Source organism: Lissotriton helveticus, chromosome 2_1 (genome assembly GCF_964261635.1).
Source record: "Lissotriton helveticus chromosome 2_1, aLisHel1.1, whole genome shotgun sequence".
NCBI lineage: Eukaryota > Metazoa > Chordata > Amphibia > Caudata > Salamandridae > Lissotriton > Lissotriton helveticus.
In genome coordinates this window covers 2,095,767,427-2,095,839,515 of record NC_136059.1, presented here as the reverse complement: position 1 = coordinate 2,095,839,515, position 72,089 = coordinate 2,095,767,427, and the positions used below count along the sequence as shown (strand labels likewise).

The 72,089-nt window shown below is 42.1% G+C and overlaps 1 long non-coding RNA gene across 1 annotated transcript; it reads right to left on the bottom strand.

Annotated features, from left to right (window-relative positions):
* Positions 1-27,132: 27,132 nt before the first annotated feature.
* Positions 27,133-29,628, bottom strand: LOC144820017 (uncharacterized). The gene is made up of 3 exons (XR_013607672.1): positions 29,534-29,628; positions 28,172-28,302; positions 27,133-27,445 (listed from the first exon to the last, which is right to left on the bottom strand). It is a non-coding gene; the product is annotated as an uncharacterized LOC144820017 (long non-coding RNA).
* Positions 29,629-72,089: the final 42,461 nt, after the last annotated feature.

Genomic DNA, 72,089 nt, shown 5'->3' with positions numbered 1-72,089 from the left:
GCGTGTTGGACCTGCTGCCCAGCGGATCTTTGGACCCTGTCATCAAACCCACGACTCGCCGGACCCGCTTCGCGTCGCCCGCCTGAAGGACTGAACTGAGGAGCTAAGGAGGAGCGCGGGGTAGGCAAGAGAACCAGCGGGGCTGCGAGCAAGGCAGGGGACTCCAACGACCAGGAGCCCCTGCGCGCCCAACCAGCAACACCTGGGCTGCTCTCCCCGCTGGCCACGCCCCCCCGCCAACGGAGTCAAAAGCTGCTTGTACCCCAGCGTTCGTGGGACACCCTTTTACAGAACTTGCAGCCTGTAGGTGGAGCGTGTTGGACCTGCTGCCCAGCGGATCTTTGGACCCTGTCATCAAACCCACGACTCGCCGGACCCACTTCGCGGGTCCCGCAGCGCGTCGCCCGCCTGAAGGACTGAACTGAGGAGCTAAGGAGGAGCGCGGGGTAGGCAAGAGAACCAGCGGGGCTGCGAGCAAGGCAGGGGACTCCAACGACCAGGAGCCCCTGCGCGCCCAACCAGCAACACCTGGGCTGCTCTCCCCGCTGGCCACGCCCCCCGCCTATCGCATAGCTGTAGTATCTAAAGGAGTGCAGGTCCCCGCCTCGCGGGAGCGACCGGGAGAAGCCCGGGACAAGGGCGGGACCGTCTGTGGCCGTCAGGGGCCGAAGGAGGTCGGGCCGGGCCCCCTCTCTTGATCCCCTTTAGCGTCATAACCAAGGCTATGCCTTCGCCCCCACCACGGGAAACCCCCTCAAGGGATGGTGCCTCCAGCTCCGGGACTTTGGACAATTATTTTAAACCCAATAAAGGTGAGGCGGACTTGGAAGGTTCACTCGAGAAACGTAGGGCGGAGCGTAGGCGCTCCATTGAATCCATGAAAACTAGGTCTTTGCTAGATATTATTCCCTACCCCACCACTCAAGAGGTAGGCGCGCTACCCTGTAGTCTAGATAATTCAACATTAGAGGATTTCCCTGCTCTATTAAGGGAAGTTCCCTCTACCCCAGGGATAGCACTTGGAAAAAACACAGAGCCAGCCCCTTTAGAGATTTCCCATACCCCTGTTAACCTGGTAACCCAAACCCAGCCTACACAATTGCCTAATAAGAACAAGCCTAAATTAAATGTCATGGCGGAGATACACAGGCCCCCACCTAGTAAACGGGCTCGGAAAACAGCGGGGGGGTGGGGGAAATCCAAAATATCACATTTGGACTTTGGCAAGAAAAGTACTAACACCACTGTACCGGGGAAGACTACGGAGATAGTGCCACCACCTAAGCTCTCAAACTCCAGCATAATTGCTATCTCCAAAGAGCCAGAGGCTATTACGCTGAATCCAAACAACCCACTCTCTGCTAAGGGGAGCATAGAATTTCTACTCCGCTCCCTTTTGCAGCCCATCACCGACAGTTTAAAAAAAGTCGAGATTAGGCTCACCTTACTAGAAACTTCTCTTACCACTCTGAATACTCTAGTAAGCAAACAGACTAAGATAGTGGAAATCCATTCCTCGGGTGGGGAATCTTCTAAAGTAACCAATGTCAACAAAGCTCCCCCCAGAAGCATGCCATCTGCCACCCCTCTGCAACCCCTTATGGCTGTCCAGTTCCAAGCACGGCACAATAACCCAAGTAACAGACCCATTGACCCGGTGGTTCTAGTCCCACACAGTCCACAAATAGAGCCCACTGGAACCCACCAAGATCAGGTTAATACCCCCCCACCCATGCCCACTTGCCCAAATCCCAGACCACGGAGGCCAGATCTCCCACCTGAGGCTAACAGACTTATGGTGGTCCTAGCTGGTGCCCCCCATCTAAGATCAGGAGAAAACGAGGATTATCAATCCCTTAAGAAAAAGGTAATCAAATGGCTTAACTGGAACCGTCCCCTGCCACCCCACTTTAATAACGAGATCATCATGGTGAGAAGGGTTCCATGGCTAGGGAAGACCAGGAAAACCATAGTGGGGGACTGTATTATGGTAACCTTTAAAGACCCGGGCACGGTTCGACACATCTGTGAAGGAATGAACCGATCCCTTGACTCCACCATACAGACCCTCCCAGTATCCTTTTTCTTTCCCCCAATTCCCAGGCACCAGGCCCCAACAAACGATGGTTGGACAAGGGTGGACTACAGACGAAATCACAAAGGCTTTGTCCAACGTCCGTACTCCCAACCGCCGGACACACCCCTTTGCGATTTTAATCGCTTTAACTGTTTGAACGGGCTGGACGGGGTCGACTGACTCACTGTCAGTAAGTATGCGCCAGGGGTATCGGGCTTCTGTGGCCCCCTGGATCCTCCCACTGTGTCCCCCGGTGCAATTTTTGGTCCATTGAATGACTCATTTGCCCCAGAACACGGTCTAATTGAATCCTCCTACCTAGCCATTGATGGAGTAGTTGCTGCTGAGCGGATAACTATGGCTCCCTCCCCTGAGGGCGAGGGGGAGCTGGGATCCATGGAGTCATATGCACCTTCTGCTGCCCCAGCCCCAGGCCCTGCAACACAAGTGGACTATGGACTTACCTCCCCCATGCCTCACGCTATGACATCTTCCACCTCCGAACATTTGAGGATAATCTCCTGGAACATCGCGGGATTGGCAAATAAATTGGAAGAGCCGGCCTGGGGAAAGTACATAGAAACTGGTGACATATGCATGTTTCAGGAAACCTGGGCCAGAGAGGACTATGAGCATCAAGGCTACGCATCCTTTTTTATCCCAGCTAGGTGGGAAGGCAAAGGCCGACCATCAGGGGGCCTTGCGACATGGATTGCTGTTCACCTGGGCTGTGTGGCAACACGGCTCCCATGCAGCTCCGATGACATCCTCGCGGTCTCACTAACATGGCCAAACAAAGTTAACCTCCTGCTGGTCAATATCTACTCCAGGCCAATGGGAAAGGCAAAAGAATCACCGACTTTTAATGAACTCTCGAACTTTTTATCTGAACTGTCGACTGATTCATACTATGTGGTGGGTGGAGACTTTAACTCTCACTTTGAGCCACTCCCCGGCCTCCAGGAAGGGTTCCTATCAGTAGAAGAAGATAGGTGGGCAGTACCAGGGGTTGATGTGCCATCTCCGAAAGCTTGGACCCCGCTAGCGCTGCAAATTACTGCCCTCACGTTAAGGTACGGGCTCAGAGCGTGCAATGGGCGCACCAACTCCGACACTCCAGGCAAAATTACTTATAATCGCCAGGGAAGGGAGTCACACTTGGACTACATTTTGGTTCAACTAGCAAGGTGGTCAACAATACAGGATTTTAGGGTAATTGATAGGATGGACAGTGACCACAATGCTCTCGAGCTAGACCTCGTCCACCCAGCACCCCAGGGCCTAGCGATCCATGAGGAAGGGAACCATCCCACACTCCTTATGGATAACAACAGGAGAAGAATTAGGTGGGAGCATATGGTCACAAACAAGGATAAACTCCCACTGCTTTATGCAGAGATTACCCCCATCCTGGAAACTGTTGGGGACCTTGATAGTGTGGCAAACAAAATAGATATTAGGAGTAAATTGTTTGATGCCCATAAAGATCTCATAAAAGTGGCGGCACCCCACTTTTCATGCAAAGTGCAAAAGCTAAAAGAGAGGCCCCAAGGCAAAACACAATGGTACAACATAGCCTGTAGAAGGGCCAAAACAAAACTCCTTGGAGTAATTAAGGAGGGCAAAGGAGGGGAACGTCTCAAGCAATGTAGACAAGCCTATAAGAAACTCCTTGCACAGGCCAAAATAGAATGGGAGGAAAATCAGTGGGAAGAGCTCACAAAGGCCCTAGCAGTACAAGATCAACGCCTGTTCTGGAGAATGGTGAATGGGGGATCAGGGAGTCTACATTCGGCAGTGGTGCCTAATATAGCTCCTGGAGTATGACAGGCCCACTTCCATTCGCTATATAGCGCTGAGTACGGAGAACTTCCTGTATCAATTGAACCAGTGAGACAGGGCTTGCAGGTGGATCAAATAACATTGAGCGAGGTTAAGGCTGCTATTTCAGGCCTGGCTTCAGGGAAGGCGCCTGGACTCGACGGGCTACCGGGAGACCTGTATAAGCAGGAGACCACCGTCTGGGCGCCCTACCTCGCAGCTCTTTTTAACGGTGTCCTCGGTGGGATGGAAATCCCCAGTACTTGGCTGGGGGCCGAGGTGGTCCCGATTTTCAAAAAAGGATCCCCCCTGCTCCCAGCCAACTACAGACCGATTAGCCTGATAGATGTAGCACAGAAGCTGTTCGGCAGGGTTCTCCTGAACAGACTTCAGGAATGGATTGAGGAGGTGGGCGCCCTCAGTCCATATCAGGCAGGCTTTAGGAAAGGGGTATCGACTGTGGACCAGGTTTTTAGACTGAATTTGATCTACTGGAGGACAGTGAGGTTCGAGGGCGGTAGTCTGTACACGATTTTCGTGGACCTAAGAGCCGCCTTCGACCTCGTGCCCAGGGGAAAACTCTGGGTCATCTTAGCAGGGATGGGCGTTCCACCAGATATTTTATTGACCCTGCAGAGGCTGCATCATAATAATTATGCCCAGGTGAGGTGTGGGAGGTCGGGGGAGCTGACTGATAGATTTCCCGTGGGCAGAGGGGTAAGACAGGGTTGTGTGCTGGCGCCGACCCTGTTTTGCCTCTTCGTCAACGGGATAATCGCTCATCTAAACGCCACCGACTATACAGACGCCCCTAAACTGAATGGCAACAGTGTGCCCGCAATAATGTTTGCGGACGACACACTGTTGATATCCAAAACGCCCATGGGCATTCAAAAGATACTTGATGCCTTTGTGGCCTTCTGTCAGGATAGAGGGCTGGAAATCAATGCCACAAAAACCAAATATATGGTATTGAACCCAAGCCCCAAACAGCGCCCGAATCCCCTACTGGGAGCAGCGAGACTGGAAAGAGTTGCCACGTTCGAATACCTCGGCGTGACGCTCAACGAAAACATGACCTGGGAGAGCCATCAAACTAGGGCTAACCTTAAATTAGTACAAATTACCGGGGGTATTTCCCGGATGATGACCGGTTCGACCTATCGCCCATTGGGGGCCCTGATTCAAATATATAAGGCACAGGCAAGGGGGGCGATCTTGTACGGGGCTGAACTGTGGGGCCACATTCCATGTCGGAACTTGTCTTGCACAGAAAATAAGTTTTTAAGACAAATTACCGCACTGCCCCTTAGCACCCCGCTTCTCCCTTTGAGGCTTGATTTAGGGCTACGGCCACTCGCCGACGAGATAAGTCTAAGACCCATTGCCTTCTGGCGCAGGCTATGGAGCAGTGACGATCTCGCCGATTACAGGGCGGAACTGGTCGAACTACTAAAACACCCTAAGGCGCTCAGTATTCCCTGGGTCCAAAATATCCAGTCAGTTTGCACAGATGTGGGGCTCCCTGAATTGTGGACCGAACCAGCAAATACAGCACCAGGAATCTCTAAGAGAGCACTGGCGAATCTGTTCCACGAACACAAAAGGGTAAGGGCTATAGCTACCCAGACAGAGGGGTCCCTTTCCTCCACATTCCTGCAAATCAAGGATCTTTATATATTTGAGAAAGCCCTTGATCCCGTTTATCCCATATTCACCAGAAAGTTATTTCTCCAGTGGAGGTACGGCACATTGCCTTTACGGTCCTTTACTAGCACCTGGTCACAAGTCCCTTCTGCCAAGTTCTGTCCTCTTTGCGTTGACAAAGAGGAAAATGATTTGCATGTGATTTTTTTCTGCCCAGCATACAAGGCAGCCAGAAAGTACTGGCTGCTGCCCTTGATTAAGAATTTGGGTGGCAGGGAATATGCACCGATGTACAGAATTTTAAAATGCGATATTTCCGGCCCAATTGTTTTTGCACTTTCCAAATTCTTTACGAATGTTTGGCATACGCGTAGTCGTCTTTTAAAAAATGCTGGGTAGACTGTAGAATCGCTCACTTTTAACAATTATTGTACTTTCTGGTTTTGATTTTAATATGATGTATTGATGTTTTAATGACTGTGACAGAATTTAAGTGATTTTATTGTATGTGTATCTTTTATGACCATATGGTCGAAATAAAGATTGGAAAGAATTTAAATTACAGAATACAAACTATAGATTAACTTGTACAACATGTTACATAGTTTATTTTTGCTGTTCTCAGAATATATTGAATTTCACTTAAAAAAGTGAGTTCAAACTACTCATCATATGACAGCGGGGAAAAAAATACAATCAAAAAGATTGTGTTTTAAAAAAAAACATCTAAACTTAAAAATAGCAAATGTACACTAATCTTTGATTCACTTACTTTTCCTTTAGGCCAAATAGTATATCATGAAGGTCCTTTTCGATGGAAAGTACTCTGCTGTTCTCTAAAAATTCCATTTCATCGACTTTCTAGAAGAAAACCTCCAAGAACATCTGAAATATTTTCATTATTTTCATATACTCCTTCTGTTCAGTCATAACTCTTTGCTCATTCCTTCACCATTCCTTAAGGTCAAATAGTGTCAGATGTATCAGTATATTTTCAAATTAATTAAAACAAACTCTAAAATTACCGTTTTTCCGACGTTCTGAAAGAAAGGCTCAAACAACATTTTCACAATATTTAAATTTTCGTAATTCCATCTCTGACTCTCTCATGTTCATCATTTCCTTTAATACTGATATCACTTACTATGAGATCCACTTACAGTACCTATATGACAACTCAATTTTTTATATATATTATCTTGATCACTTTTACTCAGAATATAATTTTAAACAGCAAACTAACCTTTATTAACTGCTCCCGTCTTCATAGGCCAATTACCTTTACTTACATTTTGGTTCTAAAAACACTAGATATGAATTTTTTAAGTCAAAAGGCAAACGTTGTTTGAAAGTCAAATGAGTGTCATTACAAAGGGTCCAACCTTTACAACTTTTTAAACAGCATGTGTAATGCCCTGATGTTGTTGAAGGACCGTCATGATAAATAATAGCTACAGTTGCAAAGGTTCTTCCTGAAATTGATAACTGAGAAGCCACAACATTTTTAATAGAAGTTGACAATTTACTTCCATCAGGTCTACATCGTTGGAACATTAAAATCACATATTTACCATAAGTTTGTAAAAATAATGTGGACAGCATTGCAGACTTACATTGGGTACACACCATATTGTGATCAGCTGCTTTAACTAGATTATTAAAAGGCACTGATTTGCAGTCTGGTAAACTCAAATATATAAATCTTTCAGTGTCTATTCTAGTACTACTTGATAAACTACAGTTGTCGCAGTCATGCTGCCATTGATAAGAAAGGCTAAAAAGATTTTTTATATCTACTCCTTCATCTTCCAATACATCAAACATATATTTTATTTATATTTATTTATTTATTCACTTGTTAAGCGCGGCTGCCACCCCAAGGGTATCCTGGCGCTGAGACTGCATCTATCCTGCAGGCATACTATCACTACATTGGTTTTGGGAACAGAAAGGTTTTAAGATCCTTTTTAAAAGTGAGCGAACTCTTGTCTACACCTCAACGCCAGCGGAAGGGTGTTCCAAAGAGTGGCAGCCGTAAAGCTAAAAGCACGGCCACCCATCCTCACTCTATTGACCCTAGGAACCGTCACTAGGAACGCAGAGGAGGATCTTAAGGGTCTGGCAGCGCGGTACCAGGAGAAGAGATGTTGAAGCGGAATCGGCCCCTGTCCGTGCAAAGCCTTAAAGACGAGACAGAGAGCCTTAAAGCAGATTCTCTCTTGGATGGGTAGCCAGTAAAGATCAGCTAATGCGCCCGAGGAAGAAGCAGATCGGGGGCGGGAAAGAGCCAATTTAGCCGCCATATTTTGGATCATTAAAAACATTAAAAATTCCTGACAATCCTGCTGAATAATCTGTGAAAATTGATTTTGACCAGAACATATGTCTAGAAGATTTCTAATTTCTGAAACACTTTCTATTTTTGCTCTATCACTGCTACATTTCTCAAACACAGAATTCAATAAACAGCAGAATGTTTGATCCCGATTTTCAACAATCTGTTCTTGTACATTTTGAAGAAAAAAAACAACATTAACCACTACATTAGCATAGCAGTTGACACCAGAACTGTTTTCAAACTGAAATCCAACAACATCTTCAACAGAATCCTTTTTCTTTCTGCTTACAATTACAGTTTCATCTATTTTTTGTCTTTTTGCTAGTACCTCACTGCAATTATTCTCATTTCTTCTTTTTCGGCCTACTACACGTTTTTCAAACAGAGGATATTGAGGCAAATGTGGAGCATACTCTCTTTTTAACCTATTGTATTCTTTAACACAATCTAGATCAGCACAAATCTTTGTGTCATCACACTCAATCAAGTACAATCCTGATAAAGTTCTGACTCGTGATAATGCCACATATGCCATACCCTCTTTAAACACAGAACTTCCAATGTTCACCAAAGCACTATCTACACTTAAACCTTGAGATTTATGAATTGTCACTGCATATGCCAAACAAACAGGAAACTGTTTTCGGCGAACATATAAGTCTTTCACAAGCAAAAATCTAGCTGAACAACGACAAATTTGTTCTATTTCGTCAATGCCATCAAATTTAATTTTTAAAATTTCAATTCCATCTCTATTTTTGTAATTCAGAAAAACAACAACATGACCCATTGCTCCATTTACTAGACGTCTTTCAACATTTACATTCCTTCTCAAAATGATACGACAATTTAAACACACATTCAGAGTCTTTTCAAAACCAGCAGTTTTAGATATAGTCTTCTCTAATGAATCCAATTTTGATTTCAAATTTTCTGACAAAATAATTGTTGCTCCCATATGCTCTATTTTATCTATAGCTTTCAGTTTCACTATCTCTTCATTTTCTAACTTTAACATTTTGTTGTTGAACATGGAACATTGTTTCAGAGTAGGCATCAAACATATGCCGGATTTCTTCTCGTTAATTTTCTTAAAAATATTCTCTGAAAGAATGTTTTCATTTGGGTACAAATTTGAAATTAATCGTCCATGTAAAGCTTCTTTCCCATGCTGACTTACTTTTCCGATTCTTACATCTTGTATAATATTTTTATAATCTTCATCCTTTGCCTGCCGCATATTTTGGAGTAGTTCTGCATATTTGAAATTTAACCATATATTAACGTTTCCAATGCTTCCTAGGCACTTCCTGGTATCTTCATGCGTGACCATTTTAAACACTGGTTGTACTTTCACTGGAGTCAACTGCAATAGATCTACAAAAACAATGTGTTTTCCTCCGAATAACACATCATACTCTGTTCTAAGAATTTATTGCATTCTCAAATGCACAAAAGCAAGCATTAGATTTGAGACCATGCTTACTTCATCAATGATAAGAAGTTTCATTTTCTTCAGGACTCTGGAAACTTCGGAACACGCATCTCCAGATGGCTTGTGGTATTGCAATTTGTTATCATGCTCCACTGGCAGCATCAGTAAATGATGTAAAGTAATCCCTTTAATATTATGTGCTGCCAGCCCAGTTGAAGCGGTAACAACACAAGATAGCGGTGATTCAGTGCTTTTCTGCAGATAAGTTGCAATTGTTTTAATCAGAAAACTTTTTCCAGTTCCCGCTTCTCCACTCACGTACAGTTGGACAGGCTTAAATGATGTACATGAGCACTCTTTCTTCTCATGACTGAATCCATGTTCAACCTGTTCTGTGACTTCGTCATATATCTGTTTCTGCTCAAGGTTTAATTGTTTCACCAAATCTTCTAAATTAATTACATCCTCTTGAGCTTGCTCCATAGCTCTTTCCACCTCATCCATGGCAGTGGCAGCTTCATTTTGGATAATTGGTCCTCCTAGTGGATTCTGACTCAATGAAGCAGAACTCTGACTGTCTTGAGAACTGTCTCTCGCAATCTCTGCAGCAATTGTTGCTTCTTGCTCTATTTCTTCATTCAACATTTGAAGATAATTTGGAAAAACAGGACATTCTATGGTATCCTTCGTTGCATTAAAAGAGTCTTCGTAAAAGAGAAAATCTCCAAGTAGTTCCTCTTCTGTACGCCATGGTTTAAAGAGTTGCAAAAGAGCCAAATAGTAAAATTCTCTTTTGTCTGGATTTTCACAACTCAATTTTCGATGATTAATCAAATGACCTTTTCTCTGTTTCATTAGACATCCTTCACATCCAATGACAGCATATATTCCATTATTGATATCTTCTCTGATGTTCCTCTTATAAATATATCTTTGCAGAACTTCATAGAGACAAGCGTTCTCAAGGTAAGGACTTCTATTTGGATAGTATGTATCCAACATGTTTGTCTTCAAAATATCTGTACTTTCTGGTTCTTTCTCCGCCAAATACTCTATTTCTTGTACAGATTTCAAAACTCGGTTTCGTGTTGCAGCAAGACCTAGACTCACCCAAATGATGGTTCTAGATTTGGCATATAGACTTGCTGATGACAATCGATCAGAACATTCATATGCTCCAATTTCTCGATGTGACAACATCTTTAGACTGTAACTGTATAATTTCTTGCTTATACTCTTTTCATGTGAAATGTCCTCCCACATTTCCTTCAGTTCTGTCTTTTCTTTTTTTGTGATGAAAGACGTCACATATCGAGCCACAGCAATAGAGTTGTCTGCAACGAATTGAATATCCATGTTAGCATTCCACATGGACAAAATCACTGGGTTGTAGTCGTTGATGTACTTGGACTCTTCGTTTCTTTTTAAATTGTATATATTTTTGGGTGATTTCCTCGTCACAGTATGTCGCAGAGAAGACATCAAATTATTTACTCTTCCTTTAGAAATCACTGCTCGTGGAAAACCAAAACGACATTTTGTGTAGAACTTGTCCTTGTTTCTGAATTTTCGACGACAGTACTTTCCACAACGATGGGATTGAAAGCGTAAAACTTGTTGCCTTAAACTGTTTTCTTCAGTAGTTTTCGGAACAGCACATGTTGAATACTCTTCAATAAAGCTCATCACTGTCTCATCCGAATCTGTTCCAAATTTGGGTGCATCTTTAATCCACAACAACATATGTATGTGAGGAGCACCTCTCGCTTGGTACTCCTTTCTCCAAAAGAAATCCAAAACCTCTCCAAGGGGAGGATTTTTTTTATTGGTAATGAAAGACATCATAGCTTCAAATCTATGATTAAAATATCTGCATACATTCACTGGATCCAAAGAACACAGTCCTCCAGGTGTTTTGAATTCTATATTATGTATATTTGCATTTGCCTCGCGTATAAATTGAAGTAAGTCGTCCCATGCATACTCGGCACAGCTAAGAGTGAGGAACCATGTAGGAGTTCCTAAGTTTCTTAGCATACATTTCAATTCCCCATGATGACGGTACCAATACATGTTTGTACCATGCTGACATGCCATGAGATTGATTAGATGAGATTCCAAAATATTATCTTGCAGATTAACTTTCTCCATGAAGTCCCTCGCCGAAACATTTTGGAGATGTGCTCCACTTTTCAGTACATGGTTTACTGCATAAGAAAGCCCAGACAAGTCACTTTCATACAGTAGATGAAACAAATATGGGATGCATTGACGAAACCTTGGATCTTCAGCATATAATCTTAAAGTCCGGTATTCAGATGCTGGAATTTGAAGTGGTCGATCGTCATATCGTCCACCTCGACCTGTTGGAAATAGCTGTGAAAAACAACGAGCTTCCAAACTTTCTTCCCATACACTAATGGGACTTCCTTTTGCTGATTTCATTTGAAACAAGTCAATTGCATTCCCCATTACTTCTTTGGAATGCAAAGGATGAACAGTATAATGTTCATATATTTCTTCACTTCTAGACACATCAACTTTTTCAATTTGGCCAGCTGAACAATCACTGTCTTCATCTGCAGCTGTTTCCTCTGCTCCAACACATACATGTTTGTAGTACTCATTGTTTTTGACCAAATACAACATTGCCTTTTTGACTTTCCTAACATCCACTAAATCTTGCCAGATTTTCTTACTCTCTGTCGGAACCCCATTAACTAGGTTCCTCTTCCACTTTCTCTACACCAATTGTATCAATATTTTTCTTGAAATCTAGAGGCAAATAAACAACTCTTCCCTTTAATCCTCTCTGTAAATCTGAAGGAGGCAATTTCCCTATCTTAGGCTCCATGCGAACAATTGCCTGAAAAGGATGGACACATTGAATCAAAATACACTCATATGTATTTAAATCCATCAATTCAGGAGGAATGTCTACCAACTCAAGATTATTATGAACAGCTCTAGCAGGCATTCTGTTTTGATTTAATTTATCATAACAATATTTACAAATACGCTGATCAGAATTCAAATCAAAAGAATTCTCCACCCACAAATAAGTTGCAAAATCCTTCCACTCATAATTATTTATCTTTTCACTTTTTACGTATAAATCAACTAATCTAGTTTGATGCTTATAATGAGTTTGTCGACAACACACACAAATAAAATTCGGCCTTTCACTTGATTTCACCTTAAACCTGATAATTTCCTGGTCAAACTTTTCTGTAGTTGAAATCTGTACATTGTCTTCCACATTACCTTGAATTTCTGTGTCAATTTCTATACTGTCCTCTTTTTCCCTAAAATAACAAATCTCAATTTCTTCACAAATCTTCTTCACATCTAATGCACTTCCATGCAAAAGAGCACTGTTTAATTGTTTAAGCTTAAGTGCTGGACTTTTTGCATAATACAACCGTCTCACTAATTTCCTCATTTTGTTATGATGCACTGCTAACATCCTAAAATGATGAAAAACACTCTGACAGACTTTTCTAGAAAGACAAGCCAGTAAATGCCCTTGCAAACCTGTGTTTTCTCTCAGTCTGCAAGGATCTAAGTCTTGCAACATCTTCATTTTCTGTTTTAGAGTTTTCTTACTATATGTACGTAAGAAATTACAAAACAAATCGATTGATTCCTGTCGCACACTACAAATACTACCACACTTCCAAGTGTACACTGGACCCTTAGTACATCTCCCTAAAACTTCATCAGTAAACACCTCTTCTGGTTCTCTAGTCACAAGTTTCTCTTTTTCAATCGGACAACCGTCTTTCACATCATATGCTCGACCACTGGTGTCAACTGCATGCACTAAATCATTCTCCTGAAAGTAACTCTCCTCATTAAAAAATGGCTCACAACTTGAACTGTGCATCCATTCTCCAGAAAAAACTTTACAAAAATTAGTCCGATTAATTACTATTTTCCATTTACTGTTTGATTTGAAAACATCAATTGTCTTGTTAAGTGTCCTAATTCTATTGAATATTAAAATAAATAATTTTTTCTTAACTTCAAAAGCATGATCAACAATCTTCTCTACACTTTTCTTTTTCTTATAAAAAGCAGATCTCTGTTTACCTTTTTAATATTTTGTAACAAATTTAAAACCACCCTTTTGCGAAACATTCGTTTAGGAATGTCCCTAAATTGATTTTGCTTTCTGTTCCTATACATATTATTGTTTTTTCGGAATCTCTCCTTCCTCTTCAAATTTGCTCTCTCCTTCTCTTTTTCTACATTCTGTGCAACATTTTTTTTTTTATCTACATATGTTCCGTAAGAAAGACTTAGTTGTCTTACCAGGAGCTTTTTTCCTGTTTTTTGAAGTATTTGTTGTAGGGGACTGCTTTAATTCCGTTGCTGTTTTTGATTTTTTCCACTTAGAATCTTTTCGTCTCCTTTCCCTTGAAGGGCATATTTCCTTACTATCGAAATCTTGATTTAAATCTGTGGAAAACAAAAATAAAAATAAAAAAATCATTATAGACCACTATTACCAAACAACAAAACAATGACAATAAGCAAACAATATAAACACTATAATACTTCTACATATAACCTTATCTCTGTTTTTTAAATATAATTCTAAAAAAATATTTCGGGCACATGAATTACTTTTACATTATTGACAAGGATTAGATAGTATCTGCATGTTTAAAAAAATATATTTGCACATTTCACAATCATATCACCTGTGTTTCCTCAGATTAGTAAGCAGATTGTACACATGAGGTAAGGACTGTCCTGGGGAGCATAGGTGGTGAGGCCGGTGTCTAAGAGTGCACTGGACTGCACTTCATGAAGCCTATCCCCCACTGCACTCTTAGACACAGCCCTCACCTCCTTTCCACCCCTGGACAGACCTCTCTTCCACTACGCTCCTCAACACAGGCATCAACTCCTATGCACCCCTGGACAATCCTCACCTTATCTGCAACCCAGAATAGACCTCAGCTCATCTGCACCATTAGACAGGCCTCAGTTCATTTACACGCCTGAACACGCCTCATCTCATCTGCACCCTGTTACCATCAATTATACTCCATGTATTGAGGCCTGTCGAAGGGCCACAGATTAGATAATGTTTGTCTAAGGGTCAGAGGAGGTAAGTCCTCTCAATTGCACTCATGGACACAGGCCTCAACTCCTTTGCGCCCCTGGACATGCCTCACCTCATCTGCACAATCCACTTCCTAATTTGGGGAAACACAGGTAACATACATTTCCTCTCTCTTGCAAACATTCCTACCAAGCATTACCATAAAAATGACACAAACCAACAGCAAACAAGCTCAGTCTGCTTCCTAATCTGAGGTAACACAGGTGACATGATTGTGAAAGGTTCAAATATTTTTATGTAATCATGCACACACTATTTATTCCGTCTCAAAAATGTAAAAGCCATTCATTTGCCCCCAAATCGTTTTTTGAATAACATTTTAGAAACAGAGCCCAGGTCCTATGTACAAGCATTCAACTTCACTACTGAAACCTCACTATTTCACAAAATAAAAATCCTCTATCTTGCAAATGTAGATACCAAGCATTATCAAAAAGCATGACACAAACCAACAGCAAAGAAGCTCAGAGCCTCATTTATGAGGCCCTGTGTCAGTTTTGCGCTGGTGATGCGTCACTTTTTGTGACGCATCGGCAGCATAAAACATGTGCCTTGTTGCACCATATTTAAAAAATGACACATCTAGGTAGATGCGTCACTTTTTAAACCCCTGCGCCACATTATACTTGCGTCAGGTATAATGTATGCCGAGGGGGGGTTCCCCTGTAAAAAACCTTGTAATAGTGACGCAGTGAAATCTATGAGATTTCACTGCGTCACTTTTAGGACGCTGTTATGTCGAAATCTTGTACCTGCCTCACAGCAGGCGTAAGACTGACGCAAACCCTTTCACATGGGGCTTTCCCCATTTGAAAAGACGCATTGCTGGAGTTGCGTCACTTTTGTGACATACTCCAGCAATGCGTCACTTTTGCGCTTACAGATACGTCAGAAATACTGACTTATCTGTAACTCCTTGCGACATGATGCGTCATACATTACATGTGACGCATCATAGGTGTCGCAATGAGTGCGCAGTGAAAACTGACGCATCGCTGTTTTCATAAATAAGGCACTTACAGCCTGATTCATGTACATGCCGTTTTGCGTGGCCCTAATAGCGAATCATAGCGACTCGCTATTGAGGACACGCAAAACGGCATTCATGTAGGAATTGCTAATAAAATAGCGATTCCTACATGTTCTTTATTTGCGAGTAGCAAATTGCTACTCGCAAAAACTCCCCATTCATTCCTATGGGCCAAGAGGCCCATAGGAATGAATGGGGAGTATCCCTTATTTGCGAGTAGCAATTTGCTACTCGCAAATGAGATAGCGATTTTAAGGGTGCCAGGGGTGTCCAAAGGACGCCCTGTAGCACCCCTAAAATGCACATTTGAACAGGTGTTGCGCACACACATGTCCAAAGGACATGTGTGTGTGCAACATGCAACTTAGAAAAATGCTTTTAAAAGCATTTTTCTGAGTTTTTGCTATTTACCGACAGGTCTGACATCTCGGTAAATAGCGGCCCCAAAAGTGCAAAATCGCTATTTCTTGATGTGTCATGAATAGCATTTGAGGAATCTCTATTAGAGATTCCTTAAATGCCATTCCTCGCAAATATGCGAATTCTTAAATAGCGATTTTTGCATTTGGGATTGTGAATACCAAATGCAAAAATCGCACTCGCAAAGGGCCAGATTCTCAGAATCTGGCCCTTTTGCGAGCGCTATTGCCTACATGAATCAGGCTGTTAGTGTGCTTCCTAATATGAGGTAACACAGGTGACATGATTGTGAAAGGTTCAAATATTTTTATGTAATCATGCACACACTATTTATTCCTTCTCAAAAATGTAAAACCATTGATTTGCCCCAAAATCGTTTTTTGAATAACATTTTAGAAACACAGCGCAGGTCCTATGTACAAGCATTCCATTTCAGTTCTGAAAACTCACTATTTTACAAAATACATTTCCACTCTATTGCAAACATTCCTACCAAGCATTACCCAAAAAATGACACAACCCAACAGCAAAGAAGCTCAGTCTACTTCCTAATCGGAGGTAACACATGTGACATGATTGTGAAAGGTTCAAATATTTTTATGTAATCATGCTGTGACATGATTGTGAAAGGTTCAAATATTTTTATGTAATCATGCACACACTATTTATTCCTTCTCAAAAATGTAAAAGCCATTGATTTGCCCCAAAATCGTTTTTTGAATAACATTTTAGAAACACAGCGCAGGTCCAATGTACAAGCATTCCATTTCAGTTCTGAAAACTCACTATTTTACAAAATACATTTCCTCTCTATTGCAAACATTCCTACCAAGCATTACCCAACAAATGACACAACCCAACAGCAAAGAAGCTCATTCTGCTTCCTAATCTGAGGTAACACAGGTGATATGATTGTGAAAGGTTCAAATATGTTTATGTAATCATGCACACACTATTTATTCCTTCTCAAAAATGTAAAACCATTGATTTGCCCCTAAATCGTTTTTTGAATAACATTTTAGAAACACAGCGCAGGTCCTATGTACAAGAATTCCATTTCAGTTCTGAAAACTCACTATTTTACAAAATATATTTCCTCTATCTTGCAAATATTGATACCATGCATCTTCAAAAAACATCACACAAACCAACAGCAAAGAAACTCAATGTGCTTCCTAATCTGAACTCTCTATCTATTTTGAATGAATCATAACTCACCTTTACAAATGCTTTGGGAGATTTAGAACAGTGTCAGATACACACACCAATATTTCTTTAGCAGAGCAAAAGGTATGTACTCCAGGCACTGCAATCATGAATGGCACAGAAAACCTTTAATTCTACACACATATCCCTCATGTTAACCAATTAAAACTCTTCCCTCTCCATTTTCAAACCAACACCCTTCCCCCCCTCAGCCCTTTCTGCCTGTTACCATAGCAACTCCCTCCTCACTCACCTCTCAAGGTTAAAAGTTTATTCTACAATGTTGCAATTGAACTTAGCAAGGATGTTTGACCTCTCAATACACCAGCTTATGAGGTGCAATTTTTCTTTTAATGACTTTTTCTTAACCATTCAAATTACTTCTTTCACAGAACAGAACCATGCACCCTAACTTTCAGTTTTCAACTATCTGAATCCACAAAGCACTGAAACTCCACATTTTTTTTAAAACTCCTACTGTTCCAACTGCCATTTCATTCCCACACTTCATCTGACTGCACCAGAACCTCCTCTCACCATGTACACTGTATGGATTATTGGACATAGCTACATTCACTGGGTTCAAAGGTATGCAGCTATCAGAAATTTTCACAACCTTGATTTACCAAATGTGCACATAAAATGGATTGGCCAAAGAGGATTGAGATGTCATCAATTGATTCCATTGGTGAAAACTTTTTACCATCTGCCACACCCTGACCTTATAATTTTGCACTGTGGTGGAAATGACCTAGGCACTTTGACTGGGGTAGGTCTGGAGATGGTTTTAAAGGACACCTTTGGGCAATTGATGACACTTTTTCCACAAACTGCCTTGGTATATTCCAATATATGCCAAAGACAGAAATGGAAGTGGTCCAACCAACTTTGTCCACAATTTGAGAAAGCACGGAAACATGTGAATACATCTGTTTCTGCTTACATGAGAGACTATGGAATGGGTTCAATATACAACAATAACTTGCGTAACAACATGCAAGATATCTACAGAGAAGATGGTGTGCACTTCTCAGATGAGGGGAATAGAATATTCCTCCTGAATATAAGACTGTGCATTGGAACCTACCTGTAGGTACCTAAATCAGCCACAGAACCCAAAAGCTCTTTTCAGAGCTACCCTACCTCTGATCACTCAAAATGATTACTTTACTCTAACTTTTTTCACTGTTTTTCACCAAAGTACGCTCCCCGGTACGCTTTCCGGTGCGCTCCCCGGTACGCTCCCCGGTACGCTTCCCGGTGCGCGTACCGGGCGCTCACCCCGCGAAAATGTTAAAAAAAATAATTATTTTTGGGCCTATATGGGCCTCCTAAGCCCCGCTCAGAAAACCTAGGGGGTCAGGGAGTGTCTACCGTGCCCCCTTTCACCCATTCCAAACGTTGTTTGTCCTCCATCTTGTGTCTCAAATCTACCGAAACACAAGATGGAGGACTCCCGTAGCGCTGCCGGTACGGGTACCGGGGCCCGCACCGGTAAGCGCTCCCCAAAAATTTTTAAAGGTATTTTACATAAAAACCTCTGTAGAGATGTTCACCAAATATAGAATAGGCCATACTACATACCAGTCCCTACCATTTTCCCAAATTTGATGGAATTCCATTGAGCCATTTGGCCTGTAGCCCTCTCTAAATATCCTGAGGTAAATTACATGACAAAACCACATCTGAAGTGTTAGAATTTACAACCAATTAAAATGTTACTTTCAATTTCTAGTATTATTGCCTGACATTTGATTGGTTATGTACATGAATATAAATGAAAAAAGAGGGAAACACAGCCATTTTGACTACAACTACCTGAGGTACATCTTGAAAGGATTTTCACATTTTTTCTTCTTCACCTCTCTCAAAAGTAAGTTGTTAATTTGTAAGGAGCACTTTAAAATAATTAGTAAAAACGTTTTCTGATAGTTATTTATTGTCCCTCTGTTATAGTTATAGCTTGAGATACGCTTCTCTATTATATTTATGGATTAAGTTAGGCTTCTCTAGTATAATTATGTTTTTAGATAGTCTTCATCACATGCACTTTTTAATAGTTCTACTTCCTGCCTGATACCATACACTGCCCAAAGATAACTTCACTGTTAAAAACTCAGAAGTACCTGTCTGAACTTAAACCTAACAGTGCCCTATCTCTACTGATATATTTATTTTTTATGCAATTTACAGCAACAAAATGGAAGGAGAACAAAAGAAATTTAATATTTCATTCGAAATTGATCTCGAGAACAACCCAGAGGAAGAGATTAATGATTTAGACTTTTTGGATCAGTCTCATGATGAAGAGTTTCTTAAATATGTGGAAGAAATGGAATCATGTAATCCAAATGAGGACATTCCTGACGAAATAATGTTGGAAGTGTTATTAAATTTTGAAAAATCAGAGCAATACATTTTTATTTAATAATTTTAAAAAAATCCAGACATTATTCTTTTTTATATGTAATTCATGAAATAGTACCAAAATGAATATAATATAATGTGAGACTTATAGTATACTGTGCAACTTTTTTATGTTACATTGTAATTTTCCTCATAGTTAACCCTGGGCGAAGAACTACGCTCCGTTCGCGGAGCTTGCGGAGTTTCGGCAGCTCCGCGTTCCGCGGAGAACGCGTAGCTGTCGATTACTCCGCGATCCGGTGCGTAGCGTAGTTCTCGCGCGCTGAATAACATTATCGCGTGCGCGGCAATGGCTTACCTTCGTTCTGCGTTCGTTTTTTCCTGGTCGCTTGTGCCACCATGTTTGGAAACACTCTCGCACAGTCCCGTGCGACTGTGCGAACGCGATAACGTCATTTGGATGCGCGATAGCGTCATAAGGATGCGCGAGGATGCTTTTTGGTAAGATCGAGTTGCCGAACACGCAGAAACTGCATTCTTGCACAGAATAACTCGCGAGCATGTTAAAACCATAATAAATTACCATTTTGGTTAGGAAAAAAAAGCAAAAAACCTTAAAGTTGTACCTTTGGGGTTTATTTTTAGGGGGGAAGGACCCCTCTTTTTGTTTCTACTCTTGTTTTGAAGAGTAAGGAGGAAGGGCTCTTGAGTTTACAACTTCCTGTTCCTGTCCACCAGGCTCCTCCCAGTGCTTTGTCCATGTGGTGCTCACTTTCCTTTGGATTTTGAGCTGAAAGGATCACTTTCTGTCTGTGTTGGCTGCATTACTGATTTACCTTGGATTTAATGAGGACTTTTTGATTTGGAATTCTCTTTTTCAAGTAAGTTTGTGTAATGTATGAGTGATGTAGACTTGTGCTTGTTTGATTTGATTTTTTTTTTAACTACAGTATTCAATCCTGGAATTAAATTATTGATGGAGGCCTGTACTTTCATGAGGTCCCAAATTGTATTTTTTTTAACTTGCATCCAGGCTTCATATAGAGGTACCCATGGGTCCAATCATGTTTCTGTAGTCTGTGTTTAAATGTTTATTCCAGTTTGTAAACAAACATCATGGATGGCATTGGATTATGTTCATTATGCACTAGCAATGTCTGTTGTGGAATTTCTGTTTGTGGAATTTAAAATGTTTCTAAATTTTAAGGCAATATCTGACCCTAGTACCCCATGTAGTTAGTGTGTAGGCATGCTTGAGTTCATTGTATTAACTTTCTGTGGTTGGCCTGGCCATGTGTTGGCGGCCATTTTATGTTTCCAGCCACTTTGCTCTTGCCATAGGCCTCCAACCTTGTGGCCTACTCTGGCAGTAGGCCATAGGTACTACTCATAGGGTCATGAAAGTTAATCAACTGTTTTTGTGGTGTACCCTTAATGTGAAAATCATGGATGGCTTGGATTGATATAGAAAATCTTATTTTTATGTGTGGGGTATTTCTGGTTTTGGGTGTGTTTTTTAAACTTTAAATACTCTGTCAATTTCTGCCATTAGGTAACCCTAGGAATACAGCTTGGGTAGTTTTGGTAACTTCGCACAGTGTGAGAACGTGAACTTACATTTTTTGTCTTGTTCGCGCACTCAATGTACTTGCTCGGGAACGCGAACACGACTTTTTATTCCATTCGCGCTGCCGAACATGCCGATTTAGCATTCTCGCGGACAATATGTCCCGAGTTGCATAAAAGTTTCTCGAAAATGTTGCAGGTGTTTCTTGTGCACCCAAAAAGTCCTCATTTATGTTATGTTGTCATTTGGTTGTAGTTTTCTCTTTTTGGAGCATGGACCACTTCCATTTTCTGTCCTCTATGTAATTTTTTTTTTTTTTTGGGTGGGGTGACCAATTTGGGCAGTGGTGTGGTGTGTCCATTTTGTGAAGCAAAGCATTGTCCCTTTGCCATAGGCATTCTTGTCTGTCTTCTCTTTCTTGTCATGTTGTTGTTGGTGGCCAGGCCATGTGGTGGCGGCCATTTTGTGTATGCTTCCTTTGTGATTCATTTTGCCATGTTGTTGTTGGTGGCCAGGCCATGTGGTGGAGGCCATTTTGTAAAGTTGTCCATGTTGTTGTTGGTGGCCAGGCCCTATGGTGGTGGTCATTTTGTGTATGCTTCCTTTGTGATTTATTTTGCCATGTTGTTGTTGGTGGCCAGGCCATGTGGTGGAGGCCATTTTGTGTATACATCCTTTGTGATTTTGCCATGTTGTTGTTGGTGGCCAGGCCCTATGTTGGCGGCCATTTTGTGTGTCCTTCCTTTGTGCTTTTGCCATAGGCATCCAAGGTTTTTGACTATTGTATTGTGGCAGTAGGGCAGAGTTACTACTACTCATAGCCATAGGTGCATTAAAGTTAATCAACTCTTGACGCGACATTACATTTTTTGTCTTGTTCGCGTGCTCAATGTACTTGCTCGGGAACGCGAAAACGACGTTTTCTTCTTTTCGCGCTGCCGAACCCGCCGATTTTGCATTCTCGCGGACAATATGTCCCGAGTTGCATAAAAGTTTCTCGAAAATGTTGCAGGTCTTTCTTGTGCACCCAAAAAAACAGATTTTGTCATTTGGTTGTAGTTTTTGGAGCCTGGAACAATTACTGTGTCTGTCTTCTTGTTTGTGGGTGGGCTGACCACGTGGGCAGCGTTGCGGCTACTTTGTGAAACCAAACAAAGCATTGTCCCTTTCCCAGAGGCATTTATTGTCTGTCTTCTTTTTTCTTTTACTTTTCATGTTGCTGGTGGTGGCTAGGCCATGTGGTGGCGGCCATTTTGAAGGTACTTCCTTTGTGCATTTATCATTGGACTCCCAGCTTTCTGTCTGATCTCACAGTAGGCCAGAGTCCCAGAGGTAGTAGTTAGCGGGGGTGCTGCCTTTATGTAGCTGTTTCAGTTCGGTGTATGCAATTAACATCATTAGGGCATGTGTGTGTATGGCATTGCATTCAACAATGTGTTGTCTGGGCAGGGGTTTGTTTGTATGTGTTTTTGCGGTGTTAGGTTTACAACCTCTGTCTTAGCCATGGGCTACTTATTCCTTGCACATTAACCTGTCATGTGCAGCAGGCATCCTCCTTTTTCTGTCCATATTGGTATCTATAGGCCTGCTTGACTTTATTGGTTCTTTCTGGACTTCATGTGGCCTTTGAGCTGTGGTGCTGCTGGACTGGTATTATTAGTCTTCTGTTTTGTCTTTTATACATTGGCCTGTGTGTCTTTCAATTGTTCATGTTGCCTTACTGCTTGTTTGACTGATGTTGTTCTGCCTTCTTTACTTGTAGGTGCACAAAAAAGACTGAGGAGGTGCTGGTTGTTTTTTCATCCATCGCTCGTTCTACTGCCAGACGGACGTCCTTCAGTTGTACGCCACGTGTGGTGTGTGACTCATCTGACCAGACATCTCTGCAATTTGTGCTGCTGTGAGCTGACTGACATCAGAAGAAGATGGGCCCTAAGAAAGCTACCAGGTTCTCCACCACAAAGAAAGTTGCTGCGAAGAAGGAACAGCAGAAGGAAGTGTCACTTAAGTCTGGTATGGACCCCAAAACCTTTTTTGGCACCCCAAAAGGTACGCCTGCAGCAGCTGGGTCTGGGGTGCAAGCTGGGACCAGCACATCTGCATTAGTGGGGGCAAGCCAGCATCCCAGGGCCAAGCACATGATGAGGGTCGAAGAGGTAGCCAGCCTTCTGCTTGCGAGCAGTGATACTGAGCCAGAACTAAACTTATCGCTGTCTCAAAGTAGTACACAATCCACGCAAGATGGAAGTGCTCAACAACCACCGCCAGCAGTAGATGTTCAACAACCACAACCACCGCCCGCAATAGGAGTTGTTCACCCACAACCACTTCCCGCAACAGTTGTTGAACAACCACAACCACCGCCCGCAACAGTTGTTGTTGAAAAACCCCAGCCCGCAATAGTACTTCCTCAAGAACAACAACCACCATCTCCGCACCAAATAGTAGTAGTTGTTCCTCCCGAAGTCGGGGCAGTTCAGGAAGTAGAGCCTCCTTCCGAGCAAGAAGAAGAGGAAGCCACTTCTGTAGGTGATCTATTTCCTTTGAATTCACCAAGGGAAAGGAGGGTTAGTGCATCGAGTTCTTCGCAAAGCATCCCTTCCGATGACCTTGATACGGATTGGCAGCCACAACTATCTGCGCATTCAAAGGAGAGACATCCCAAGAAGACCATGCTAGGAAAAAGGAAGTTTCCAGGCAGGCTTGAACTTATGGAGGTCGATGTAGGTGAGCAGGATACTGCTGGTGATAAAGACGGGTCTGACACTGTCATCATCACAAGCGTTATTCCTGGTGCAGAGGATGTAGAGACCAACATTTTCACCCTATCCAGAAATGCTGCAATGACTGATGAGCAGGTACCACGCATAACTCCTACACACTCAACACCCAAAGTAACACCAGCTCCAATTTTTTCATCAGCGAAGGCCCGGCAGCATCCGACATCCAGCAGAAGCGCCACTTCAACAGAAGGAGGTAGTGGCAGTACTAGGACTGAGCTGTCCCATAGTGAAATTCCACAATCCTCCAGTCCATCCGGCATTGGCAGTGGGTCCTCCTCTTCCTATGGCAGGAGACAAAAGTTTACCTCCCCAGTGTGGGACTTCTTTACGGTTCACCCAGTTCAGGAGAACATTGCTGTATGCACCATTTGTCATGTCAATGTTAGTCGTGGTAAGCTTGGTACAAACTATGGGACTGGAGGCCAAACGACCCATTTGAAAAAAACACACTTGATCAGGTGGGAGAACCACCTTGCAAGCTTAAAAAATGTTAGCACTCGTGTTGGTGGGGATACAGTGGTACAAGGTCCACTCATGGTTGACCAGGAGGTAGAAGAAGAGGAAGACGATGACCTTCTATCTAGGAGTGGTACACAATGGACCCCTGTCGCCAGCACTGGCGTGGTAAAGTCCACATCCGCCGCATCAGCAACTTCTCAGTGGCACCAGAGTCAGCTGGAGACACCAAGGAGTGAAAAGTCTGCGATGCAAGGTGGTCCGTCTAGCATAACTCAAAGACATGCAAAGCAGCTTACCATTCCTAGCATGTTAAGGCAGGAGGGAAAGTACGAGCGGAACCACCCAGTAGCACGTTTGTACAATGCCAAACTTGCGAAAAATGTTAGCACTGGACCTTCTCCCATTTTCATTTGTTGAGGCTGTTGGATTTCTGGAATTAGTGGCAACCCTCTGCCCAAAATGGAACGTTCCCAGTCGCTACTATTTTGCCCGAGTGGCTGTTCCAGCACTACACCACGACGTGCTGGAATTGATTGGGAAAGCCTTACAACAGAGTGTTGTCCATTGTATCCACCTGACAACAGACATGTGGAGCAGTTGCGATGCTACAGATTTCATGTGCATCACCGCACACTGGATCTCTTTTGCAGGTGTTAAAGACAAGTTAACTTCAGGCCTCCGTGACGTTGCTGGAATTTTCAATGATACGCGCAGACATGCAACTATAGCCATGTTTGGTATGGACAAAAGTCATACTGCTGAAAACATTTTGTCTGACTTTAACGACAAGGTCTTTGAATGGCTGAAACCAAGAGGCCTTAAGATTGGTTTTGTTTCCACCGACAATGGCAGTAATGTAGTGAAGGCAATGAGAGAAGGACATTATTTCAGGGTACCCTGTTTGGCACACTGCATAAACTTAGTCGTGCAAGACTTTCTGAAAAATGAAGCCAAAGTCAGCAACATAATGGCCATCTGCAGAAGAATATGCACGCACTTTAACCATTCTTTCAAAGGACGGAAGCTGCTACGGGTCATTCAGCATGAGCATAAGTTGCCAGTCAAAGCACTCATCCAGGAGGTCCCAACATGTTGGAACTCAACTTATTTCATGCTTGAGCGTCTCTTTGAGCAGTACATCCCACTGAATGCTTATGTCATGTCAAGAAGATTAGGGGATCCTACTGTTAATCTTAAAGCCCTGACCATTGAGATGTGGCAGTGGGACCTCATTAAATGCATCACAGAGATGCTACAACCCTTTGAGGTCTTCACACGTGCAGTTAGCAGGGAGGACTGTACTATGGGCCAAGCCATCCCATTGTTGTACATGCTTCAGCAACAGGTGAAGGAGGTCTGTCAAACATACGAAGGTGACGAACAAAAAGTTGATGCATATACCTTAGCCAAGGGCTTAGGCAACCGCTTGTGTGCAAATGTAAGGCTCAACAATATTGTGTCAGGTGAACATTACATAACTGCAACAATCTTGGATCCACGGTACAAATTATTTGTCAGCAGTAACGCAGTAATTCCATTTTCAGATGAGGATGTTGACAAGTACAAAACTTCCATAGCTGCGGAAGCTAATGAGTTAGAAACTGAACGGCTGTTACTTAAAGGCCTGCCACTGCCAGCCCAGGCCAGTCCAAGTACTCCTGACGCAAGTTCTTCACAGCATGAGAGCAGTGCGTCTGCTTTCCAGCAGGCACCAACAGTACCAAAAGCAGCACCTACACGATCTGATTCAGCAGACCCAACCAAAAGCATAACTGCTTTTTTTCTACAGAAAGGGATGGGTAAGTCCGTTGCTGTTGCAAAGGGAAAAGAGGACCAGCAAAGCCGAGCACCAATGAACATTGAGCGGATGGTTCAGGCCTATCTGGATGACACAACAGAGGTGTTCATGGAGCAAAGCCCATTGGTCTATTGGTATGAAAGAAGGAGACAGTGGCCAGTGCTGAGCAGGCTGGCGATAAAGTATCTGGCTTGTCCTGTAGCCAGTGTCTCTTCTGAGCGGGTTTTCAGTGCTGCTGGTGCCATTGTCACATCGAAAAGGACTAGTCTCTCCCCCAAAAGCGTGGAGCGGCTGACAATGATAAAAATGAATCAACGCTTCATACCACCAGACTATCAAGTACGTGAATCACCGCCGGATGAAGAAAGCGAGTGCGAAGACGTCCTCACTACTGGGTTACATGACCTACTTCTGTCTGAACGCACAGAGTTTGAGGACGAGCTCCTCTTCCCTGACAACTAGGACAGGTATGTTAAAGGAATGATGCAATGCATTGCATAGGATTGTTTAGCGGACTCTGAGCAAATGTGCATGGAATTAAAGTATACTAGTAACTTCAGACTCACGTGATGGGCAATTTTCCCATGTTATTTAATAATATAAATTATTTATGCACTTGTGACCCTACTACTACAGGTGCAGTCAGTACTTAATTTATCGTTCGTAGTTCATGTTCATGTTGCACAACGTACATTATTTGGTGAAACAGTCCCCCCTCCACCCCCCAACAAACACAAATGAACTTCAAATGTTTTCTTGTGAAAATATCTTTGTTTTATTTTTATATTTTCATAATGATAATAGAAAAATAAAATATATAACAAATGTAACCCCCTGACCCAGAGCTGTCCCTACCCTCCCCTAACCCCAACCAAATTTCAACCCAAATGTACACCCCAACTCCCACATCCCACCCACCAACAAAAGGATTAAAAAAGGGGCAAAAAACAGGGTCCATTTCAAAGCCGGCGGGCTTTCAGGTGTTTGTCCACCATTATCTTCACACGCTCCTCTAGACAGTCCTCCAGCTTCTTCCGCTCCTCCTCCAACTTACTCGCTACCCGGCGGAGAATCTTCGCTTGGAAATCACGGCACCTACACTTGCATGCATGTTGTTGTTGTTGTGGGGGGGCCGCCGAAGATGTAACAACGCGGCGGCGGGCGGCTGCCTGACCACGGCGACGTAGTCCTGCAGGCTTGGGGCCCGGGGCATTGGAAGAGGCAGCAGCTGCTGCCGCCGCCTCCTCCTCCTCCTCCTCGGCCTGATCCACCAGCCGGCGGTAGGCCTCTACAATTGCCTGCAGTTTCCGCTGCCGGGCCCGGACTGCCAACTCCTTCCTTGTTGGTTTTTGGGAAGGAGTAACTATAAAGAAAGAAACAGAATTGTTGTAATCCAAACTCCCCGCAAATCAAGAACACAACATTGATTCAACACATAGTGGGCGGCACAGTAGCACTAGCAAGCAAGCTGAGTACCAAAAATTGTGTTGCGTCTATCTTGAACATTCTACAGCCTCTATTAATTTTTTGGACTTTTTGTCACGGCATTATGCCTGCCCTATTAGCATGGGTGTACTTCAACGGTCACACACATTAGAACGAACACCTGTCTTTTTCATATCTCCTTTTGTATTATATACTCTGATTCCGGGAAGGCGGGAACACTCTCAAAGTAACATTAATTAACAGGGGGCAGCTAGTAGTACATGTCTAGTAAAGACTATAATACTTTGTACCGCGCAACAAACCTTATTTGGTTTGTGTTTCACCAGCAACGACCCATGCACCCAGTCGTCCCCTCCTTCCCTTGCCTTTGGGTTTGCCCAAAACACCGCTGCTGCTGAGACTATCCACTAACCACCGGTATTGGGTGTGTCTCCCAACCACGCTGGCAGCTGTGTTTTCCCCTTTACATGCTTTAACAACAACCCATGCATCCGACTGCTATCAGCCACTTGCATTACTGTAGTGGTAATGCTTAGCATGCTAATGACAAGTAAAGGTAACATCATATATTTTCCAGTAGAGTACAGTGAGAAAGTTTTCCCCTCCCACCAAGTAATGCAGATCACTATTGAATGTAACTTACCATCGCCCGCCGCTGTTGGCTCCCCCCCACTGCTGCTGGTGTAGGTGCCTCTGTTCCTCCTGTCCCCGCCGGGATCGCTGAAGCTGCGCCGCTGTCCCCGTCGGCACTGGTCGATGGTAAGGGTTCTGCACCTATAAAAATAAGTACACCTTTTTAGATGGATGCACAGGCCCCTTTGTACTTGTTCACCAAGAATGGAGTTCTTCAAAACAGTTAAGTACAACGTACGTAATCAGTATGAGTCCACATTGCATAGTACAGCAGAGTCACTACACATATTACTAGCATTCATTGTTATGGTATGGTACCCAAGCTCATCTCATCTGTCCTGCTACTCTAGTCCTTGGGAATTGGAAGTGAACTATGTAACCTTTGTACATCAATGTATCCAGTTTTGCGCATGTTAACTCGCAGCTTGTTGCGCAGTACGAGAAGACGCTCTGAGGCAACACATCATTGTTCAATGCATACACCTGAAGAGGTGGGAAAGTAAAAGGGCCCGTATTTAAGTTTTCTATGTGGATTGTGGAATAGAGTTTGCTTACAGGTTACAACTTCTTTTTAGCATGGCTGCATAAAACTGGCATAAATGTATTTCATACTGTCTAACGTGCACCACTTTTGTCATTATTTTTCGGCAGATGAGAAGATTGCCTTCTACGAAGCGGACATTTCCATAGCTTACAAAAAAAGAGGAATATCTGACCAGTATACGTTGGTGAGAGGTCTCCGATAGTTGCCACATTTCCCTATTGTGCACTAATAGCTGTAAAAATGTTGATTACTTTATTATGCCTTTTTTAACTCTGGATTTTTTCTGGTGGGCCCTTCAACGTATTTGACGGAACAACTTAAAAACATTGATGTTACTTACTTACTTCTAACAAAATAAAGCTTTTGAATGACCACTTTGACTCTGAATTTTATTTTCAGTGTCTGTTGTCTTGGAGACTCACACGAGTGAGTGAGCAAAAGGGGGTTTCTTAGGTAACGGTTTGTGTACTAAAAGCATTCGGCATCTTGGTATTGGGGTTCAGGAGTGTGAATTGAATAATTGACCAATGACTCAGGCCATATAGGCTGTCGTTCAGTGAATTGTGCGTTCCTCAGAGTTCTGTGACTGAGGTGTAAGTAAGGTCCAACCTGCCTATCAGTACCAACATCCAATTTTCGTGTGCATAGTTACATAGTTGTGTAATATGTATATAACTCCATAGGAGATAGAATACCCACAAGACTAGTAGTGGTATACTAACGTTTACAAAAATACTAGACAAACATCATTCTGGATGCATACTTGGTTGCTGTCAATTGGCAAAGCAGACACATTACAGAGGAAAAAACAAGCACTGTTGGACTTACTGGGGACAGCAGCAGGATCCTCAGTAGAGGAGCTCTGTGTAAGTGGTGGTTCACCCGCCGACTCGGTCCCTGTATTCTGCTTGCCCCTGGGTTCTGTGGTTCATGTAAAAAATAATAAACAAAGAGAAAAACATTGAGTGCTGTGAAACATAGACATCATTGCAAAAAACACTGCTACAGTGGAACAGAGCCGGAGGCAACAAATCCATGCCAGGGGCCGCAACGCAAATATGTATCCATCCTTAGAGTATTATTAAATTAAGGATATCTATTGGTGCGGTGGCCCCTGAAGTTTGGTGCCCCTGTGCAGTTGCACAGCTTGCACATGCCCCCTAGAGCCGGCCCTGGCTGAGGTAAGAAGAACAAAGTAACGTTAGCATTCTTTGCAAGAAAAGGATTCGATTCATGCAGAAGAGAAGGCCGTGAAAAAAATGCTACAATATGCAAACTACGTAGAATTATCCATCCACCGCTATTTCACTGACGGACAAAGGAAGGACAAGACTCTATTAATAGCATTAACTAACTTCAGTTCTCAACAATAAAGAAAATCTCACATCAATAAACAGCAACAGCTAGCGCCAAGTTGAAACAACACGCAAGAGCCAGTGAAGAAGAAGAACACTGTCATACAATGACAGTAGATATACCGGAATACATCGGAAATGTAACTAGGAGCAACAGTCATCGCGTTACTTATTCAGCCAATATTTACAAAGATACAATAACAATATTTATACAACTATATATATATATATATATATATATATATTTATATAACTATATATATAATATATATATATATGTATATATATATATATATATATATATATATATATATATATATATATATATATATATATATATATATATATATATATATATATATATATATATATATATATATATATATATATATATATATATATATATACACACACTTTATTTTTGGGGTAGCCACTCACCAAGACCCACAACCTCCACACCAAGCAGGTCCAACAGGTCCTGCTCCCGGTCCAAAATGTCGGCCCAGCGGTGGGACAGCTGATGGTGGGTACGCCGGATACCGGAGCAGCGGAAGACTGCACGGCGCACCTTCGCCCACCGCCGGAGACGCTCTTCAATGCGCTGGTAGCCGGAGCCGGGCCTGCCGCCTGCTGCCAAAGTCAAGGGGAGGTGACGCTGGATAAAAAAGACCAGGGCGGCCACCTCCTCCTCCCCAAAAAGTTGGCGGGGCGTCACTCCTGCCGGGCGCATTCTGCCGCAAGGCAGCCGGGTTTTTTTCGGCACAGCCGCCTTGCCCTTTGAGCCGCCGATGCTGCTGGCACCCTTCACCATGGTTCTGGGTGGAGGGGAGAAGGAAATTTGAAGACTAAAAGGTTAGGGGAAGAAAGAAGAAAGATAAAAGAAGGAAGTAATATAAAACAAGAGAAAAGTTGCAAAAAAAGTTGTAAAAGTAAAAATAAAATGAGAAATATAAACCTAGGCACAGACAGAAATAGGTAATAAGTAAAGAAAGTTAGAAAAACTGAGGGAAAAGACCAGGATGGAAGAGATAGGAGTGAGATGCTAAAGTAGGCCCAAAACCATAGCCAGAGTGTGAAATCGAAGATGGCTCTGCCCGTCGCGACCGCCGCGGTAAGTTCGCGCGATATTTGACGCGATCACGCACTTTGGCAGTGCGAACGAGAAGATGAGTTCCCGAACATGTCTAACACAACGCGAACACGTTACTTGTGACCCGGAACCGGAAATAAGGGAACGCAAGCGGGCGGGACAAACTTCATTGAGTAACTTAGCGCGCCAGCTATCTCGGGCATGCAGGCAGCGCCCCGAACACGCGCACCGCGCTCCCGAAGACGAAAAACGGCGCGCGAACGGGTCTAGCAAGCTACTACGCATGTCCGCGGAGCTACGTGTAGCTCGCGGAGTGCAAGTGCGTCTTCGCGTAGCGTCGCGGAGTGCGGCTACGCGAACTACGCCCAGGGTTACTCATAGTTACTTCCTTTCGCCCACTATATTATCTCCAATGTGTATTTGACATCTCTTTTTCATCTCCTGCCTCAATGTTGTTTCTACTTTCCTGACAAACTATGGTATGGATTCCATATACCACAATAACTTCTGTAACAACATACAAATTATCTACAGAGGAGACAATCTACATTGAATTTAAAACTCTGCATTGGTACCTACATGCTGGTACTTATATCACCGATACAACACAACAACTCTATGCAGAGCTACCCTACCTCTAAGCACTTTAAATTATTATTTTACTGTTTCACTGGGTTTTCCTCATGGTACGCTCCCCGGTACGTGTGTGTGGGGGGGTGAGGTGTGTGTGGGGGATGTGTGGGGTGTGTCTGTGAGGTGTGTGTGTGTGTGGGGGGGGAGGAGGTGTGTGTGGGTGTAGGTGTGTGGGGTGTGTGGGTGTGGGTGGGGGTGTGGGTGTGTAAGGTGTGTGTGTGGGTGTGTGGGGTGTTTGGGTGTGGGTGGAGTTGTGGGTGTGTGAGTTGTGTGGGTGTGGGGGGTATGTGTGTGTGTGTGTGTGGGATGTGTGGGTGTGTCTGTGAGGTGTGTGTGTGGGGGGGAGGTGTATGTGTGGGATATGTGGGGTGTGTCTGTGAGGTGTGTGTGTGTGTGTGGGGGGGGGGGGTGAGGTGTGTGTGTGAGTGTGGGTGTGTGGGGTGTGTGGGTGTGGGTGTGGGTGTGGATGTGTAAGGTGTCGGTGTGGGTGTGTGGGGTGTTTGGGTGTGGGTGGAGGTGTGGGTGTGTGAGGTGTGTATGGGGAGTGTGTGGGTGTGGGGTTATGTGTGTGGGGTGTGTGTGTGTGAGATGTGTGGGTGTGTGTGTGTGTGAGGAGTGTGTGTGTGGGTGTGTGTGGGTGTGTGTGTGTGTGGGGTGTGTGCATGTGGGTGTGTGTGGGATGTACTTATAAGTACCTAAATCAGCCACATAACCCAAAAGCTCTTTTCAGAGCTACCCTACCTCTGATCACTCAAAATGATTATTTTACACTAATTTTTTTCACTATTTTTCACCAAATTACGCTCCCCGGTACGCTCCCCTGTGCGCGTACCGGGCGCTCCCCCCGCGAAAATTGAAAAAAAATAAAAAAAATGTTTTGTCCCGCGGACCCTTTTATGGCCCCCACATCAAACCTAGGGGGTCGGGGGGGTCTACCCTGCCCCCTTTTGGTTATTTCCCCCTTTGTTTTTGCCACCTCTTGTGTCTCAATCCTACCGAGACACAAGATGGCGGCCGCTACGGACTGTTTCGAATGTTGACAGACACCCGAGAGCCAATCAGCTTTCCGCGCGCGAACTCGCGGTGCGCGCCGGGAGCGCTCCCCGGTGCGCGTACCGGGGCGCGCCTATAGATATATATATTTTTTTTAACCTAAATTACTCAAAATCCACTGGATCACATATCTTGAGACATAGCAAAGGCACATCAGGCTACCAGTACCTACAATTTTGCCACGTTTCATGGGAATCCATTCAGCCGTTCGGGCTAAAAGTGAGTCCAACCGACCTAAGGAAATGAACATGGGAAAAACACGTTTTGGGACCCCCTTTTATCTCGGCCTCCGCTTGACGAATCCCCCCAAACTTTCAGGGACGGAGCAGACCAACGCGAGGCAAATTTGAGGAAAATTACAGGCAGATCCCTCAATCTGCGCCAAAGTTATTCCCAATAGAATGTTGCGGATTCCCTATGGAAAACAATCCTAACTATAACTACCTACTGGCGACCGCCAGTAGATAATATATAGATATATATATATATATATATATATATATATATATATCCAAAACTTCGCAGTAGCACCCAAATTTGAAGGCGGCCTCAGGGAGCACTAAATAATCACGTTGAGGCGTGACAGCATGCTGGCAGGCGACTTGATGAGGCATACATCAAATGTTCAAAGTCAAACGCGTTTCAAGAGTAACTGGCTCTCTTCGTCAGTGGCATGAGATACGGACAACTGAGAGTGCTGGTCAAATGCGCACCTAAGTACAAACACCTGCCGAGTTGGGCGGAGCCAGCCGCCCGGCATTCTGGTTGTTGTGGTACACACAGTCTTGCTCAAGTGAGCGCGCCGGTTCAGAGTCCCAATAAAGCACATGTTATCCCCAGTGGGTTTGATGAGGGCACCAACTCGACACCTGCCCCGCTTCTTTACTGTCACCGTGGTGGGGCAGGCACCGCCCTGCAGCTGCGCCTGTCCCGCTCCCTCCTCGAATCCAAACTCCCAGATAGGAGCCTGGCGTGGGCCGCTCTTCACGACCGGGACCGGCCGCTTTAAAATCCAAAACTTCGCAGGAGCACCCAAATTTGAAGGCGGCCTCAGGGAGCACTAAATAATCACGTTGAGGCGTGACAGCATGCTGGCAGGCGACTTGATGAGGCATACATCAAAAGTTCAAAGCCAAACGCGTTTCGAGAGTAACTGGCTCTTTTCGTCAGTGGCATGAGATACGGACAACTGAGAGCGCTGTTCAAATGCGCACCTAAGTAGAAACACCTGCCGAGTTGGGCGGAGCCAGCCGCCCGGCATTCTGGTTGTTGTGGTACACACAGTCTTGCTCAAGTGAGCGCGCCGGTTTAGAGTCCCAATAAAACACATGTTATCCCCAGTGGGTTTGATGAGGGCACCAACTTGACACCTGCCCCGCTTCTTTACTGTCACCGTGGTGGGGCAGGCACCGCCCTGCAGCTGCGCCTGTCCCACTCCCTCCTCGAATCCAAACTCCCAGATAGGAGCCTGGCATGGTCCGCTTGCGGCGGTGGGCCGCTCTTCACGACCGGGACCGGCCACTTTAAAATCCAAAAGTTCGCAGGAGCACCCAAATTTGAAGGCGACTTCAGGGAGCACTAAATAATCACGTTGAGGCGTGACAGCATGCTGGCAGGCGACTTGATGAGGCATACATCAAAAGTTCAAAGCCAAACGCGTTTCGAGAGTAACTGGCTCTCTTCGTCAGTGGCATGAGATACGGACAACTGAGAGCGCTGTTCAAATGCGCACCTAAGTAGAAACACCTGCCGAGTTGGGCGGAGCCAGCCGCCCGGCATTCTGGTTGTTGTGGTACACACAGTCTTGCTCAAGTGAGCGCGCCGGTTCAGAGTACCAATAAAACACATGTTATCCCCAGTGGGTTTGATGAGGGCACCAACTCGACACCTGTCCCGCTTCTTTACTGTCACCGTGGTGGGGCAGGCACCGCCCTGCAGCTGCGCCTGTCCCGCTCCCTCCTCGAATCCAAACTCCCAGATAGGAGCCTGGCGTGGTCCGCTTGCGTCGGTGGGCCGCTCTTCTGGACCGGGACCGGCCGCTTTAAAATCCAAAACTTCGCAGGAGCACCCAAATTTGAACGCGGCCTCAGGGAGCACTAAATAATCAGGTTGAGGCGTGACAGCATGCTGGCAGGCGACTTGATGAGGCATACATCAAAAGTTCAAAGCCAAACGCATTTCGAGAGTAACTGGCTCTCTTCGTCAGTGGCATGAGATACGGACAACTGAGAGTGCTGTTCAAATGCGCACCTAAGTAGAAACACCTGCCGAGTTGGGAGGAGCCAGCCGCCCGGCATTCTGGTTGTTGTGGTACACACAGTCTTGCTCAAGTGAGCGCGCCGGTTCGGAGTCCCAATAAAACACATGTTATCCCCAGTGGGTTTGATGAAGGCACCAACTCGACACCTACCCCGCTTCTTTACTGTCACCGTGGTGGGGCAGGCACCGCCCTGCAGCTGTGCCTGTCCCGCTCCTTTCTCGAATCCAAACTCCCAGATAGGAGCCTGGCGTGCTCCGCTTGCGGCGGTGGGCCGCTCTTCACGACCGGGACCGGCCGCTTTAAAATCCAAAACTTCGCAGGAGCACCCAAATTTGAAGGCGGCCTCAGGGAGCACTAAATAATCACGTTGAGGCGTGACAGCATGCTGGCAGGCGACTTGATGAGGCATACATCAAAAGTTCAAAGCCAAACGCGTTTCGAGAGTAACTGGCTCTCTTCGTCAGTGGCATGAGATACGAACAACTGAGAGCGCTGTTCAAATGCGCACCTAAGTAGAAACACCTGCCGAGTTGGGCGGAGCCAGCCGCCCGGCATTCTGGTGGTTGTGGTACACACAGTCTTGCTCAAGTGAGCGCGCCGGTTCAGAGTCCCAATAAAACACATGTTATCCCCAGTGGGTTTGATGAGGGCACCAACTCGACACCTGCCCCGCTTCTTTACTGTCACCGTGGTGGGGCAGGCACCGCCCTGCAGCTGCACCTGTCCCGCTCCCTCCTCGAATCCAAACTCCCAGATAGGAGCCTGGCGTGGTCCGCTTGCGGCGGTGTGCCGCTCTTCACGACCGGGCCCGAACGGTTTAAAATCCAAAACTTCGCAGGAGCACCCAAATTTGAAGACGGCCTCAGGGAGCACTAAATAATCACGTTGAGGCGTGACAGCATGCTGGCAGGCGACTTGATGAGGCATACATTAAAAGTTCAAAGCCAAACGCGTTTCTAGAGTAACTGGCCGCCTTCAAATTTGGGTGCTCCTGCGAAGTTTTGGATATATATATATATATATATACATATATATATATATATATTTTCACTAAAAAAAACATAGGTTTCACACACGTTATAGTTAGGAATTAGCATTTAAAAAAAACTTAGAAATTCACTGAAAAAAACATAGGTTTCACACATGTTATAGTCAGCTGGACATTTCACTCATACAAAACCTTTGAAATTCCCCCGTTATAGTTAGTTCAGCTAACTATAACTCGCGCACCTGCAATGCACTGCTGATGACGTCACATATTACATCACTCATGACATGGTCAGTGACATCACTCATGACATCACTGATGATATCTCAAATGATATCACTGATGAGATCACTGATGGCATCATACAGTAAATGTGCGTTTTTCTGTATATCTCAAGGTCGATGGAAGAATAAATGGGTATATAAGTGTCTAAACGGATGATTATTTTCTGTAAAATTGATTGTATAACTGACTTAATAATAAGCATGGGCGGAAAATCCGTTACGCTCGCGGATTTTGCGAATTATCGGTAAATTCGCAATCCGCGAACTCCCGCGAATTTACCGCGAATTCGCAAATCCGCGAGCGGCGGATTCCGGGGGCAAAAGTTCAAGCCTTTCTGGCCTGTTGTAACTATTTTACGATGGCGCCGGCAAGCTGCCAGCGCCATCCTAAAATAGTTACTAAGTTAGCTTCAACAGGAAGCTCTAATAGATAAAATAAAGCAGGTGCTCGAGCATCTGCTTTATTTTATCTATTAGAGCTTCCTGTTGAAGCTAATTTAGTAACTATTTTAGGATGGCGCTGGCAGCTTGCCGGCGCCATCGTAAAATAGTTACAACAGGCCAGAAAGGCTTGAACTTTTGCCGGCGCCATCGTAAAATAGTTACAACAGGCCAGGAAGGTGTGCCACTGCCTTCTTCCCAAATCTACCATCGAAAATCAGCTGTGATGCTGGATAGAGAGGCCTTTGCATCCTTGACTTTCACAAGCGCAATCCTCGTGCTGTTCCTGTGGCCATGAGCTTCTGTATCTTCATCTGCTGCTCTGAACGGTCTCTGACCTTTTATACACACAAGAGGCATGTGCACTCGCATGGAAGCCCCGTCCGTTTGGCCCCGCCCACACACTCGTGGTGTGCACCGTCTTCCCGCCATTTACCCACTATGATGGACAGCTCACTCAAGGGACCCCTGCGCCCTTCGGCGCGATTGCATAGTAACACACACCTGGTCGCTGTAGACAACTCTCTGGCACTTTAGGCAGCTGTAGTGTAGTAAAAGCACTATACATCTACCCAACGAGGTAGCACTTACTGATTATCCAATAGAAAGTACTCCAGTTGAGTAGAGGTATGGCACAAAACGGTGGCGTCTTCTTGAATAAATATGAAGGGCAGGGTTCATTCTGGCACGATGGTCCTGGCACAAAAATTAAACCTCAACCGGAGGCACTTACAGATATCAATTAAGCATGTGCCCTAGTTGAAGCTTAAATTCAGTGACTCATTCATCAGCCCAAAAACAATCGTGAGCGTTGTCAAGGCTGGGCAGATGTGCCTTCTTCCCAAATATACCATCGAAAATCAGCTGTGATGCTGGACAGAGGCCTTTGCATCCTTGACTTTCACGAGCGCAATCCTCGTGCTGTTCCTGTGGCCAGGAGCTTCTGTATCTTCATCTGCTGCTCTGAACGGTCTCTGACCTTTTATACACACAAGAGGCATGTGCACTCGCATGGAAGCCCCGCCCCAAATACGCGGATCCACAAATCCGCAAAATCCGCCGATTTTGCGGATCCACGATCCGTAAATACGCAAATCCGCGAATCGTGGATCTGCAAAATCCGCCCATGCTTACTTAATAAGTGTATCTTAGTGAATACATGTATTAATGAGCAATGTTTAAATATTTAATTATCTGTATCAGTGTCTTACTTTGTGTATAAGTGGCTGCATGGCTTGGTGAGTAGCTTCATGAGTGTCTACATAGGTTATTAGTTGTTTTTTTGAGTATCAGTATGAGTGTTTGAGTGTCTGTATGGTTTGGTGGAGGATATTACTTAGCGCATAGATGCATGAATGAGTGACTCACTGTTTGTATGTGTTTTGAAGACAGCATGTGTACAGGACTGTATAGGTGGATGAGTGTGTGTATGGGTGTGTTAGTGAGTGAATGACTGTCTCAATAGTGTCTTTACGAGTAAGTACATATGCTTTAATCTAGTATATGTGAGTATTGATGTATGTAAGTGAGTATATGTGAGAGTGAGAGATTGGAAGAGTTACTGTATAAAAAAGTATGTTTTTCTATAAGTGATTGTTTAAGAGAGTAAGTATGTGTATGTTTCTGTAAAAGTAAGTATAGTGGTTTGTGTATAGCTGTATGTGCAAGTAAATGGATGTTTGATAGTTTATTTGCATGTGTGAGTATGTGTGTGAGTAATTCTATGGATGAGTGTCGGTGTATAACAGCATGTATAGGTGTATGACTATATATGATGAGTGATTACATGTATGAGTGACTATATAGAAGTGTTGGTGAATGAGTGGATGTGTATGTAGATGGCGGAGTTACTGAATAGGTTGTTGTAAGTGGTATTGGTATCTCTATTTTTTTGAAAATTGTAGTTTCTGTTTTAGAATGTGTGTATCAACGGTTATATTACGCTGAGAGCAGGTCTGCCACTCTGTCACAAGGATGATGTCTCCATAGAGTCCAGTATTGTAGTTTTTGGTAACTACTTCCTTGACAAGGCAGTGGGTAATTTGAGCATCTGCTGCCTTCGTTGGATGTGGTTGCCAATTCGTATTCTAATTACAGGCCCTCAATAGAGCCTAGTATTGTTGTTTTTGGTAACTACTTCCCCGACAAGGCAGTGGGTAATTTGCGCATCTGCTGCCTTAGTTGGATGTTGGTGCCAATTCTTCTTCTAATTCTAATTCTAATTCCAATTACAGGCCCTCGATAGAGCCCAGTATCGTTGTTTTTGGAAACTACGTCCCTGACAAAGCAGTGGGTAATTTGCGCGTCTGCTGCCTTCGTGGGATGTGGTTGCCAATTCTTATTCTCATTGTAATTACAGGCCTTAAATAGAGCCCAGTATTGTTGTTTTTGGTAACTACTTCCCCGACAAAGCAGTGGGTAAGTTGCGCGTCTGCTGCCTTCGTTGGATGTGGTTGCCAATTCTAATTCCAATTACAGGCCCTCGATACAGCCCAGTATTGTTGTTTTTGGTAACTACTTCCCCAACAAGGTAGTGGGTAATTTGCGCATCTGCTGCCTCAGTTGGATGTGGTTGCCAATTCTTATTCTAATTCTAAGTCTAATTCCAATTACAGGCCCTCGATAGAGTCCAGTATTGTTGTTTTTGGCAACTACGTCCCCGACAAGGCAGTGGGACTCATACTTTACAATTCCTTTTTACCTTATTTAGCATTCGTGTAGAATGAAAAGCTTAACAAAGCCACTTTAATGCTAAGCAACATGAAATGTCAACTTGCTCATTTAAGTTACAGGGCCTCGTAAGAGCCCGGTGTTGTTATTTTTTGTAAATATCGTCACCGAGTCGGGAGTGTGTAGTTTGCGCTTCGGCAGCATTCTTTGCATGTGGCTGACAGACTTTATTTCTTCTACCAAGTTGTCAACTTGCTCAAATCTTCTTTCATATTTCACCATGGTAGGCACAGAAAATAGCAGAGAAAGTTGATAGTGGAGACATCTGAACGTTTCGTCGTCTTGAGGGGGACGTGCGATCGTCCTGAGGTTATGTAGAGTATGTGTTTTGTATGTATGCCTTCAACTCCGAACATCGAGCTGACAATGGCGGGGGACTTCTACTCCTGAACGCCGATTGACTACTACGTCCCATGTTGGACACATCTATGTAATGGGCTGGAAATCCAAACATATTACAGGACACAGACTTTATTTTTTGTTCCAAGTTGTCAACTTGCTCAAATCTTCATTCATAGTTCCATTTTAACACACACACACACCTCCATTTAAAAAGATCTAAATTTATTATGAAAGGCAGCACAGCTATCGGGCGTTTTCTTGGCCAAGGCATCCTCCATCTTTTGTAAACGATAGAGGATACTTTATTTCGTGTTGCAAGTTGTCAACTTGCTTAAATCTTCTTTCATATTCCCATTTTTAAAACACACACACCTACATTTGAAAAGTTATTTTTTTTTTTAAAAGGCAGCACAGTTATGGAGCGTTGTCTTGGTGATGGCCAAAATATTTTATATGGTTCTTTATTAGTTGCTCAAAAAAAGTGTGATGATATTAAAACGCGATATTTTGGTTCAGAAGAGCAATTCATAGAAAGTGAAAGTTTGACAATTACAGATGTTGGAGGAGATGGGAAAGTGATTAGCACTGATCAGTTTGAAGAAGAAATTGGAAAGTTTAATGTAGTGTGCTCTGAAATACAAAACTATGTTTGTGTTTGTTTCGACGTACTCATTATAAAAGTCAAAGTAGGAATGTTGATTTGTATTTGAAAAGTAAAGAGGAGAACAATGGTAAGTGGGTAGAATTTGCAATGTACTTGATGGTGGAAGGTTAATTTGAGTTAGGTAGTGATCAACGTATATGTAAATATTGTTACAACAAATTCGAAGAGAACAAAATGCCTGCTAGAGCAGTATATAATAACTTAGAATTAGTAGCTATTCCGGAGGAACTGTCAGAATTGAATTCATATGTGTCTGTTCTAATTCAATCTGTTCATTATTTTCAAACTATAATTCGGATGGAGCCTAAAACAGGTAAACTGCCACCAACAGATTTGTAAAGAGGTCTGAAAGGAAGAGTGGTGTACTTACCTTTGGTTTTTAAGAAAAATATTGAAACTATTGCTGGAGTGAAAGAGGATTACGAGGCAGTAGTCATTCTAGTAAATGGTGTAGTAACAAAAAGTCAGAAAATATAGCAAGAATTTGTGGATGTTAATAAAGTTGAAAAGGCTACCTTATATCTTATAGAGAACACTATTTATTACAAAATTGTAAATGTGGATGAACAGGTAATAAGTTTAGAAAATTAATCTTGTTGACCGATATTCTGAAGCTGCAATCCGTACAGGTCGATCATCACACTGTCCACCTTCTCATGCTGCTTCCTATTACTTCTTTTGAATGCAAAGCACATATTGTGTAATGTTCATAATATCTTCAGTCCTTGACTTGTCCACTTTCTCTATTTGAGCACTTGAAATTTCAGATTATATTCTGAAGAGCCTAGATTTCGACAGTGCATTTCATACATATTTCACCTTTTGTTTGGAAGTGATCTGTCTTCTCTGTCGTATGCAGTGAATCACTTACTTAAAACTAAAGCTCATCAATAAGTTCTTTCTGCAAAAGAATTTGTGGAGAAAGTTCAACAAACAGATGAAAATTTAGAAGGACACGTAATCAATTTGATGGCATGTCAACGTGGAACAAATGAGTATTGATATTGTTGTTATGAAAAACTCAAGTGTATGTTACGGAACTGAGGTACATCAACATGGTTTTTCACACTTAGCTGTGCAGAGTATTCATGGGAAGATTTGCTTAAGTTTCTAAGAGAAGCGAATTCTAATATAGAAAATGTTGAGATAACGGCTTGTGGTGAACTGTGTTCATTGGATCCTGTAAATGTGTGCAGATAATATAATGATAGGTTTCAAGCTATGATGTCTATTATCTGCAATAAAAAGAATCCACCTCTTGGAGAGGTTACCGATTTCTTTTGGAGAAAGGAGTATCAAGCAAGAGGTGCACCTCATAAACATATGCTACTATGGATCAAGGATGAACCTAAATTTGGAAATGATTCTGATGAAACAGTATTGTCTTTCATCGAATAGCATGTGACATGTGAGATACCAAGAGAAAAAGGAAATAGAAGCTTGAGATAGCAAGTTTAACGTTTCCAAAGTCAGTGTTGTTGAAAGTATTGTAGAAGAAAATACAAGTCTAAAAGAAAATTTTACATCAGATGTCGGTTTGTTTTTTCCTGTCCAGTCATTTGTAAAGGGAGAGTAAATTATTTTTTTTCTTTTGTAAGGCACACAATAACTCGAACATCTCCAAAGAATACCAACAACTTAAAAATAACAGAAGTGTAAAAGTATATCAATGAATACAATCCAGTCATTTTAAAAATGTGGAATGCAAACATGGACATTCAGTATGTTGCAGATAACTCAATAGCTGTTGCATGTTATGTTACATCGTACATAACAAAATCTGAAAAAATAGAGATGAAAGAAATGTGGGAAGAAATTGCACAAGAGTAAAGCCTTAGTAAAGAATTGTACAGCTTCACTTTGAAAATGCTTTCCCACCGAGAAATTGGCTTGTATGAATGTTTAGACTGCTTGTGCTCTTCAAGTTTAAATTCAAAGTCACGTGGAATCATTTGGGTAAGTTAAGGTCTTGCCTGCAAACAAAATAGAGTGTTGAAATCATTTGAAGAAATTGAAGAATTAGCAGTAAAAGAACCAAACAGTACATACAATCTTACAACTAATATGTTGGACACATACTAACAGAAAAGGAGTCAACATCTGGAACAGCTATGTCTTCATGAAGTTCTTCAACATTACAGCTTGAAAAGAAAAGTAAAACATAATGTAAAAGAACGAAAACATGCAGTAGTTTGATGTCATGGTTGTTTAGTAAAACATGCAAAGATTAATCTCATAAACCACAAGAAAATTAGTTGTGAAACTTCAGATAAGCGAGAATTTCACTATTTAGCACTTCTGCAACTGTTTAAGCCATGGTGTAGTGAAAGTTAATTACTTGGAGACTTTGACTGCTACGAAGATTCTTGTAATGCATGTAAAGGTAGCGTTGCATATACAACTTTTGCTATATATTTTAAAATGTTGAATGATGAAGTTTACCAGGAAAAGACTATTACAGCTGAATTTAGTAAGGAAAGTTCTCAAGATAGTCAAACTAGTGGTCCATGTAGTCACGATCAATACTGGAAAATGAAGCAGCCATTGCTATGCATGAAGTTGAAATTGCAATGCGGTACAGGAGGTCCGAACAGTGAAACTGAGTTTTCATTCTGTGATTGAGGATGTCAGAAGTTAAAGTCTGTGATCATTTCTGTGTGCCCCTCAGACCAGATGCAACCAACCCTATGTCCCAACATTGGAACGGTGTTTTGATCCCACAATGAATGATGTTAGAACTGCATCTGAGAGTGGAGATGAAGGTACTCCATTTGACCAGGTGCAAGCAACTCTAGGTCCCAACAGTGGAACGGTGTCTTGATTCCACAGTAGAAGGTGTCTGATATTACTTGTTGCTTGGTTTTGATAGAACTCCGTCTGTTGAGGTGCATCAGACTCTGTGCTTCCGTAGCTAACTGCTGCACATGTTTATTGTGCTTGGTTGGCACTAGTCGGTGCAGTACACAGTGGTACAGCAGGTCCAAACAGTGAAATGGGGTCTTGATTCTATGATTGAGGATGTCAGAAGTTCACGTTTTTTATTATTTCTGTGTACCCCCTCTTATCTGCTGCAACCAGCTCCATGCTTTTGAATTCAACAATATGTGGCTGTCAGGCATTAATGAATAGTGCCTCTGGCCTACACTGCAGATACAAGTGTTTACAATTTAGATCGAGTGCTGATTGTTTAATTATAGAATCTAGTAGTCAAGTAACTACAACGTCTATTGGAATATACATATTATCCTTTTAGTATACTTGCTTGAAGACATTTTTTAAATGACTTATAGGTTTACTATTTATTTATTTATTTAACTTTTAAGGCGTGCAGCTACCCACAGAGGGTTTCCCAGCACCAAGGGATAGATTAAAAGAAAGAAAAGAGAGCAAACACAAATCATTGCCGAAAGAGCCATGTCTTGAGTCCTTTACGGAAGCTTAGGTAGGTAGTTTCAGTTTTCAGAGCAGTGGGCAGGGTATTCCAAATCTTATGGCCTAAGTGGGAGAATGAGCGACCGCCCATTTTCACCAGCTTAAATCTAGGGATTACAAAATCACCTTTGCAGGAAGATCTAAGAGAACGAGTGGGGCGATAAGCATGAATAAGTTCCTGTAAACATACAGGGGCCGTGCCCTGTTTGATCTTAAATATATAGCAGAGGGTCTTAAACTTGATTCTGCTAGCGATCCTGAGCCAGTGGAGGTCTAAGATCGACTGGGAAGTGGAAACTCTCCGTGGAACATGGCATAGGGTTGTGCAGCCGCATTCTGCACAACCTGAAGCTTTCTAAGAGTTTATTGGTCTGCTCCCAGATAAAGAACATTGCCGTAGTCCAGGCGTGAAACAACTAAAGCCTGGACAACCGTCCTTTGTGTGGAAACAGGGAGCATCCAAGGAATTTTGTGGAGCCATTTTAAGATAGTAAAGCATGTGGAGGCCACTTTTACTACTTGCTGCCGCATAGAGAGATTCTCAACAATGAGAAATCCGAGGTAGTGAACCTGGGCAACAGGTTGGGGGAAAGAACACATTTCTTGAGGCCAGTGTTGGGGGCCCCATGAGCCCCTTGCCCAGGATGACAACCTCAGTCTTGTCCCCATTTAATTTCAAGTAGTTGTTGCGCATCCATTCTGAAATTTTATTCAGTCCCTGTTTAAGAACAGAGATGCTGCCATCTTCTACAGTCGAAAGAGAAAAGATGATTTGAGTGTCATCAGCGTACGAATATAGGGAGAGACATGCTTCCTCCACAATAGCGGCCAGGTGTCTAACATAGATATTAAAAAGTAAAGGACTCAGGATAGAACCCTGAGGCACTCCGTATGCTAAAGAACAAATTTTGGAAGAGGCTTTGTCAGAAAAGACCGGGAAAGTACTGCCGTTAAGGAAGGAGCAAGCCAGGTCAAGACAGGGCCCTCAGCTCCCTAAGACCAGAGAGATGCGAGAAGAATGGAATGCAACACAGTATCAAAAGCCGCACTCAAATCAAGTAATATGAGTGCAGATGTCTCTCCGCAGTCAATGCAGTGACACAGTCTCTCGGTGACTCCAAGAAGAGTTGTTTCAGTGGAGTGATTGGTCCTAAAACCTGATTGGGATGGAGGTAGGACATCCAGACTTTCCACATAATGAGTTAGCTGATTATTAATATGTCTTTCCAAAATCTTGGAAAGTACGGGTAACAGCGAGATGGGCCTGTAGTTGGATAATTTAGAAGGGTCAACTCCAGCCTTTTTTAGGAGTGGAATGATCACTGCATGTTTCCACTCAGGCGGAACAAAAGCATCTCTCAATGAGGAGTCGAGAAGCTCTTTCAAAACATTAAGGGAGTCCAGGTGAAGTATCCTAATTATTTTAATAGGCAAAGGGTCACGTGGGGAACCCGATTTAATACTTGCCAGACAAGCAGGAAAGGTTGTGTCGTCACGTTTCTATAGATGGAGTCAGAGGGCAGAACAAATTCAGCAGAGAGGGGGGAACCCAAAGAACAATAAATGAGCTCAACCTTCTCTATGAAAAACTCAGCAATTGTGTCACATTGCGCCTCATCTAGAATCGGTGGGGTAGGGACAGCTTCTTTACAACCGAAAAGAGAGTGCGTGGGCAATTTTGGGCCTGTGTAACAGTGTTGGCGATATCAGTGGCTTGTGCCGATTTACACGATTTGTGATATTCTATAAGGGAGCTTATCGGTGGGGTAGGGACAGCTTCTTTACAACCGAAAAGAGAGTGCGTGGGCAATTTTGGGCCTGTGTAACAGTGTTGGCGATATCAGTGGCTTGTGCCGATTTACACGATTTGTGATATTCTATAAGGGAGCTTTTGTAATCGGCTTTACGGGCAGGAGATTAGGATCGCCTCCATTTCATCTCAAGGACTTTGCATTTAGATTTCATGGCTTTCATGGCTTTTAATTTGCAAGTGCAAAGGAACAGTGAATACTCTACACTGTGGACAGCAGAAATCGGAATTTGAAATGTTTTGTTTTATTTATTGCAGATTTTTCTGCAATTTATGGTGTTGTGTTTTGTGGAGTGGTAGTGAGGGAAAGTATTAATGAATGTCTGTGTGAGTTCTGTCTTCAATTAACACTGCAGACTGCAGTATTCACAATTCAGATTGAGTTAATATTGTAGATAAGGTTGTCCTGCAGGAAAAGACATTGCTGCTGTGCCCTCTGTCCGCACCATGCATACGTATCATCGTAGGCTCCACACACGCTTTTTCTTGCTTTGTGAATGACAAACTGTGTAGCTCAAGTTCATGTTATGTGCTGTGGGTTATTGGTGACCGCTGTCTCTGGCCTACACTGCATACAGCATTGATCAGAATTCAGATTGAGTCGCTATTGTAGATGATGCGGTGTTGATGGCAACAGATATACTCCTAGTATGGTCTGCCCACAGCACGCATCATCGATGGCTGTGCACCTGCTGACTACTTTTGATGTGGCTATTTGACTGCACTAAAATTGATGGACCCTTTATGATACAATCTTTGTGTGTATTATTTCAGATCTATTGCTTGTGTCTCATTATACCACCAGTTTTTGTTCTTTTACGATAAAATATTTTTCTGTATTATTTCACAACTACTGTGCCTATTTTTTGCAGCACAACCTATGGATTCTTTTAATAATGAATGTCTGTGTGTGATCCAATGATTACTGTTGTAGTTGATGGTAGCAGCAACTATTCCCTGAGGGCTGGTTTACCCTCACTCCACATGCATCCACCACAGACGTCACTGGATATGTGACCCCGGGAATGAAAAGGTGTCGAGCGCACATGCCCGTACCCAGTTCCACTATCTATCTGTGTGTTCATCATTATCTATGCATGATACTGCCCCTGGGCCGTACTACATTACATTGTGCTGTGGACAGTGTATTGAATCATGTTACCTCTGGTAATGGGGACAACTTCGGTTATGTAACTTTTAGGTGTATGGTTATCACAGGTGGAAGGCTACATTACAGATGATGAATATTGATGAAGATGGTGGTTGCATGTTGTGTGTAGTGTAAGATATGTGTACATAGGAAAAAGTTTCAAAAAAGCTCTCTAAGCAGAAGAGGTGTGTCTCATCGAATGCTGTAGAGAGAATGACTAAAATGGGTTGGGTTTTGCAACTGCTACGATGGGAAATGTTATGAACTAATTAAATGCTTTTTTTTAAGGTCACAGATCTCAGCGCGCAAGGAGACCACAAAGAGACCGTATCCGATGCGATTTTGAAACAATATATTTACTATAAAATAAGTTTGTTACAGTTATAAATATATAAATGTTTAAAATATTTGATATTATCACTTGGTCTCATATACACTTTAAAGTTATTTACATATACTTTTGAGACATAAAAAAAAATTAGGGAATGGCATACCTGGCGCTACACCATACATCTATGAAGAAGACAGGGCCTGGCAGCGTGCACTCGTCGCATACGCAATGCGCAGCAGGCACGACCCCATACGTACATGACGTAATGCGTGGCTTGGTACTGCATACCCGTCGCATACGAAACTAGCAGCTGGCACAACCTCATACGTATATGTTGTTACACGGGACGCAGTGCCACGAACCCGTCGGATACAAAATGCGCATCATTTCAATATGGTGGATAGGATTCGCGTGCTAATGGAGCTTTGTAGACTACTGGTACAGGACTTTAGTTTTCTCAAAAAAAAAGAAAAAAGATATATACCATTTTGGGAAGATATAAAACATTACATCATTTTAAAACTAAAAAAGGATAGGAGAGTTGCAAAATATTGTGAAAAAAGTAGAAAAATTATTGGTTTTATAAATATTAAAATATTAAATTAACATTAAAAAAACCTATGAAACTCCCAAAAAAACCATAGGTTTTACAGACGTTATAGGTAGGAATTAGCATTTAAAAAACCTTAGAAATTCACTGATATAACCATAGGTTTCAGGGACGTTATAATTAGTTGGACATTTCACTCATACAAAACGATAGAAATTCCCCCGTTATAGTTAGTTCAGCTAACTATAACTCGTGCCCACGCAATGCACTGCTGATGACGTCACATATTACGTCATTCATGACATGGTCAGCAACATCATTGATGACATCACTGATGACATCTCAAATGACATACTGATGACATCATCCACGTGACAATCTGATGCACCTCGTCAGACTCTTATATAGCACTTGATACACCTACTGTAGAATACAGACTATAAGTTTTGAAACCATGAACATACCAATACCAGTTAGTACATATCCACTGACTAATTCCTATGTCTACACACACTTCAATTAATTCACCCATACAGTTACTCAGATATACAGTCAGCTATCAATACAACATTATCGTATCCACCCAATCATCTGTACAGACACTCAGACACCGGTTCTCATTAATAGAGTTATTCACACAGCTAGTCAGTAATTGAAATAATGAATCACACTTTTATTTACTCACCTGTACAGTTATATACATACCAGCTTACTTATTTAAATATATACTAACACATACTTTCACTCTAATACAATAACTAATACAAGCACACACTGGTCCATAGAGGCACTCTCACAATCACTCACTTTCACATATAGTCATTTATACAGTCCAATACTCACATATACTGTGTTTCACATACTCAGTTACTCACACATGTACCACTGAGGCATTCATTCACTCACCAAGTCATCCGTACACAAACTCACCCAGCCATACTGCCGTTCACAGATACAGACTTGAACACATATACGCAGTGAATTATCCACTCACACATTTATGCACAGAGTCACAGCCCCCACCCACGCACACAGACACTCAGGCACCCATACAGATACTCAGACAAGCAATCAACAGCTTATATAGATCCTCATTTAGCTGCTAACCAAACCATGCAACCACTTACACACCATCTGACATCCTAAACTGTGTGAATGTCTGTATCAATCACTAACACATGCATTAAGTAAGACACAAAAATCACTCACTTATACAGTCAGTCACACACCTACTAAATCATGCATCCTGACTCTTATAAACTCCTTCATTCTTCAATACACCTTGGCATATATATATATATATATATATATATATATATATATATATATATATATATATATATATATATATATATTCACTGAAAAAACCATGGGTTATAGACCATATATAGTTAGGAATTAGCATTTACAAAACCTTATTTTACTCACACAAAACCATTGAAATTCCATATATAGTTAGTTGCACTAACTATATATCGCGCACCCGCAATCCACTGCTGATGATGTCACATATTACATCATTCATGACATGGTCAGTGACATCACTGATGACATCACTGATGACATCTCAAATGACATCACTGATGACATCACTGATGACAACATCCAGTGACTGTATGTTTCTGTAAAGTTAAAATATGTCTTACATATTGAAGAATGAGTGGATGTATAAGTGTCTGGATGAAGGATTTAGTAGGTGCATGACTGACTGTATGAGTGAGTGATTAAATGTGTCTCACTGAGTGCATGGGTTAGTGACTAAACTGTTTTAATTTGTGCATCATTGTGTCTGTTGTTCTGTAATCTGCTGCATGTGTTGATCATTAGCTATATGACTAACTATATGGGTTATTGATTGGTTGTCCAAGTATTTGTATGGGAGACTGAGTGTGTGTGTGGGTGGCTGGGAGGTGTATGACTCTGTGCATAGATGTGTGAGCAGTTGATTCACTAGATGTATGGGTTCAAAAGTGCACGTGGAAACAGCTGTATGGACGGTTGACTGTGTGCATGAGTGTATTGGTGAGTGAATGGATATCTCAGTGCTACATGTCAAAGTAAGTACATATGTAAAACACAGTACATGTGAGAGTTGACATATATAAATAACTGTGCATAAAAGCCAGTGAATGTGTGAGTGGCTGTATGGATCATTGTGAACTTGTATCAGGGATTGTATAAGAGAGTAAATATGTGTTAGTATATGTTTCAATAAGTAAGGTGTGTATAACTATATAGTTGAGGAAATAGAGGTATGATTGATTCTTTGCAAGACTGACTAGGTGTGTGAGTAACTCCATGGATGAGTGACAGTCTGTGAGTGTCTGTTTACACTGAGTGTATCTAAGGTTATATTAGAGTCTGAAGAGGTTCATCGTATCATCACATGAATGATGTCATCAGTGATGTGATCAGTAATGTCAAATGAGATGTCATCAGTGATGTCATCAGTGATGTCATTTGAGATGTCATCAGTGATGTCATCAGTGATGTCATTTGAGATGTCATCAGTGATGTCATCAGTGATGTCACTGACCATGTCATGAATGATGTAATATGTGACATCATCAGCAGTGGATTGCGGGTGCGCGATATATAGTTAGTGCAACTAACTATATATGGAATTTCAATGGTTTTGTGTGAGTAAAATAAGGTTTTGTAAATGCTAATTCCAAACTATATATGGTCTATAACCTATGGTTTTTTCAGTGAATTTCAATGTTTTTTTATTAGCAAATATCAAAAGCTTTAAAATGTCAAGTACGTGGTAGGTAAAAACATTTTTGTTTTATGCACGCTGATGTGCTTTGAACGCTGCCCCCCCTCCCCTCTTTTCTTTTAGGAGTATTCTCTCTTTGCAGATAGTGAAGGGTAGGTAACGCAGGCCTTTGCCCCCGTTGTAATCCGTCGTGCCTGCTTCCCTCTCCATTTGATTGATTGTCATCCAAGCATTTACTGTTTTGGAATTGCTTCTCTTTGGTTCATTCTCTATTTACAAATATTAAAATCACATAGTCGCAATACTCTGTTTAGTCTTTGCAGATAGTGAAAAATCGTTAAAATAGAAACATTAGGAACAACCCCTCATGAGAAATATGAAACTAGTGAGAGGAACCGAGCTCGACGCCATGATGGCTGCAAGACAGCTCGGCTCCGCCGCCCACCCCGCCCAAAATAACGACAAACCCTACGCAAATATTATAAATATATACAACACACCAGCAAAGTAACAGGGTAAAACGTTTTATTAAATAACTATTTACATGGCAGCCTGCTGCAACATCGATCCAAATACATGCTGCCGTTCCCAGGATTTCTCCCCGACTACTCTGCGGCCTACGAGATGGAGAGGCCGGGGCGTTGAATATGCGGGGCCTCCGGCCGCAACCACAGTGCCAACGATCGCTGCTGACGGAGGGGAGCCTTGCCGGTGAGAGCCACTGATCTGAAGAACCGCTGCCTGCGGTGCCTCCCTGAACCGCTTGAGGGAGGCCCCCGAGGGGCGGTGTGGTGGCGCGGACTGGAAGGGGGCGCTTGGCTCCTGCCCCCTCCCCAAGTCTTGTTGCCCTGGTGTGGCCTGAGATCGGCCCCGACATAGGCGGCCGCCTCCCGGGGTCCGGCGGAACTTTTTGCCTTTTGGTGACTCTTCATTCTGGACCTTGTCCCACAATCCGTTTGACCTGAAGACACGTCTTGCGGTGCCCTCGCAATGCTGCCTGGTCCCTGAATGTGTGCAGGTGGACAGTATTGATTGGATCAAGATGGCGGCTTCACACAAAGCTGACTCAAGTGTTGCTGCTGATGGTATGCAGACAAAAACAGGTTTTCAGTTTGTACATTCTTCAGGATTTTTCCATCCAAGGCTGGTTGAGAGTTTGTAGAACGATGGCTTCAGATTTTCAACATACTACTCTTCAACATTCTTCATAAATGTAACAATGTGAGACTCACTAGGAGAACGGCCATTTATCTTTCCTTTCAAAATGCTGCCAACAATATTTTCTGAATGGAAGACACCATCTTGTAGCATAAAGGGCTGCGTCAAGGGTGGTATTGCCCTGAATGTCTTGTTTTCTAGTGCTCGTAATGACGAAGCCAGAACTGCCGAAAGGGATTCTGGTCCTGCCGCTACTTATTGGAGACATTGAACTATACTCTGGACCTGCCTGGCCTCGACCAAAATGGCGCCAGTATGGGAGCGACTTGCAACTCCATATGACATTCTAGTTACTTATCCTTGACGTTATGGGGGATGTATGCGGTCTTTGTGCACATGGCGGGCGGGGAAGGGTACTGACTAGGAATACGGACAACCCTATTGATGTCGATTTTTCATTATTGATTATTGTATTAATAAAGCTTCGAAGTAATGTTACCCATGATACTCGCCCATGGTGTGCGTATGGACGATTTTATTGTAACTGATCCTGTTATACTTTCAATTAAAAAATCAACCTTCACTGATTCTGCAACCGTTTGTCACGTTTAGTTTTTTCAATTAAATGGCTCGCTTGTTACATACTCCTATACCCCTGGCTTTTGAAAGACACCATCGTGTAGAATAAAGGGCTGCGTCAAGGGTGGTATTGCCCAGAATGTCTTGTTTTTTAGTGCTCGTAATGATGAAGCCAGAACTGTCGAAAGGGATTCTGCTCCTGCCGCTACTTATTGGAGACATTGAACTATACTCTGGACCTGCCTGGCCTCGACCAAAATCGCGCCAGTATGGGAGCGACTTGCAACTCCTTATGACGTTCTAGTTACTTAGCCTTGACGTTATGGGGGATGTATGCGGTCTTTGTGCACATGGCGGGCGGGGAAGGGTACTGACTAGGAATACGGACAACCCTATTGATGTCGATTTTTCATTATTGATTATTGTATTAATAAAGCTTCGAAGTAATGTTACCCATGATACTCGCCCATGGTGTGCGTATGGACGATTTTATTGTAACTGATCCTGTTATACTTTCAATTAAAAAATCAACCTTCACTGATTCTGCAACCGTTTGTCACGTTTAGTTTTTTCAATTAAATGGCTCGCTTGTTACATACTCCTATACCCCTGGCTTTTGAAAGACACCATCTTGTAGAATAAAGGGCTGCGTCAAGGGTGGTATTGCCCAGAATGTCTTGTTTTTTAGTGCTCGTAATGATGAAGCCAGAACTGCCGAAAGGGATTCTGCTCCTGCCGCTACTTATTGGAGACATTGAACTATACTCTGGACCTGCCTGGCCTCGACCAAAATGGCGCCAGTATGGGAGCGACTTGCAACTCCTTATGACGTTCTAGTTACTTAGCCTTGACGTTATGGGGGATGTATGCAGTCTTTGTGCACATGGCGGGCGGGGAAGGGTACTGACTGGGAATACGGACAACCCTATTGATGTCGATTTTTCATTATTGATTATTGTATTAATAAAGCTTTGAAGTAATGTTACCCATGATACTCGCCCATGGTGTGCGTATGGACGATTTTATTGTAACTGATCCTGTTATACTTTCAATTAAAAAATCAACCTTCAACCTTCACTGATTCTGCAACCGTTTGTCACGTTTAGTTTTTTCAATTAAATGGCTCGCTTGTTACATACTCCTATACCCCTGGCTTTTGAAAGACACCATCTTGTAGAATAAAGGGCTGCGTCAAGGGTGGTATTGCCCAGAATGTCTTGTTTTCTAGTGCTCGTAATGACGAAGCCAGAACTGCCGAAGGGATTCTAGTCCTGCCGCTACTTATTGGAGACATTGAACTATACTCTAGACCTGCCTGCCTCGACCAAAATGGCGCCAGTATGGGAGCGACTTGCAACTCCTTATGACGTTCTAGTTACTTAGCCTTGACGTTATGGGGGATGTATGCGGTCTTTGTGCACATGGCGGGCGGGGAAGGGTACTGACTGGGAATACGGACAACCCTATTGATGCTGATTTTTCATTATTGATTATTGTATTAATAAAGCTAGAGATAAGTCAAGTACGTGGTAGATCAAAACATTTTCGTGTTTATGCACGCTGAAGTGCTTTGAACGCTGCCCCCCCCTCATCATTTAGATTACCACCGCCCATTGCACAAAAGCGTACCGGGCGCTCCCCACGCAAAAAAAACAATTTTTTTTTTTGTTTTGCCCCGCGGGGCCCTTTTAAAGCCTCCACATCAAACCTAGAGGGTGAGGGAGGATCTACTATGCCCCCTTATGGTCATTTCCCCCTTTGTTTTGGCCTCCTCTTGTCTCTCGATCCTACCGAGAGACAAGATGGCGGCCGCTCCGGACTGTTTAGAATGTTGACAGACACCGGAGAGCCAATCAGCTTCGCTTCGCGAAGTTCCGTTACGCGTCAAGTACGCGAACCGGAGCGCTACCCGGAGCGCTGTTACAGATATATATATTTTTTTGAACGTTAATTTATCAAAATCCACTGGAGCACATATATGGAGACCTAGCAAAGGCACATCGGGCTAACAGTCCCTACAACTTTGCCAAGTTTCATCCAAATCCATTCAGCCGTTCGGGCTAAAAGTGAGGCCAACCGCCCTATGGAAATTAACATGGGAAAAACGCGTTTTGGGACCCCCCCTTTTTTCTCGGCCCCCCCTTGACGAACCCCCCCCAAATTTTCAGGGGCTGCTCAGCCAATTTCAGCCAATTCCGTCCACAAACGCCAAAGTTATTAGACATAGAATTTTCAAAAATCCCATAGAGAAAAAATCCTAACTATATATACCTACTGGCGACCGCCAGTAGGTAATATATATATATATATATATATATATTCACTGAAAAAACCATAGGTTATAAACCATATATAGTTAGGAATTAGCATTTAAAAAAACTTACTTTACTCACACAAAACCATTGAAATTCCATATACAGTTAGTTGTACTAACTATATATTGCGCACCCGCAATCCACTGCTGATCATGTCACATATTACATCATTCATGACATGGTCAGTGACATCACTGATGACATCACTGATGACATCACTGATGACATCTCAAATGACATCACTGATGACATCACTGATGACATCTCATTTGACATTACTGATCACATCACTGATGACATCATTCATGTGATAATACGATGAACCTCTTCAGACTCTAATATAACCTTAGATACACTCAGTGTAAACACAGACTCACAGATTGTCACTCATCCATGAAGTTACACACACACCTAGTCAGTCATGCAAACAATCAATCACACCTCCATTTCCTTAACTATACAGTTAAACACACCTTACTTATTCAAACATATACTAAAACATATTTACTCACTTATACAATCCTGGATACAAGTTCACAATGATCCATACAGCCACTCACACATTCACTGGCTCTTATGCACAGTTATTTATATATGTCAACTCTCACATGTACTGTATTTTACATATGTACTTACTTTGACATGTAGCACTGAGATATCTATTCACTCACCAATACAGTCATGCACACAGTCAACCGACCATACAGCTGTTTCCACATGCACTTTTGAACCCATACATCTATGCAGAGAGTCATACACCTCCCAGCCACCCATACACACTCTCAGTCTCCCATACAAATACTTGGGCAACCAATCAATAACCCATATAGTTAATCATATAGCTACTGATCAACACATGCAGCAGTTTACAGAACAACAGACATAATGATGCACAAATTAAGACAGTTTAGTCACTAACCCATGCACTCAGTGAGACACATTTAATCACTCACTCATACAGTCAGTCATGCACCTACTAAATCCTTTGTTCAGACACTTCTACATCCACTCATTCTTCAATATGTAAGACATATTTTAACTTTACAGAAACATACAGTCACTGGATGTTGTCATCAGTGATGTCATCAGTGATGTCATTTGAGATGTCATCAGTGATGTCATCAGTGATGTCATTTGAGATGTCATCAGTGATGTCATCAGTGATGTCACTGACCATGTCATGAATGATGTAATATGTGACATGATCAGCAGTGGATTGCGGGTGCGCGATATATAGTTAGTACAACTAACTATATATGGAATTTCAATGGTTTTGTGTGAGTAAAGTAAGGTTTTTTAAATGCTAATTCCTAACTATATATGGTTTATAACCTATGGTTTTTTCAGTGAATTTTCAAGGTTTTGTAAATGCTAATTCCTAACTATATGTGGTCTATAACCTATGGTTTTTTCAGTGAATATATATATATATATATATATTCACTGAAAAAACCATAGGTTATAGACCATATATAGTTAGGAATTAGCATTTACAAAACCTTGAAAATTCACTGCAAAAACCATAGGTTAGAGACCATATATAGTTAGCTGGACATTTTATTGACATAAAACCATTGAAATTCCATATATAGTTAGTTGCACTAACTATATATCGCGCACCCGCAATCCACTGCTGATGATGTCACATATTACATCATTCATGACATGGTCAGTGACATCACTGATGACATCACTGATGACATCTCAAATGACATCACTGATGACATCACTGATAACAACATCCAGTGATTTTTTGTTTCTATAAAGTTTAAATATGTCTTACATATTGAAGAATGAGTGGATGTGTAAGTGTCTGGACGAAGGATTTAGTAGGTGCATGACTGACTGTATGAGTGAGTGATTAAATGTGTCTCACTGAGTGCATGGGTTAGTGACTAAACTGTCTTAATTTGTGCATCATTATGTCTGTTGTTCTGTAAACTGCTGCATGTGTTGATCAGTAGCTATATGAGTAACTATATGGGTTATTGATTGATTGCCCAAGTATTTGTATGGGAGACTGAGTGTGTGTGTGGCTAGCTGGGAGGTGTGTGACTCTGTGCAGATCAATCTGTACTTGTATCAATGATTGTATAAGAAGGTAAGTATGTGTTAGTATATGTTTGAAAATGTAAGGTGCTCTATGTTTAACTGTATAGACAAGAAAATGGAAGTCTCATTGATTCTTTACAGGACTGACTAGGTGTGTGAGTAACTCCATGGATGAGTGGCAGACTGTGAGTGTCTGTATAGGTGTATGAGTGCATATGATAGTGTTGTAAAGATGAGTGATTGTATGTATGAATGATTGTATGGGTGAATGAGTGAAGGTGTGTGTAGACGTAGCAATCAGTGAGTGCGTATGTAGTAACTAGTATTGGTGTGTCAATGGTTTCAAAAATTATACTCTTTTTAACACTGGGTGAAACAGAGGTTATATTAAAATGTGAGGAGATGCATTGTATTGTCACATGAATGATATCATCAGTGATGTGGTCATTGATGTCAAATGAGATGTCATCAGTGATGTCATCAGTGATGTCATTTGAGATGTCATCAGTGATGTCATCAGTGATGTCACTGACCATGTCATGAATGATGTAATATGTGACATCATCAGCAGTGGATTGCGGGTGCGCGATATATAGTTAGTGCAACTAACTATATATGGAATTTCATTGGTTTTATGTCAATAAAATGTCCAGCTAACTATATATGGTCTCTAACCTATGGTTTTTGCAGTGAATTTTCAAGGTTTTGTAAATGCTAATTCCTAACTATATATGGTCTATAACCTATGGTTTTTTCAGTGAATTTTCAAGGTTTTGTAAATGCTAATTCCTAACTATATATGGTCTATAACCTATGGTTTTTTCAGTGAATTTCAATGGTTTTTTAATAGCAAATATCATAAGCTGTCGAATGTCAAGTACGTGGTAAGTAAAAACATTTTCGTGTTTATGCACACTGATCTGCTTTGAATGCTGCCCCCCACCCCTCATTTCTATTAGGAGTACTCTCTCTTTGCAGATAGTGAAGGGTAGTTAACGCAGCCCTTTGCCCCCTTTGTAATCCGTCGTGCCTGCTTCTCTCTCCATTTGATTGATTGTTCTCTTTGGTTCATTCTCTATTTACAAACAAGCACAGAGTCGCAATACTCTGTTTAGTCTTTGCAGATAGCGAAAAATCGTGTAAAAAAACAAAAGGAATCGAACAAAATCAGTAGGCCACTAATGGGATCTCTTTTTGACCTCGCTAAAATAGAAACATTAGGAACAACCTGTTGAAAATAGCAATGCGTATGTACATAAGCGGCGTTCATTTGTGTTCACAGTACCCCTTGTTGATTGTTTCAATCGAGCATTGAATTGTTCGAAGTTGGTTCTCTTAAGGATCTTCTCTGCCTGCAAACGAGGAAGAATAGGAATATTCTCTCTCCCTTTGCAGATAGTGAAGGGTAGGTAACGCAAGCCTTTAACACGTCGCACCTATTTCATTCCTCATTGATTGATTGATTGTCCGAACATTGACTGTTTGGGAATTAGTTCTTTTTGGAGGTATTCCCTGTTTGCAAATAAACGTAGGAAAATCTTTGCAAGTAGTGAAAGGGTACGTAATGCGGACCTTTCTCCCCCGTTGTAATCTGTCATGCCTATCTACTCCCCACTGATTGATGCACCTGTTTCACCCGGACCATTTACTAGAGATACGTTATCTGGCCCGACCAGAGAGCACCCCTAGTGAAAAGGACATATGCAATAATAACGAAGTGATCACTGTATCCTGTTAACAGAAACTTTAGCATGAAACAACCTGGAAAGAAAAGAATAGGAAAACGAAAATCAGTAGGCCACTGATGAACATGAACTTTTATTAAACAACGAACAAAGAAACGATAACATAACGTAATGATAAAACCTATTAATGTCCTAGAAACAAGAAAACGTTAAAATATGCCAGTGGTGAGAGACCAGAAAAACAGTAAGAGAAACCAAATCACCCCTCGCTGTCCCACCGCCTGCCACGCCAAAAAAATCGATAGACTAGGGAAAATGCAAGTCAGTAGAACATCCGCCCCCACTCTGGAAACTTCCAAGGTGGGGCAGGGTTGCGGCTACGCCCAGCCGGGAGCAGCCCATATAAGGCAGGTCCTGCTGCCACGCCTCGGCCAGGAGATCCTAACGTAGGGTGTAGCCGGAGGAGAGGCCGAGGCCAGCGGGACCCGGCCAGGGGATTGCCTTTACAACGCTGAACAGTTGCAGGGCGGGGGAATGTCTCCTCGACCCTCCCGTCTCTCTCCCAGTCCGGCCGCGGTGGCCCTTGAGAGTTGCAGGTACTCCCGCCACATGCTCTTCCGGTCCGGCCACCAACGGTCGGGGGGCCGAGGACGACGGGATCCGGCTGCAGCCGATAAACCAAGAAACCCGTTCATGGGGCTAGAGCCAGGGGCGTCTGGCCGACATCTACCGGAAGCCCGGCCCGAAGACGGACGGGACACTTCTTCTTTCTTGAATAATGGCTGCGACAACACTGGGGGGGGATTTCTTGCACATGCCTCCGACCCCCCCCCCCCCTCGTCCTCATCGCCTGGTCCGGCCATAACAAATCTCAAGCGAGACGCCGTGGGGTGCACTGGGAGGGAGAGACGGTGCGAACAGGCCTCTCCCGCCTCCCCAGGTGGAGGCTTCCCAGCTGCACCCTCAGCTCTCCAGGCGCCCGGAAAAGGGTTCTTCCACTGTGGCCATGCTGCAACGTCTCGCCCGGCAGGGTGGAGCCCGTCCGCTCATTTGACCCCGCGATCGCCAGTAGCTACCGAACTCTCAAAATGGCGGTCGACCTGGCAAGAGCGGGCCCAGCATAAAGAAATGGCCCGGTCACTGCTTGACTCCACCACCGTAGTCCTCCACGACCTTGAAGATTCTAGAGGAGCCGCGGGAGTCTCCGACCCCCGATGGGGAATGACTGCCATGATCGCCCGTGGAGTGACGAAACTGTATCCGCGGGACGTCGGCGCTCCCATGCTGGCGCCAGCCTCACTTTGAATTACTAGAATCCTGCAGACCTCAGTTCCGGTGAAAGCACAGTGTGACCCGGTAGGAAAAATTGTTGCACCCCCTCCCCTTTTTCACTGATAGTTCAAACCACCGATCCTTTCCTTTGCCCTTTTAACGGAACTTTGGACTGCCTCCCCCTCTTTTACATTTTCTAGAGCAAACAAAACATTAACCACTACATTAGCATAGCAGTTGACACCTGAACTGTTTTCAAATTTAAAACCAACAACATCTTCAACAAAATCCTTTTTGTTTCTGCTGTGACCCTGCTACAGCACAGGCATTGTCCCCAGCAGTAATTCTGCGATGCCGGTAAGAATAGCTGTGGTGCCTACTGGACTCACTCACCCCCGCGGCGCCCCATGCCGTTATTTGCTGGGCGGCAACTTACTAGACATCACTTTCGTGCCATCTAGATTTCAGCGCGTTCTGCTGCCTTGTAACTATTCGCACAACAGACCGCTACTGACAAGAATATTTCATTATTGGTGCTGTCAATTTCAATAAATCTATTGGATAATTCAAAAGAAATTGCCACGGTCTCTTCGTTGTTTAAATGTTTTTACTGTTTTTGTTTTGTTGTATATATTTATATGTTATTAATGTTTTATATTCCTACTACTTTGTTGGAGTGCTACATATTTTTAATGTGACACATAATTGTAAAAACTTTGATGTACCAAGAGTCATTCCTGGAATCTTCCGCTTCAGGCTCGGTCCCCTCCCCAATCACAATACAGGATGGTTTTCAGATAGTAGGAACGCGTGTGGTGTGACGGATCTCATCGGGTGTGGGCCTTGATCTACTATAACTCCTTTGAAGAGGGGTGATTCTTTACAGCTGGGGCCATAAACTACATCTGCAGGGCTAGCTGATAGCCTGGACAATCGGACACAGAGGAAGAGGAGTGTCAGAGGGTGCGGTAGTGAATAGGGCGAAAGGGAGGTGTCGGGCGGGCACAGAGTGTGATTTTCAGGGAAGAGCAGCGCAGATGGGGGGAGGTTTATTGCCCATGCATAAGACAGAGAGCGGGGGTGACCAGTGCCTGGGGAAGATGCTTGCGAGGGTGAGGAGCCATGCTACGAATCGACAGCGTGCAGAGAGTGGGTCTGGTCAAGACATCTAAAATGGCTGCCGTGCACCACAAAAGTGTGGCATTTCAAAAAAGGCAAGATGGCGCAAACAATGTTTTTCAACACTTCCTCATTTCCTTCGAATCGAACGTTAACAGACGTTGGGGCATAATACCAAAGTTAAGCGATATTTATCGCTAACGATGCTTACCAACGAATTTTTTACCGCTAAGCATCGTCAGAAATTATCGAAGATAAACCTTGCTATTATCAAGGTTTATCGCAAATGCGATAATAAACGGCCGCAATGCATCAATAACGCTAAAAACTCAGCGATATTCATGCATTACCGAGCTAATGCTCTTAGCCATGTTATCCACCTCCCATTGGATAACATGGCTAAGAACTGCTCAGGGCAGGTGTTACTTTTTGGAGATATTCGCGCTTAGCGCGAATATCTCCAAAAGAAGATAGATATCTTGCATGTTGTAATGCAAGTTATTGTGGTATATGGAACTCATACCATAATCTCTCAGGAAAGCAGAAACTGATCCTTTTGGGACCGCCTAAAAAGGCCTAGGGGGTGAAGAGTACTCTACTTTGCCCCCTTTTCACGTTCCAAACTATTTTATTTTACTCTCTTCTGTAATTACACAAAATAGCAGCGATAAGATGCATCGGAGACACAGTGAGAGAAAGGAGGCCGGAGATGAAGAAGAGATGTCAAATACACATTGGAGATAATATAGTGGCAGAAGGGAAGTAAATATGAGTAAACTTACCATGTAACATAAAAATGTTGCACTCTATACTATAAGTCTCATTTTATACTACAATCACTTCGCTACAACCTCATAAATTAAAAATAAAAATGAATAATGTCTCAAACAATTTTTGATTTCTAAATATAAATTTATTCTTCAGAATTTTCTAAATTTGAAAGAACTAGTAACATGTCCTCATCAGCAATGTCCTCATGAAAAGTCTGCAATGATGATTCTTGTAACTCTATGGTCTCCAAACATTCGATAAATTCGCCATCAAGAGATTGATCAAAAAATCATTCAAGTCATCTCCTCCTTGTGACAATATTTCATTATTGGTGCTGTCAATTTCAATCAATGTAGTGGAATCATTCAAGTCATCTCCTCGTGACAATATTTCATTATTGGTGCTCTCAATTTCAATCAATGTAGTGGAATCATTCAAGTCATCTCCTCCTTGTGACAATATTTCATTATTGGTGCTGTCCATTTCAATCAATCTAATGGAATCATACAAGTCATCTCCTCCTTGTGACAATATTTCATTATTGGTGCTCTCAATTTCAATCAATGTAGTGGAATCATTCAAGTCATCTCCTTGTGCCAATATTTCATTATTGGTGCTGTCCATTTCAATCAATCTAATGGAATCATACAAGTCATCTCCTCCTTGTGACAATATTTCATTATTGGTGCTCTCAATTTCAATCAATGTAGTGGACAATTCAAAAGAAATTGCCACTGTCTCTTCATTGTGAGCCATTTTATTTTGAAATTGCTTGCTGTAAATTGCAGAAAAAAATAATCACTTTCATTTATCGTTTTTAGTAATACATAATATAAAACTAACTTTATCAAGTATTTAGTATAACAGAAGGACTGCAAATAAATAACAGAAAACATTTTTCAAATTATCTTCAAGTGTACAACATAGTTCCCCTTACAAATTAACAACTCACCTTTTTAAAAGTAGGAGAAGTGTTAGTACTGTGTAAATCAAACACCAGAAATTCACCACCAAAAATTCCTCACAAATGTACCTCAGACAGTAGTATCACAAAATGGCTGTGGTTTCCTCTCATTTGAAATATATACATAACCAATTAACTTTCATCACACACAAATACAAAACCAAACTAACATTTTAATTGGTTCTAAATTTCAACACTTTCAAATGTGTTTTCCCCATGCAATTTTCCATAGGACATTTACATACGTCTACAGCCTGAATGGCTGAACGGAATTACACCAAACTTGGCAAAATGGTACATCAAACCTAAGAGGTCAGGAAGGATCTACTATGCCCCCTTATGGTCATTTCCCCCTTCGCTTTGGCCTCCTTTTGTCTCTCAATCCTACCGAGAGACAAGATGGCGGCCGCTACGGACTGTTTGGAATGTTGACAGACGCCGGAGAACCAATCAGCTTCGCAAAGCTCCGTAACGCGAAAAGTACGCGAAGCGGAGCGCTGTTACAGATATATATCTTTTTTTGAACGTTAATTTCTCAAAATCCACTGGAGCACATATATTGAGACCTAGCAAAGGCACATCGGGCTACCAGTCCCTAATATTTTGCCAAGTTTCGTGCAAATCCATTCAGCCGTTCGATTATTATTATTATTATTTTTTTTGCCCCGCGGGCCCTTTTAAAACCTCCACATCAAACGTAGGGGGTCAGCGAGGATCTACTATTCCCCCTTATGGTCATTTGCCCCTTCGCTTTGGCCTCCTCTTGTCTCTCGATCCTACCGAGAGACAAGATGGCGGTCGCTACGGACTGTTTGGAATGTTGACAGACGCCGGAGAACCAATCAGCTTCGCTTCACAAAGCTCCGTTGCGCGAAAAGTACGCGTCCTGGAGCGCTGGCCGGTCCGCTGTTACAGATATATATCTTTTTTTAAACGTTAATTTCTCAAAATCCACTGTAGCACATATATTGAGACCTACAAAAGGCACATCGGGCTACCAGTCCCTACAATTTTGCCAAGTTTCGTGCAAATCCATTCAGCCGTTCGGGCTAAAAGTGAGGCCAACCGCCCTATGGAAAACTCAATGTTAAAAACACGTTTTGGGACCCCCCTTTTTTCTCAGCCCCCCCTTGACGAACCCCCCCCAAATTTTCAAGGGCTGCTCAGAAACAAAATGTGCCATTTTCCTGAAAATTTCAGCCAATTCCGTCCACAAACGCCAAAGTTATTAGACATAGAATTTTCAAAAAACCCATAGAGAAAAAATCCTAACTATATATACCTACTGGCGACCGCCAGTAGGTAATATATATATATATATATATATATATTTATATATATATATATATAACATTTCTATGTCAAAATGAAACCCCTTATTTTGTTCCTTTTCAAATTAAATGTATTAAGTGTTACCACTTTATTCCAATCAAGATGACTTCAGGTGTGCCATACTTTTGTCATAAGTAAGACTGTTAGCGTTCTAGTTGTTCTTTAAAACACTCTGGGACATTCTGTCACTGGGCTATAGTTGGGCTACATCTGGCTGATATTTGGGCTACATTTGTTTTTTTTGTCTCTGGCGGCCATCTTTGGGCTACATTGGGCTTCATTGGGCTTCATTGGGCTACATTGGGCTACATTTGGGCTCCAACATATATATAGCCCAATGTAGCCCAATATATATTTTTCAAAGTTAATTTTCGTAAAAACTACTGGAGCATATATCTTGAGACATAGCAAAGGCACATCGGGCTACCAGTCCCTACAATTTTGCCAAGTTTCGTGGAAATCCATTCAGCCGTTCGAGCTAAAAGTGAGTCCAACCGCCCTATGGAAAACTCAATGTTAAAAACACGTTTTGGGACCCCCTTTTTTTCTCGGCCCCCGCTTGACGAAACCCCCCCAAATTTTCAGGGGCTGCTCAGAAACAAAATGTTCCATTTTCCAGAAAATTTCAGCCAAGTCCGTCCTCAAACGCCAAAGTTATTCAACATAGAATTTTCAAAAATCCCATAGGAAAAAAATCCTAACTATATATACCTACTGGCGACCGCCAGTAGGTAATATATATATATTCACTCCACCACACATCAAAGATTTTTGATGAAAACGGGACACCCAGAGCTGCAGTGTACAAAAATTTATTCAGCAGATGAGGAAAGTACCGCGACGCGTTTCGCCATTACGGCTTGGTCACGCGTGACCAAGCCGTAATGGCGAAACGCGTCGCGGTACTTTCCTAATCTGCTGAATACATTTTTGTACACTGCAGCTCTGGGTGTCCCGTTTTCATCAAAAATCTTTGATGTGTGGTGGAGTGAATTGATACAGCCAGCTGGTGGCTGCAACGGGACCGCCCACGCCAGCTTTTCTCTGAACCAGCGGTGGTGGGGAGAAAAAAAAAAAAAAATATATATATATATATATATATATATATATATATATATATACATATGTAATATATTTACATTTTAAAGAAACACTGGATGATGTCATCAGTGATGTCGCTGACCATGTCATGAATGATGTAATATGCGACGTCATCAGCAGTGCATTGCGGGGGCATGAGTTATAGTTAGCTGAACTAACTATAACGGGGGAATTTCTATCGGTTTTTATGAGTGAAATGTCCAACTAACTGTAACATCCCTGAAACCTATGGTGAATTTCTAAGGTTTTTTAAAATGCTAATTTCTAACTATAACGTCTGTAAAACCTATGGCTTTTTCAGTGAATATATATATATATATATATATATATAAAGAGAGAGAGAGAGAGAGAGAGTATTATGTATGCATGTTTTAATTTTTTTCATTACGTTTATTTGTTATATGTGTTAATATGTATATTAAATCCACTTTTGTTTCTTTTTAATTAATGGTATTATTAAATATATTTTATACATATATATAAAAATCGATATTTTGTACAACTATATTTTTAACATAGACATTTTTTTTCGATATTTTTTTACTTATTAAAGTATAGGGAGTCAAAATTTTTGCATTTATATTTTTTCATTGATATTTTTTACTTCTATTTTTGTACATTAATATTCTTTCAGTGAACCCTCCTATATCACATAGTACATAGAAGTCAATGGGACTGAGTGATCTGATTGGATGGTTTCAACATGAAGAGAATTATTATGGCCTATTCCCTGTGTCCTGAAGTTAAAATTAAATACACATATAAAAGGGATGGCTAGGGGTACCCATATTCCCTGGCACTTCTGTGAGGAAAGGGCAAAATACCAAAAGTGACTGGTAGACAGATACTGCATGACTGAGGTAAGTGTCACAAATTGAATTTTGCTTTGACTTAATATTATCAGGATAAGGAAATGGCGCTTTGCGGGGGTAACATGGGAGAACGTTGGTACCAAGAAATATTTTACAAAATATGAAAGATGAGGTAGGGGTTTGGGGGGTTGTCTGCATGTGGGTGGATCGGTGCAGGCAAGGTCAGGCTTTGCAACCAACCTAGCACTGCCTACAAAGAAATGGGCACATGACCCCATAGCATACCATGAAAAATGCAATATATGAGGTCATAAGCAATGCATGGTGGGGGCACAAGTTGTAGTTAGTTCAGTAAGGGAAAACATGGGAATTTAAGAGGATTTTGGTTTCTGAACATTAGTTTTTTTCCTTTTATGAACATCTAATTCTAACATTACTTTAATCGTTGTTTTTTTCAGTGAATATTCCTATATATATATATATTCACTGAAAAAAACCATAGGTTTCACACACGTTATAGTTTGGAATTAGCATTTAAAAAACCTTAGAAATTCACAGAAAAAATTCATCAGCAGTGCATTGCGGGCACGCGAGTTATAGTTAGCTGAACTAGCTATAACGAGGGAATTTCAATGGTTTTGTATGAGAGAATTGTCCAGCTAACTATAACATGGGTGAAACCTATGGTTTTTTGAGTGAATTTCTAAGGTTTTTAAAATGCTAATTCCTAACTATAACGTGTGTGAAACCTATGGTTTTTTCAGTGAATTTCAAAGATTTGTAAAAGATAATTTTGAAATATACTAAATATTATATTTTTTTCTTTTTATTGTAATTTCCTACATTTTTATTATAAATACTTGTTTTTTAATGCAAAATAATAACAAAAGTAAATTCAAAAAGAATGCACTGCTAGTGAAACTGCATCAGTGAATTTGTAAGTGTTTGTTAGAGGCAGATTTACAACACCCTTGTGCCTCTTTTACCCTACCGTTGCATCACTTTTCTGATGAAGCAGTGGTGCAAAAGGTGCACCACGATATGTGGTATTTAGAATGTGACGTATCTGGGAGGTACATCACATTGTACATCCCTGTACCAGAAGGACACATTCCTACATGGGGGGGGGGGGCGTTCCTTCACAGGAACACCTCCTAAAAGTGGCTGACTAAAATCTACAAGATTTCACTTTGTCACTTTTGTGCTCATGCTGTGTCAAAACCCTGCACTACCTTGAAGCAGGTGTAAGGATTGACACAGCAGTCTGAGCATAGGGCCCCCAGACCATTGCTGGAGATACATTGCACTTCCAACATAACTCAAACAATGCACCACCTTTACAGCACAGATACATCACATATATGTGCCATTTTTGTCCGATGGTACACCACATTGTAAATACGGCGCATCAATGGTGTGTGTTTGTGTGTAAATGTGTTTGTATTTTTATATACCGCACTTCTACCCAGAGGTTTCGTATCACTGTATTCATACCGCTGTGGAAGCCATCCTGGCTTTCCTGTGAAATGTCCACTCCTGGGCATCCCCAAGGAGAAGTCGGGCATCCAAGCGCTGCTGGGGCCGTTGTGGAGATTAAGCAAGCTATTGCCCAGAGTCACAAAGTGGGACCCAGGATTAGACTAGCCACCAAGGCGAGAATTATCAGGTCCGGGGAAATTGAGTCCAAGAACCGCCGAAGCAGGAATTGAACCCTGGTCCCGGGCCAGACCTCTGCATCAGGGTCTGCCGCTCTAACCATTGAGCCACGCTTCTCCACATGCCATTTTTGTCCCATGGTACACCGCATTGTAAATATGGCGCATCCATGGTGGTGGTGTCATGGAGCACAATAAGTTATATATTCCTAGGGATATGCCAGTTATTGTATATGTGCCCATTAGTGTTTTAATGTAGTGATAGGATTACTACATACCAATGAATGAGTCACTACAAAACTAAAACAACAGTGACAGAGTGTTTGCTGGAAGTGTAACGATACAAACTAGTAAATTGAACGTATAAAACACAAATTTGCAAGTACTTAGAAAACTGCATACATCGTCTATAAGGGTTTGAAGCAGTCTATGCCCTAAGGCCTAATTTAATGCATGAGTACTTAGTAAGTGGATGATTACAAGACTGCAAGGAAAGAACCTGATTGAATTTATAACAGCCTCAGTTGTACCACAGTATACAAATAAACACATACTGCTGAATGGCTCACTACAATATTGAAACAGTAGTGTGAGAATGTTTGCTGGAAGTATTAATCCATGAGTATCTAGATACTGACTGGATCATTACACTTCTGCAAAGAAAGTTCCTCACTAAATGTATTACAGCTTCAGTTTTACTATGGTACAATGAAAAAGAACATACTGCTGACTGGCTCACTACAATACTAAAACAGCAGTGTCACAGTGTTTGCAGGAAGTCTAAGGATACAGACTGGGCAATTGAAGGCATAAAACACAAGTTTGCAGCTGCATACAAGACTGCATGTATACTCCATATAGATTTTAAGCAATCAATACCCTCAAACCCACTTTGCATATTTTAAATCAATACAAACATTTAAAGAATATATAATTGAATCTATAACTGCTTCACTTTTAGTTCAATAAATACATTAGTAGATAGTGCTCAAACCTTTATTATTTTTCAACAATAAATTTATTCTTGTAACATCCCATAATTTAACAGACATTCCAATACAACTTCATCAGATATGTAATTCAGATCAATTTCCTCGTCAACAGTTTCTGATTTAATTTGTACTAAAATTTCAACATAATTTAAAACTTCCAGAAAATCTCCATCAAAGCTTTTGTCTTCAAAATCACAATTCATGTCTGCAGCACTAATTTCCCCTTCTTCACTCTCATTGCCTGTGACAGATACGATTAGTTCTTCAATTATACTCAAAGTAATATCCAAAATCTCCTGAGTATGAGGCTGTTCTCTTTCCATAATTTTTCCTTTATTTTCTTGCTCCTTGTATAAAAATATAAACAGTTAATTTTATCAATTTTCGTAATTTATAATACAAAACTACCGTTTTCACCTATCTTCGCCTACAAAAAATACTATATAAATACTATTATCTAATACCATTCCATTAGTAGAGTTTTAGTCCTTTGCAAAATTATACAACTATAATTGCTTATAAGGATATCCTGTTCTTAACTTTTCTTAAATTTTGAAAGCAGTCACTCCTTATGACTATAGGAAAAGACTCAGGCTCTTATAGTAAAATACACTACTAAACAATGGAGAATATGTCTATTCACCTTACCCTTTCCAAAATAGTAAATGTGTTTTACTAAAATGGACAAGATAGTATTCATTGTCCAGAATAACACTGTGTATCTGTGTATATTTAGACATCATTATCACACTACTTTTTGATTTTGAATACTTCATGTGTTTACTCTATCTCTATTCCTCATCTATAACTTAGTCTAACCCTACTAATTACCTACCCCTTCCAATTTTGAACTAGTCTCTCCTCTAGTATTTATATTCAACCTTGTAGCTTATTGTTCTTTATTTTTCTCACTGCTTATAACCTATAATTACGTAACATTCATTAACCTAGGCCTCTCAGTTTATTGTCTAATTTTTATATTATTAATTTCCTTCTGTTCTTTTACTAACTTTTCTTTATGCAGTTGCTTGTTATCTATTCTGTCAATGCTTCAATATCTTGTGTTTTTCATTAATGTTCCTTCTTAATTCAAAAGTCTTCCTACTATTCCTTACTCAATGTGTTCTTTTCCCTTAAGACCTTGCTTAACACAAATTTTATCGTTTCTAGTTTTAAGTTAGAGAAAATACATCGACCGAGTACATTCAATATTGTCTATAATGTCAGGTAAGTTTACTTACTCACTAACTTGTCAAACAACGTTCTTTAACTCTCACAGAAATATTTCCACTTTCTATTCACGAATGTCTAAGGAGAAATTGAAAACGGGTCTGAACTCCGGAACGTCTTCGGTGAAGTGCGCACTCGTTAGTGAGCGCGCGCCTCACCAAGGATTCCCCACAACTCTGTGGTAAATGACTAGATCGCAACCGCGTCTTTCAGCCGCGGCCCGTGGAGGGAGTCGCGATGGGGCAGGCAGGGGGGGGCGGGGGAGGGGCAGGGTGAGGGGTGATAAACAACGGAATCTGGATGATTGCAGGTAAGTTAACTATTACATTAATAAAACGAATTTCGGGCCATATTATCAACAAAACGCGATAGATTATCGCCGCTTTTATCGGCAGGAAAACTGCCGATAAAACGGCGATAAAGGGCTTGATAATAGGCCCTTGTGAATTCCCATACCAGCCCAAGTTAACACCAGAACCGGGGCTGCTATGGGAATTTCCAAGGCCCTATTATCAAGCCCATTATCGACGCTTTATCTGTAGTTTCCTGCCGATAAAAGCAGCGATAATGTATCGCCTTTTGTTGATAATATGCCCCTTCGTTCCGTGCCCTGCATCGCATTTTGCAATGCAGGGCGCAGGATACGAAAATCATTTTATTAATTTAATTGTTTACTTACCTGCAATCATCCAGATTCCGCTGATTATAACCCCCAACCCTGCCCCTCCCCCGCCCCACCTACCTACCCCACCACAACTCCCTCCACGGGCCGCGGCTGAGTCAGTTACTTGTACTTACCTTAAGCATAATAAATAATAAAAAAATGACATATTATAAAATTATCACCTGTGGAAGATACAAAAAAACACAGTTACAATATATATTTTACAACACAAAATAATTTGTAAAACATTTCATTTGCCTTTTTTGCTGTTCTCAGAATATATCGAATTTCACTAAGAAAAATGAGTTCAATAGTACTCATCAGATAACAGTGGGCAAAAAAAAGACAATCCATAAGGATATCTTAAAAAACCCAGTCAACATTCTCAATACCAATATAAAAAATAGAAATAAAACATATCTTAAATGTTTTTTTCTAAGAGCAATTTCTTACGTAAATATGACACATCTCAAACAATCATAAAATAACAAAACATTATGAATAATTTACTTACACTGTAAATAATATTACTTACAAATATATGCTGACAAAATACACAGAAAAAATTCCTTAATGGTTTCACACACTTTTCCTTACGGCCAAATAGTATTCATCAAGTCCTTTGTTTGGAAGTTGTTCAATAGTAATCCTGAACGTCGGCCTCCCAGCCTTCTGATCCAAAACCACCAACATCATCTACGGGTCCCCCAGGACTCATCCATCAGTCCGACGCTGTTCAACATCTGCATGGCCACCCTAACACAAGTAGCCCACCATCACAACTTCAACAACATCACCTACACAAAGAACACCCAGCTCATCCTCTTCCTCACCAAGAAGCCACATACCACCAAAAGCAACCTCCACGACACAATGAAGGACGTCACCAACTACATAAAGAACAGCACTGTAAACACAAACTGGCACAAGATGAAGGTACTCATCCTCAGACCCACCCCCTCATCCTCAGACAACTCCTGCTACCTGACTACACTATACCAACACCTACCAACCATGTTCACAACATAGGATTCAACCTCAACTCCTCCATCTCCATGTGTAACCAAGTCTACACCGTCTCCTCGTACTGCTATAACACCCTCCACATGCTCCGCAACATTTACAAGTGGATCCTAACCAAAAGAAGAAGAACAGTGACACAGGCCCTCATCAGCAGCAGATTACACTGTGGCAAAACACTCTACACATGAATTGCAGCCAAACACCTACAACAACTACAAAAAATCCAAAAGACCTCCACCTGAGTGATCATCAATGTCCCCGGCTGCACCCACATCACCTACCACCTGATACACCTACACCGCCTCAATATCAACAAAAGGATCACCTTCAAGCTCCTCACCCTCACTTAAAAAATACTCTACAACACCAGACTAATCTACCTTTACAGCACTAATCCTAAAGGGCAAATTTTGATCTTAAAATTTTGCCTTCAAAAATATTAGGTAAGAATTTGGTAACTCTCTGGGCAAACTTTGCTTAAAAACTAATTGAGTATCATTACAATGTATCCAACCTTTCAGACATTTCAAATAAACAATGTAATGTCCAGATGTGGTAGAAGGTCCATCATGAAAAATAATAGCAACAGCTACAAAAGTTCTTCCTGATATTGAACATTGACCAGCTACAACATTTTTTATTAGTTTTCAATTTTCTTCCATCAGCTCTACAACGTTGCAGCATTAAAATAACATACTGTCCATATCTTTGTATAAGTAATTTTTAAGACATTTCTGATTTACATTGGCTACACTCCATGTTTTGACTTGCTCCTCTAATTAGATTGTTAAAAGACACTGATACACAGTCAGGTAAAGTCAAATATAT